General features: G+C 30.1%; 1 protein-coding gene across 3 annotated transcripts; it reads left to right on the top strand.

The window, feature by feature from the left end:
* Positions 1-14553: 14553 nt before the first annotated feature.
* Positions 14554-66856, top strand: LOC107409743 (pentatricopeptide repeat-containing protein At1g77405). 3 transcript variants are annotated; one of them, XM_060817781.1, is made up of 3 exons: positions 14554-16435; positions 65420-65654; positions 66626-66856. In XM_060817781.1, exon 1 carries the CDS (start codon positions 14793-14795, stop codon positions 16137-16139), a length of 1347 nt encoding a protein of 448 aa, XP_060673764.1. In that variant the 5' UTR covers positions 14554-14792; the 3' UTR covers positions 16140-16435; positions 65420-65654; positions 66626-66856. The 3 variants fall into 3 exon arrangements, with proteins under 3 accessions (XP_060673764.1, XP_048330921.2, XP_048330922.2); XM_048474964.2 differs by lacking the exons at positions 65420-65654; positions 66626-66856 and adding exons at positions 17509-17743; positions 18718-19014; XM_048474965.2 differs by lacking the exons at positions 65420-65654; positions 66626-66856 and adding an exon at positions 17509-17842.
* Positions 66857-70616: the final 3760 nt, after the last annotated feature.

Raw genomic sequence — 70616 nt, 5'->3', positions numbered from 1 at the left:
GTGGTTAAAGCCAGTGAGTATCCTAAGAGTTTTCCATATGCGCAAAGTCTTTAATGGCATTCAAAGGCCGAAGGATAGAGATAAAGTCCATTATTATTAGAGTATATTAGTGGGGCTTTTGGACATTCTCAGTGTCCTTATATTTTTTATTCATCTGGAAGGCTGTCTAATGTATTATATTGCTACCATATGACCAAACCCTCATGATATGTGGATTGGAGCCCCTGTTTCTGATCTGAGAGCAAGAAATACTTGGCATCGATCATTGTATTAATATATTATATATAGTCAATATATAATATATTAAAATAACATTTAACTATTTCTAAATCTAAAGAGATTTATAATTATCAACAGTTATCATATTATTTGTATATAAAAACTATATAAGGTATTTATCTCATGCATCCCTTGAGAAGTGGATTATGACTGCTTCCTAATAGTGATCTCATGTATCCATTGATAATTTCTTTTTGGTTTTGCACTTACATGATTCCAAGTCTAATTCATTCAATTTTGCAATGGCTTCTCCCAGTTGTTGATTTCTTTGGATCCTGCACATGGATTTTCTTGTATGAGGTAATAATGCTACTCAGCTTTATTACTGTGCATTTATCCATCTTCAATTGTTTGTAATTCAGAAAAAATTATTAAATGCACTTTTGATTTTCAATCAATTAAAATTATTAAATGCACTTTTGTTCTTCAGTCAATTTTAATTTACCCTTAAACTTATTTAAAAATTATTTTTCTTTAAACATGATTGAAGAACAAAAGTGCATTTAATGATTTTTCTGAATTATAAACAATTCAAGATGGATAAATGTATAGTAATAAAGTTGAATAGCATTATTACCTCATACAAGAAAATCCACATGCAGCATCCAACGAAATCAACAATCGAGAGAAGCCATTGCCTGTTGAAAAAATTGAATGAATTAGACTTGAAATCATGGAAGTGCAAAACCAAAAGGAAATTGTCAATGTATACATGAGATCGCTATTAGGAAGCAGTCATCATCCACTTCTCAAGGGATGCATGATATCAATCACTAATATAGTTTTTATGTATAGATAATATGATATCTGTTGATAATTATAAATCTCCTTAGAAGTAAGAATAATTAAATGTTACTTTAATATATTATTTATCGACTATATATCTTAATACAATGATCAATGCCAAGTGTTTTTAGCTCTTAGTTTGGTTGTATGTGTTAAAATCTCTTTATTGTACTATAGCGATTATATAGTCACTATATCAGGGACTGATCTCTTGTATCCCTTCAGAAGTAGATGATGATTGTTTAAACTTTAGTGAAGGGATTTTGTAGTTTTCTTTTGTAAATTTAGAAGCAGGTTTGAAGTAGAAATATATTTTCGATTTATTAATCTTTTTATATTCATTTGAAAAAACACATATTTTGAATAGAAATACCAAAAGTTGTGGTGGTTGAAGCCCATGAGTAACCTAAGAGCTTTCCGTGTGCAAAAAGTCTTTGATGGCATTCAAAGGCTGAAGGATGGAGATAAACTCCATTACTATCAGCGTATATTAGTGGGGCTTGTGGACATTCTCAGTATCCTCATATTTTTTATTCATCTGGAAGGCTGTCTATTAATATTGCCACCATATGACCAAACCCTGATGGTACGTGGATTGGAGCCCCTGCTTCTTAGATCACCATATGACCAAACCCTGATGGTACGTGGATTGGAACCCCTGCTTCTGATCTGAGAGCCAGAAATACTTGGCATTGATCATTGTATTAATATATTATATATAGTCGATGGATAATATATTAAAATAACATTTAACTATTCCTACATCTAAAGAGATTTATAATTATCAACAGCTATCATATTATTTGTATATAAAAACTATATCAGGAACTTATCTCATGCATCCCTTGAGAAGTGGATTGTGACTGCTTCCCTATAATGATCTCATGTATCCATTGATAATTTCCTTTTGGTTTTGCACTTCCATGATTCCAAGTTCAATTCATTCAATTTCGTTGTTGATTTCTTTGGATGCTGCATGTGGATTTTCTTGTATGAGGTAATAATGCTACTCAACTTTATTACTGTGTATTTATCCATCTTCAATTGTTTGTAATTCAGAAAAAATTATTAGATGCACTTTTGCTTTTCAGTCAATTAAAATTATTAAATGCACTTTGTTCTTCAATCAATTTTAATTTACCCTTTAAACTTATTTAAAAATTATTTTTCTTTAAACATTGGCACAACTTCATATGGCCCCTTTTTAAAAATATTTTGTTAGAACTCGACGGAGTTGTTTGGTTTTAACATTTTTATAACCAAATTTGATAAAAGTTGAAAGTTGTACAAAAATTAAATTATTTTGTTTAATTATTATATTTTTTAATAACGTTATTAAGAAAAAAAAAGGGATTGATTTAAAAATATTTAAATTATATAAGAAAGCAATTTTAATATTTTAAATTTACAAAGAAAGGATAAGCTGACTATCCCAAAGTTTAGAAAAAATTGCTTTAAAAGTATTAGGAAGCAATTATCATAACTGTTGATAACTATAAATATCCTTAGATGGCTCTCAGTTTAGTTGCATGTGTGAAAATCTCTTTATTTTGTATATTCCTACATCTAAAGACATTTATAGTTAACACCTATTATGTTATCTGTGAAAAAAAAAATATATATATATATATATATCGGGACTGATCTTATATCCCTTGAGAAATGGATGATAACTGCTTCCTAATACTTTTGAAACAATTTTCCCTAAACTTTAGCATAGTCAACTTATCCCTTTGTAAATTTAAAATACTAAAATTGCCTTCTTATATAATTTAAATATTTTTAAATCAATCCTTGTTTTTTTTTTGTTTTTTGAATAACGTTATTAAAAATATAATAATTAAACAAAACAATTTAAGTACACCTTTCAACTTTTATCAATCATCATCCACTTCTCTATATCTATGTCTATCAATCTTTCCGTTTCACTTGCTCAAGTAATACAAATGTCTTTGCACCTATATAAGCACTAAAGAAGATGTTGACATGGACAGCTATCACCACAAAACTCATCTCCAGAACAATAGCCGGGTGGAAATCTCCATATCTTGGCAAAATAAAATAAAATAAAATAAAATTATTATCTCATTAAAAGTAACTAGAAAAAATATGTTAGTGAAAACAATTAAGAACTAGCAGCAAACACAAGAGAATTGGTTGATTAATTACCTATAGTAGACATAATGACAATGGAGAAGTAGAGGGAAGGAATATAATGTTTTCCTACATTTAGATTTCTAACATCTGCATATGAGGTGCGTCCAATCCATGTGCTCTTCGAGTCTGGCCACATAGCTGAGAGATAGAAGGCTACGCAACTTTCTATATGTGTAAAGATGAAGTTTAACACAACTATATCCAAAATTTGTACCAAAACTCCATAATGTACAAGCATAGAAATCTTCAAATGATAATAAAAAGCATATGCCATGTGCACATGGGTTATCGTCGTGAGTATCAGAAACCTCATAAGCTCCACAATACTTGGACTAACCTATTGAAATATAGTTATTTAAGGGATTAGAAAAAGCAATGAAAAAAATAATTAAAGATAACTATTAATAATGAGTCAGCTCAACAGCTGATATGAGATACATACTCAGAATATTAAAATAGAAAAAAAAATCAGACAGATTAAAAATCAAGATAATTATTGCATATATATCTACAGAAGAACTTAGAAGTGCATCAAGTTGTCTAGAAGTATTACCTTGGAATCAAATAAAAATCCATGGAAAATATCTAATGACATCCAACACAGGAAGTATCCTAGCCAAAAATAAAAAAAATGAATTCAGATATTATCGATTTTACAAGTACAAAAGAAAAATACAACCATCAATGAAAATAAAAAGTGTAAATCTCAGTAAAATCAAAAAGAAAGAAAATTTACCACTGTTTAATATTTCTCCTCTGGATGATTCCTTTGCACCAGAGACACACCTCCATGATACAAAACGGAATGCCAACAACAGCTGTTGCACAATCAAGGAACAAAATAGGCCATCCAACATTAAGGGGAAATACCATACTGAATTCAAATGGTGTAAAGAAAGTGTAGAAGAAGGCTAAAATCATCAGGAAGTAGTTCCACATATGGTACCACCTGCATATTTCTTAATATATTAATTTTTCATATTTGTATGGATATAATTTTCATAAATATATATATGTCTATATGCATCATCTCAATCTTGTATCGCAGTTTGCTACAATAATAGAATGACTTTGAGGTCGGAGTACTTAAGTTTTTCTTGATAGATAATTTTATTTTTAATAACCAAGTTAGATAGACATGATAGGATGCTTTTGCGGTGATAGATATGGATCTAGTCTCATGGTATTGAATATTTTTTGATTCTCAAATATACCATACCATGCCTGTTTAAAGCATGGGTATATTTTAGATTCATATGCATAGTATGGTTTATTTTTTTAATTTTTAAATTTTGTTTAATATAACTTGGATTTCTTCATTATGATCTAAAGGTGATTAACACATATACATACACACACACACATATATATATATATATATATATAAATATATATATATTTATATTTGTACTATAATCATTTGGGTGTAACCTAAATAGGAATGGATCATTATATTTGAACATAATAGGCAGATGCAATGTTTTTTTCACCCAAAAAAAAAAAAAAGTGTTGAATAAAATTTTTGAAGAAATGGCCAAAAGTATTTGCAACATTTGTTTCAATCAGTGTTCTAAAAGACGTAAGACGTCGCAAGATGGCAAGGTCAAGTGTTAAACTTTACGAGCCTAGACATGAAAAGACGTTTCACAATTATATTATTATTTTAATTATTATAAGGTTACTAATAAACAAAATAATTTTATGATTATTACCCCACTTTCATACCTCTAATCTCACCGAGACCAACCCTTTGAATTTTCGTCTTCAATCCTCCTTTATATCTATATTTATATCTTTCTTTCTATGCATTTTCAGAGCGACTGATCAGATTCAAAGATTTCATTTTAAAATTTCAAAAAAAGGGCGTAGTAGATGATTCTTTCAAGAAACCTGGAGCTGTTCCTTTCAAATGGGAAATCAAACTGGGGGTTCCTAATCTCCACAACCAACCTCGCCACAACATTATTCTCAATCTCATCGGACTACAAACTACCGTTCTTCTCCATTACCTGCTCGACCGGAGAAGCTCCGACCACCTCCCTCCAACTCAATTTTCCAGCCTCCAATGGTGGAGCCTCGCACTGGCAGATCTTTCAGGTTGGCTCCTCGTACACGATCGGAATGGTAGCGTTTCGATGATGAGCCTATGATGGCGTTGGTTCGGCGTCAAAGCGTTTCGGTGGCTAGATGCTTCTTTTCTCCTCTTTTGAGGAGGAAGTCAAGCTCCAAGAAAGGGAGCTCCAAAGCAAGAGTGGAATCGAAACCTGATTATGTCTCGGACCTTGAAATGCTGTCTCAGTGGTCGGTTTCCTTTCGGAAATCTTTCATCTTTTCGTTTCGTGATTTGCCGTCGTTGTCTTCTTTCTCGTCTTATCAGTCGTCACCTCGACCACCGAATGACTTCGAGTGGCTGGGTTTGGACTCTTTTAGAAAATTTTTTTTTTTTCGGTTTGCTTTAATGGTAAACGAAAATTAGAGAGCGAAGATGGCATTAGACCTAGGGGTGGGCTTGGATTGGGTTGGTTTGGTTTTGAACCAAAATGCAACCCAATCCATACTTTTAGTTTACTTAATAGAAGAATCCAATCCAAACCATTGAAGCTTTAAACCCAAACTAATCCAAACAATTTATGATCGGTTTGGTTTGGATTGGTTAATCGGTTTGGAATACCAAGCTGATGCCGAGTATTGAAGCAAATAATGGGTATTGCTTATGAAGCTGTCTTGAGTCTTGAAGCTGAGAAAGAACACCAAGCTGATGCTGAGTATTGAAGCAAAGAATGAGTGTTGCTTGTGAAGCTGTCGTGAGTCTTGAAGCAGAGAATGTAAAATGAGCAACTGATAGCTGAGTATATTAGTCAGGACCTGTCCAAAATTCCTCACCGGAACCCTAGACAGCCCTGATCCCAGGAAAACCCTACCGGACCCTCCTATGAAAAATCCGGCAGAACTTCCCCTAAGGGATGGACTTACCATAAATTCTTGCACTGAAAACACACTTCTATAACGTCCCTTTATTCCTCCCACAATACTACCAGTTGATTCCACAAATTTCAGCACTCCAAAAATAAATAACAGTAACCCAGTGCATAATAAATACATAAGTGTCCCATACAGTATACAGAGTTTCATGAAGTACTACTAAGTATAGAATACAACAAGAGTGAAAGAAATATTACAACTGCAATAAAAGAAGAACAGGGTACTTCACAAACTAAGATAGCGATGAAGATCAAGTCCGCTCCGGATGAACACCGACAACCTGGTACCTAGAGGAACGGAATTTGAAAATATGAGATGCTAATCATCTCAGTGAGTGACCCTATCTACTATACAATATAATACCACGGTAATAAAGTAGATAAATAATAATTAATTGGAAATAATAATTTCTCTCAAAACCCTTATAATTCTCTCGGTTGGAAAAGTTCCCCTTTTAAAACCTTTTCACAAAACCCTTTATTCGTATTCCTCGAAAACCAAGATATCAAATAAATACCAAAAACGGTAATAATCATATTTTTAATTCCAATACAGTTTCAAAATATTTATTTTAAAATCCCAATTCTGAAATCACTTGATGCACCCACTATATACCAGTGGCGCCAACAGTACCCAGCGTCCCAAGGTACCGCCAGACAGGAGGTTATAGAAAGAAACCGGCATACGGTCGCATGGCGTCCCACTGCGCCGCTGCTAACTGGTGTCCCGGCCATGGAGGGGCGGCCTACCTTCATCCGATGGCAACCACAGGATAACCTCATAATATCACCTACGCGCTACTCACACCCACCTGCGCGCTAATCATATCCGTGTGCACACTAACCATATCACATATAAACAGAACACCAGTACGTGTACGGTGCATCTAAAATTCATAAAATCCACATATTTAATTTATATATCAAAATCTCAAATTTTCCATAAACATAACGGGTTTATTCCATCCAATTGAACCCGAAAATTCTCCACAATTTCTTTATAATCAACATCATAAATTCCATGATTTTCAAATCCATCAACTCCCAAATCCACCACTTTAAATATTCACATTTTCCCAATAGCATAAATAATTCTTGAAGTATAATAATTAAATCACATAATATTCCATGGGCATGCTTACAAAAATTGAAGTCACCAACATAAACAAATATTTTCCTTGAAATATTTGAAAATCAAATCATGCCCGATTTAATGTTAAAACCACAAGAATTTCGAAATCCTCAATACCATAAATAATTTTCACATTTGCATAAATTCATATAATGCATATTTTCTTTAATCAAAATAAATTCACCACTAATTCCACAATAAATCAATTAAATATTTGGCACATAGAATTTAAATTCCAAATATTCAAATCACACATAATAATCACAAATTTAATTTCCGAAATTAATTTGAAGGTGGGTCACTCACCTTAAGCACGTATCTCAATTAAGATCCTCTGTAGGATCGACTCCGCTACTCGCACGTGCACCTAAAACATCCACAATACACCAAACCACAAATATTAATATTTTAATCGGATAACTCCCAAATGGGTACCCGGGGAGCGAACACAAACGACATCTAAAATTTACGAGTTATATACCGAATCGAAGCTCGAGTGATGAGGATCACGGATTCGGTCTTACTTTCCGGTGATCGAACCCGAGGTGGTCGGAATCTCGCTGGAAAGCTTTCGGGTTTCGACTCCGCAATTCTCCCAAACCGTCGTGAATTGGCGGAAATTGATGCTGAATTGGGTTCAGGAGGTCGAACACAGTCGGGAGGGATCGGCAGTGCAACTGGGTACTTGCCGGAATAGTAACTTCCGGCGAGCCGCCGCGGTAACAGGCAATCGTCGCCAGCGGCTGCGCGTGCGGTGGCCGTTGGCTGAGATTTTTTGCAGATTTGTAGATCGAGGGGAGAGGAATCCAACGGGACCGACGGTGAGGCAAACGGAGGCCGGACGGCGGAGAAATCGGGGTTTGAAGAATTTCAGCCTCTCGCCGGAAAAAGCTCCGATCCCGGCGCGTCGGAGGTCCGGTGGCCGTGAAATTTGGTGGGTAGGCCGGACTTGAGGAGGTGGTGAGGGATGGCTGGCGCGTGTGGCCGGAAAACGGCCGGAAAGGGGTCAAAAGGCGGCGGCCGGTGGTGGAGGGAAAAATCACCGCCAAACTTCGCCGCCTCGATCTGGGTGCGTCTGGCGGCCGGCGATCGTGAAAATTGGAGGTTAGGGTCACGGGGAACTGGGCTTCATCGGTGGCCGGCGCGTGTAGCCCGCCGGTGGCCGGACGGTGGCCAACTGGTGGTGGCCAGTTGTTTCTCTCTCTCTCCTCTCTCCCTTTCTCTCTCTTCCCCTAGATTTCTGTCAAATAAAAGCCACCGTGGTGACACTATTCATCCACGTGGACCAATCAGGTGACGACACGTGGCATTTCACTGTTCATCGACTCAAAAACATTAAAATATTACGGTATCCGGCAAACTTCCCGTCCATAACTTTTTAACCGGATGTCTGTTTTAAGCGTGCCGCTAGTTTGTGAACTCGTATCGAAGAGCACTTCACAACCATGCATGAGTCAAAGCTCATTTTCCCATAAATAAAAAGTCAACTTCGGTACCCCTTGGACAGTTTGGACCTCAACTTGCCTTGCTCATAAGTTTCAAACCGTAGCTCCGTTTTCAACGTGCTACTAGTCTATGAACTCGTGCCAACGTGTACTTTGTAACAGTACCTCAGTCAACCTAGAATTCCAACCGAGTCAAAAAGTCAACTTTTGACCCCTTCGGTCAACGATCAAAGTCAACGGTCAACAGTCAATAGTCAACCTCGGTCAACGTGCAAAAATTCCGACATGGTTCGGGACGGGGTGTTACAATTAAAGCAAAGAAATGAAGAATGAGCATCAACTGATAGCTTGTTATACCGTGAGTTTTGATGGCTGTGATGGTCGGAACTTGGTTAATGGTTATGGTGGTGGTGGCGGCAGCAAGGCAACATAATGATAAGGCAGGCTATTGTTTAGGGTTTCACTTCATTTGGGAATTATGGGGATATGTTATAAAATATATATTAAAAATTAATATATAAACATTTTAAAAAAATATAGAAAATATATAATTTTTTTAATCATATAGTATATGATTTGAATTGGATTGGGTTGGATTAGGTTTGTATTTCCAATCTAATCACCAATGTAATCCATAACATTTATAATATTTTGAATCCAATCCAATCCATTTATATAAGAAATCCAATCCAAATCGCTAAAAATGGACTGAATTGATCAGTGTAAACATGTTGGATTAAATTTTGCTGATCCCTAGTTAGAGGCTCTCCAATCACAGCATAAATCTGCCCTTTTTTCTTTGTTGGTGAAAAAAAAATAGAAGAAAAAAACAATAAGCAGTTATTAAAGTCTTCCATGTAAATTATGAAGCATAGAGACTTTTAAAGAAAAGCAGTCCCACTACATCAGAGCCATAGATATATATATATATATATAAATATTATTTACATTTTTAAATTTCAAATAAATATTAAAAGTTCAATCTTTTAAACAATCCAAGAGTTAGTAGTAAAAATTTTGATGAAAAATTCATTAGAAAGTTTTAATAAGTGTGTAACATCCTATCATTCTTTTGCTCCATTGATATATTGTTATCTATTTATTCACCACATTTCAGATGGTGATTTAGTTTAAACTGTTTAGTAGGTCATCCATTTTTGAAGTCACCTATTCTCTTAGGAGTCACCCATTCTAGAATAGACTTCATAGAAGGCCAGCATGGGAATCACCTATTTTAGGATTGCTCTTACTATAATAATACTTTGAAAAAGCCTTAGTTGATAAAAAAATATCTACTTTACATTTTGCTTATCATTGTTCCACACCTACCATTTAGACACCGCACTCCAGATGGTATTGAATTTTGTTTAGACTTCTAAGGAGATCACCTATTCTAGGAGTCACTCATCTTTTAGGATTGCTCCTATTAGAGTACGCTTAACTCTAGGTTCTTATGAATCTTGAAGGCAACCGCTTAAAAAAGTTCTTAGTTGTTAAGGTAATGTCTACTTTACACTGGAATCATCATCGATCTACACCCATGATGGTCAAATTCCGCAAATATATACGGATCGTATTAAGTAATAAAGTGACAAGAGAATATCGTTCCCATGAGAGAATTGGTTTAAATATTTAAGTAATTATCAAAATTTTGACTAATTATTTTTATCTAGGCACATTAACGGAATGTGGCAATGAAAAAAAAAATAAAGCAAAAAATTAAACAATGAAATTGTAAACTAAAAAAGAATAAATGACAAGATAAAAAATTCAAATCACAAACACATAATTCAAAAACTTAAAATGGAATTACAATGAACTTAGAAACTAAGGATTTTGACTTCCCCTCTATCCTTCAAATATTAGATTCATTAGATTAATTACATACCAAATTCTACCCAATTTTTAACTTTGAAAGTTTCTAATTTAATCTAATTCCTTTTCCGAAAGTGAAATTAAAATTTACGAGTTCCAAATGAAGATTAGAAATTCCTTCTTGAAATTCCTTCCTGAAATTCCTAGGTTCTCATGCCTTAAGCTCCCTCTTTTATGACTATCCAATTCCCATCAAGCTTTCCAATCTCAATTAGGACCTAGATTGTGTATATCTATTGGCCAATCTACCAAATTCAAAATTTTCAATTTTAAAATTGTAAATGTACCCAACATCCAAGTAATTTTTCAAATGTAAAAGTATATTAAACAATAATTGCAAGATTTACACTAGAAAGTAGATTAGAAACAAAATAAAAATCAACCCATCGATCAAATATCATCAAGGTAGAAGTTTCATCAAAATCCTGTTAACAAATTTAATTAGACATTTTTAAAGCAATATCCATATCCAAAATCAAAGAAAATTTCTTAAAGAAAGACATATCATCAATATATGGTTCATTAATCCAAATACAACTAAGAGAGAGAGAGAGTCAGAGATGATGGAGAATAACTAATTTGATGAAGAATCTTGAGTTTCAATGTCTTAAAAAATCTTCAATCTTATTCAATCTAACTAAGTATTCTACTTCTCCCTCTAGAATTCTTCTTGATTTTTGTGACTCCACCCCTTCTAAATATTTCCAAAAACCAGCCACCCTCCGTTCTTATTCTCCTTTATTTCCTTAAACCCTACTAAAAGTATAATATCAACCTTCCATTTTTCAATAGAAACACTTCCCCTTTGACACCTCATCATCTTTTTTAAATGAAGGCTGCATGAAAGAGAGAAAGCAACATGGTGTGAAGCTGCCAGACATGCTGAATTAGAGTAGTTCTACGCCACTGTGACCATGAGAGCAAGCTGACTTTTGCTTTTGAAGGAGCTCTTTGGCGTGGCTGGAGTGCTTGAACATCCCATTCTTGGCGTGGAAGAGCTAATTCTGGCGTGGACTGCTTCAAAAATTGCAGTGAACTTGCTTTGACAAGGAAATTCGCGTGGACCATGCTACTTGTTAAGCAAATTGACATGAACTAACTTCAAAGTGGCTTGGGCCACTTGATTTGGGGTGGAGATGACTTCAATGGAGAGGGAGCCACTTTTGCTACCAAGTTGAAAGTGAGAACTCAAGCATGGCAAGTTTTCCACACAATTGCTCTATCCCTTTAAAAATATAATAAACTTCACAATCATGCCCTCTACAAAAACTTGACAAAAGACATTAAAAATATCACCATGCTTGAGTTTTCAAGCATTTAATCAAATATTAAAGGTCAAATAAGTGAGTCAAAAACCTCATATATTAGCTCTTTTTATTTCTCTCATCATATTTTTGCATGATAATATTGAAATTTCACAGATGATGACTTCTAAAAAATGAATTTAATTAGCTTGAATAAAAAGAAGAAAACTTTTTATCATGCTTAGTCAAGGCTGGTCTTGAGCATGTGCACGTGGCGGCATCAGCCTCCATATTTTTCATCATGCTTAGTCAAGGCTGGTCTTGAGCATGTGACACGTGGTTAGGCATGTTCACGTGGTGGCATCAGCCTCTAAAGATGTTCGTAATTTAAAAAATCATAATTTTTATATAATAATATCAACGATAATTTTTTTTATCTCTCTCTCTCTCTCTATATATATATATATATATTTAAAAAAATTTTTTGGAAGCAATTTTGTTGTCAAAAATTAAAGGCACAAAATTTAAAAAATAAAAAGGACCCCACAAAAAACTACAAAGAAGAAAACATTTTTATCATGCTTAGTCGAGGTTGGTCCTGAGCATGTGCAAGTGTTCGCACAAGGGCTCCATAATTTTGGGAACCATAAATATATAATGAGTTATGTATATATATATGTATGGTTAAAAAGTTTTTTTGAAGCAATTTGTTGTCAAAATTAAAGGGTATAAAATTTGAGGATAAAAAGGATCCCTCACAAAATTATAATTATTAGGTAAATATATATAGTTAGTCTTCAAGTTTTGACAAAGTTTACTTGGCTCTTTTAGGATTTTAAGATTTTAATAGACTCATGTAAACACTAAAAACATTTTTAAATCTTAAAAAAGTTTTAAAATCTCAACTCTTCAAACAATACAAAAGTCAATAATAAAAAATATTGATGAAAAATTTATCAGAAAATTTTAATAAGAAACTAACTTATATATATTTGAAAAAATAGAGCATATTAATGAACAAAATTATTTTTTTATCATTTTTGAAATCCACATCACAATTAAATATGGCCTCATAATAGGAAAACCGAAAATAATTTATAGTAAAATTAATTAATAAAATATATTTATAATATTATATATATATATATATATATATATTTATGGGAAATGGTTGGCTCAAAAATGAAAATGAATATTTTCTTTAGATCTAATTAGCATATACCAAAATTAATAGCTTTATGGAAATTTTCTCCTATTAAAAGAAATTATAAAAAAGAATTATTTTTCTCCACAACTGACTTACAATTTTGTTCATGTGTTTTTGCTGTTCTTCATCTACAAAGTATATCAGAATTTGCTTCTCCACTTAGTTAGACCATAAATTTGGTGTTTTTTTTTTTTTTTTTTTGTTTACTCTTATATTTGTTTTGTTTTGTCTTCTTGTAGTTTTTTTTTTTTTTGCCATAAAAAAATTAAAATGCATTCTAGAAAACAATTGCTTGGATATAAAAAACGAAAAAAAAAAGAGAAAAAAACTAATGAGTTAATATAATTTTAAAAAATGTGGTCGAGATAGGTTTATTGTTAAAATACTATATTATAAATTTACATTATATATGTATTAATATTTGTTCTATATTTGGTTTCTAAATAGATAAAAGTAATTTAAAAAAAAAAAAAAAAAAACAACATGATAAAGGGACACTTTATTTTGTATAGAGCATTTAAAATCTTAAAACCGGCCCTGATTAGTGGTAGTAGTCGTAATATGTAACTGGTTTTTAATTATGTATGCTGGTGAGTGATAAATACTTTTATTTATTTTATGTTGAGGCACATCCAAAAGTCAAATTAATAATAATTACAAAAGTCTCATATTCTTTTTATCATCTCACAACCAGTAATAGGTGCTTCATCGAGAAATGTCAGAACCAAAATGTATCACCTATAAAAATTTAAAGACTTAATTATACATCATTCCAAAGCAAAAAAGTCAATAAGGAGTTAGCATAAATAGTTTAACTTCATTGGATAAAATTGAAGGTTTTCTACGTTGTACTTATTGGAAGTATATATACATATGGGTTTGGGATTCCAAAAGCTAATGTTATTAGAAGAGACCAGCAAGTATATAAATGGACTTAGGATTTCAAAAACTAATATTATTAAAAGAAACCAGTAGATAATTTCAACTTTTGTTTTGTAATTAGTTTTTTTTTTTCATTTTCTTTTTTAAAGATTTTATTTGTTATTGCATTTTCTTCAAATAGTAGTTCGACATTTTCACCCAATTACAAGCTACATACCAAATAAGCTCCTTGAGTTTTATCCTATTTGATGAGCTTAAACTACAATTGAGTACCATTTATTTTAATTTAGTTCACCTAGTTTTATTTATTTATATATTTATTTGCATTTTTGTTAAGACTTTTTAACATTTGTACAACATTTTTAATTTGGTAATCCTTTCTTTTTTCTTTTTTCTTTTCTTTTTTTAAAAAAAAAAAATTGAAAACAGGTTATGGGCCTTTAACTCAGGGAGAAGTACAGCTTGCTTAGCCCATAACCCTTATCCAGACCAGTGGGTCAAATTATCAAAGTAAAATTAATAGTTAAAAGCCCAAAATTAATGCAATGTTTCTGGGTCACAGCGTCGCAATTTCATCTTTCACATCCAAATTTTCTTGCTGGCTTTCCCTGCAATTTTCTTCAATGTCAAGCAGAATTTGAATTTCCAACCAAATTCCCAGAATGCCAAAAGCTTCATTAAATGCCTATTTTACCAAATTCAAAAGCTTATCTTCCTCGTTTGCTTTTACCGGTTCTTAATCTGATAAAAATCTTTGTTTTTCTTTGGAAAAAAAAAAAATAAAAAAGAGGGAAAAGGAAGAAGATGATCATTTCGAAACCTCTGTTCCGTAATTACACTCCGATTGCAAACCAAGTGCTCACTTCAATGCTCCAAAACCGACCATTCGACGCCGTCCTCGCTGGCTCAGTTGCCACTTCGAATTCCTGGACCACCGAAGCAGTTTCGGAGGTGTTAAGGTCGGTGTCCAGGTTCTTCTTCCAATCCCCTCGGTCCATCGGCCGGCAAAAAGGTTTCCGGCACCGGTCGCCGTTGAAACAACGCAACTTGAAAGAAGAATCCGATAGGTTCAGCAACGGGGTGCTTGTTCTTGGCCCTGCTGCTCACAGGGACCCCCACAAGGTCAACTTGGGATTGGACAGAGCGATAGAATTCTATTACTGGGTCGAAACCCATTTTGGATTTTCACACAATGAGACGACTTGCAGAGAAATGGCTTGCGTTTTGGCTAGAGGTAGTAGGTTGAAAGCTCTGTGGGATTTTCTCGGAGATATGTCGAGGAGAGATCGTGGTGGGCTCGTGACTACTGCGACCATTACCTGTTTGATTAAAGTTCTAGGAGAGGAAGGGTTCGTCAATGAAGCATTGGCATTGTTCTATAGGATGAAGCAGTATCATTGCAAACCGGATGTTTACTCTTATAATACTGTTATTTATGCTCTTTGTAGAGTTGGGAATTTTAGGAAGGCAAGGTTTTTGTTGGAACAGATGGAATTACCGGGCTTTCGATGCCCAGCGGATACTTTCACTTATACTATATTGATTAGTTCGTACTGTAGATATAGTTTGCAGACTGCATGTAAGAAGGCTATTAGGAGGAGGTTGTGGGAAGCTAACCACTTGTTTCGAATTATGCTCTTCAAGGGGTTTGTTCCTGATGTTGTGACATATAATGCTTTGATTAATGGTTGTTGTAAAACTTACCGAATTGAGAGAGCTTTGGAGTTGTTTGATGATATGAATAAAAGGGGTTGTACCCCGAACCGGGTTACTTATAATTCTTTTATTAGATACTACAGTGCTGTTAATGAGATTGATAAGGCTGTTGATATGTTGCGGCGAATGCAAAATATGAATCATGGAACACCAACTTCGAGTTCATATACTCCCATCATTCATGGTCTTTGTGAAGCAAGCAGGGCATTGGAGGCTTTGAATTTTCTTGTTGAGTTAGTTGATGGAGGCTCGATACCGAGAGAATATACCTACAAACTAGTTTGTGATGCTCTGGTTTCAACAGGAGAGGCCAATTTGCTTGATGATGGTCTACGTAAAAGAATAAGAGATGGAATAGAGAGTAGACATAGGCACATACTGAAGGTGAAACCGATAATGACTCGCTCTGGATATGATAGAATGATGGAAACATGATAATTTGGAGAAATTGCTGCACATATTGTAACACAACCTGCAATACCTAGCCCGAGTTCACACTCCTGCAAAATACTTTCAAGGCCTGATATGTTGCTAGGTTTGGGCTGTTGCACTGAGATTAGGAGGAGAAAGCATATAGTGAAGGTAAAACCAATATTGACTGGCGAAGGATGTTATGGCATGGAGAAGACTTCACTGGTGAAACTGGTTTCCTGTAATGTAGTAAGACCAGCTATGCCTCACTCATTTGCACACTCCTGAAACAAACTTTTGAGGCCTGAACTGTCATTACGGTCAGTCTCTTGCTTGGCTAGCTATACAAGAATTTATCTCAAATAAACAATTTGTTGATGATCCATATTGTACATTAGATATTTGCAGAGTTGATATGGAAGATATATGTAAAATGTTTCAAGTGATCATATGTCTGAAATCGGCTAGTTCCGTTGCAATTATAGAATTTATTTTTAAGTGAACTGAACTGATGTACTTATAGCCAATAATCACTTTTAAGGAAATGAGATCTGGACAATTTCTTGTGCAAATGAGCAATAAAAAAAAAAAAAAATATTACATTCTTTCAGCTCGGAAGAGCTGCATGTATGAAAGAATTTGGTTCTAGAAAAACAATCCTGCAATCAATCTGGATTACTAATGCTATGCCTCGTCGAACTGGGCCATTAATCTCAAATTGTGCTCATAAGACGAAAGTTTAGTTTCGTAGTCTTGGTATTTGGATTCTATATCATAGTATCAGAAATGCTATTGTCTTTCTCTAAAATGGTTGGATTGAGATAAATTTTGATGGATGTAGCAATTTGATAGCCAAGCAGGTAAAGTTAAACTGATTTTGCGATTGGAGTGGACCATGGATTGGGGTTTCTTGTATAATGAAGTAATTTCTTAATTCTGAGCGCAAATTTGAGGCCTGTGTTCGTAATAAAACAAAAGAGTTAAAGAAGGGACTTGTTCTTTTATGATTTAGGAAGAGGATGTAGCTGCTGCGATTTTGAATTTTGAAACTATAAATTACTCCCTAAATCAAAAAATTTAAGTTTAAAGAAATATTTCACCCTTGGCAGATATGATGGTAGTATCCACTTGTATGAATCTAAAAGATGATTCGTGAAATTAGATTGAGTGCTCTTTACACCAACTCTGAATTTTTTAAAGCTGGTATTTTAACTAAGATTTGGAGGTGCCTTAGATGATAATTTAAATTATTTGATGTTGATATATAAGAAGTCTTGTGACATATGTCAACAACTTCAAAAGTTATCCAGTGGTTTAAAAAAACTATTTCCTCTTTTCTTTTGAATTGCTTATCATGTCAACCAAATTTATATTGTATTCTTGCATTTGACAGGTTTCTCCAAAGTAGGTGCTTCAGTATTTTCTTTTAATATGTGGACTTCTTCTACTAAAGCTACAGGTGCATCTTCACAGTTGCTCAGACAACATAATATACTAATACTAAATAAGTCAAGGACAAACATTTGCTCAAGCTAATAAGCTTGTTCTTAAGATGCACCAAGTGTAGCCAATCCAAGCCTGTCCTCGTGCCTGCTTGTCAAAAGCTCTTTCAACCTCTGATTATGGTGGTAATTGACTTACCTCAACTTATTTGATATCCTTATGCTTACGTGGTTTCGAATTCCTTATGCACTATCTCTGTTTCAGTAATGTGTTTTTCAGCACTAGCCAGGTAACATTCACAGAAACTTTGTAGAAAAACTGAAAGTACCCTATATACTTTAGTCAACTTTAAAAATAACTGAAAAATCTTAAGCCTTTACACCTAACAAACAATGGAATCCTTCAGCTCTCTCTAGAAGCTTTAAATACGCACAAGGTGCTAGTTGTTTAGCTATTGAAGTCTTAAAATTTCATATATATGACCCTAAATTGTCAATTTCATGCCAAATAAAAAATGTAAAGAAGTTGTTAAAGATGTTGAAAAGAGGCATGAGTTATTTATTTAATAAGAGCATCTTATCATGCTTTTAATTTAGCATGCTTACCACAGAAACAATAATATGAAGATTATGCCTTTGCCATTCTTAGCTAAGACCAAAGTGTGTGCACTGCTGGCTGGTTTATTCCCATTTTTATGGAATTGATCAGGCGGTCATTGTTAATATACTCAGATATCTCCATCTGTCATGACATACACACCGCCAAGTCAAAATTAGTTGCTTCAGCTTAAACGATATGCTTTAATGAAACAGAACAAAGAAAATTAAAGAACTTGTTTAATATAGTTTGATTATGCCACTTAAAACCAGTGAAATCATTGACAGAAAATATAATCTCAATAATTCAAACCTGCAAGATTATTGAAATGATATAAAAATACACTGTGAAAGAGATATATAACCAAATTAATTGTTCAAATTTGATGAGCGAAAACTTTGTTTGACACTCTCTTTAACTACTGTCGCGTTGTTTACTAAAATACCTTTACTACTAAATGCCAAACTCTCTGTCTTGGTTGAAAATTAGCACTTTTAGTTATCTCTGTATTTTAAACTGTGGTGAAATCCTTGATCCATTTTGGGTTAAAAATTGACTGCAGGTGGGTAATTTCTCTTGAAAAAAATCAGCTTAGAAAGAGGTAGGTAGGTTCGGCCAAAGCCCTTCTACAGGGCAAAGACTTGAATATCAACTGTTTTATGGGTGATGGAAATATTTTATTTACACTTCTGAGAGTTGGAGTAAATGTAGAAAACATCCCTAAAATTTTTAATCTTATTATTTGCACTTCCTGAAAGTTACCTTTACACTAATAAAAAAGTTAAATTACTTTTAAAATCCCTTTTATTATTATTTTTTTGCATTAATTAATTTGAAGATTTCATTTTTTTTATATTTTTAATTAATTTTTATATAAACCATATGATAATTTTTTTCTATTTTTTTATTTTTATAAAAAACTATATGATAATTTTAATTGCATTACTTTATTTTAAGTAAGTTATATATTTGATAAATATATTTTGTTAAATATAGTTTAAAAAATATAATATATTTAACTGAATATATTTGATAAATAATAATACATTTAGTACAATATATTTAACAAATTTTCATCTGATTCAAAAAAAAAAATTATTAAAACATCACATTGCTTTGTTTGTCTTTTTTTTTTTTTTTTTTCAAATTGAAAAATTATCACTTAATTAAAATAAATTTAATTAAAATATAGGTTGACACCATTTTAAAGTCTTTAATTTAATTATTGCGAAAAAAAAAGGAGAGAAAGGAATATTTTTGGCAGTAATTTAACTTTAATAAAGATACAAGAGTAATTTAAACTTTTTAAAAGGACGTGAATAATATAATTAAAAGCTCAAAGAAGTATTTAATTCAAACTTCAGGTATACCTATGGTGCAAATTACAATTATTCATACTCGGATATTCGTATGCTTACATATTTTATTTTGACATCACACATGATTATAGATTGTTCATGTTTTTACATTATTGATTATTGGTTATTATATGGTGGCGTGATAAAATCTTTGTTGTATGTAAGTTCATCTCCTCCGCAGGCCTTTGTTTTCATCATCATAAGCAAAGTTCTCGACTCAACAAATGACTCATTATTGATGCAGGCCGGTCCCAAAGAAATGGGAATTTTATTATATTTTATGGGATAATCTCGTAATATGAAAGGCACATAAGAATATATAAGTAGTGCATTAACAATACAGAGGATTTTTTTATTTTTTGTTTTATTTATTTTTTTTTATAACTTTTTTTATGGATGAAAATGATTGTATAATTTTATTGAAAAGTTTTAGAGGTGCGTGGATCAGACCATTCTGCTGCCGTTGGCTTATGTGGATTTGTTATGATGTGGATTAATTTGATACCACCATATATCGTTGCCATTTTCATGCAATCATATTAAATATGTTTTGCTGACGTATTTTCTACAGTCACCTATTGCCAGCTACGTCCTTTATTTATTATTGATTAATATTAATCCAGCTCACCAGATAATGGAACCTCTTGACTTCTCTCACAAAATTATTTTTTTTCTTAAAAAAATTATTCCTCAACCAAATTTTGTGCTTCTAAAGAGACAGATGGTTGGAGTTAATTATAAAAAAACATATATTATTTTGATAGCATTAAATTATTTACTTAAAATATAAACAAGTGTTTGGATATTAGATTAATGGACCATCTAGATTTTTAACATATATATTAAAATTCTTGCTGTTAAGTTTTTTGGAACAAAAAGAGAATAGCTTTTCGAACAATTAATGATGATATATAATAGGACTAATCAAGGTTTAAAATATCTGATATTTTTTTGAAATTTTTTCTAAATTTTTATTTTTTTAAAAGGTCGAAATAAAATTTAAATTCCAAATGGAAACGGATAAAATTTCCATAATCTCTATTGAAATTTTTGAAATTTTATCATAATTTCCATGGAAATTTTCGTCAAAATATCTACATCAAATCCTTAATAATTTGATTAAAAAATCCACAGTATCCATTAAAAGTTTAGAAATGTCCATGTAAATTTTCGAAAATTTCCATGAAAATTTTGAAAATATCTATGAAATTTTTTTATATAAAAAATTTAAAAATATTATTGCTGTTTAGTAAATTATTTTACCAAATTAAATTTAGTGATATATTTTTTAATATTTTAATTGTTTTTAAGTATTTAATGATATAAATAAAACAAAACGAATTGAATTCAATACCTTTAATAAGTTTTATTCATTGATTAAATATATAAAACTATATATATATACTTGCTATACATTTTGTATGAGATGAATTCATTAGAATCCTATAATTACAAGTTAACAATTGATTACATAAGAATGAAAAATAATAACATGAAAATATAACATTATGTAGAATTGATATTGATAGCATTTAAACTAATAACATTAAACAAATAAAAATAAAAAAAACAATAAAAATATATTATACCAAACATCAAAGATAAATATATTTAACACAATATCCTTATAATTGACATATTAATAATTACATGAAAAATTATTAAACAGATACATCTTTTAATAATTATTTTTCATATTTCACATGTCAAAATGAAAATGAAAAATATATTAATAACTTTTAATTATCTAAGATTTTTATGAGTATTGAGGTGATATTTATGAATTATAATGTAATTGTAAAATAAACAATTTATCAAATATATATATATAAATATAAATATATATGTATATATGTATTTTGTATATTTTTATCAATAATAGTTTATTTATGATCGTTATCGTTTACTATAATTTAAATTGATTAAGAGAAATATAATATCTATCCAATATTTTTGCATTATAATCAGTTTGATAATTGATTGTTTAAATAAGCTAATGCTAAAATTTCAACAAAAATTTCCAATTTTTAAAATAGATTTCCATATTTTTTTATGAATTTTTATCAATATTTGATAATTTTCTATATTTCCATAGAAATTTTCATATTTTGAACCTTTGATGTTTCCATCGATATCGAAATTTTAAACTTTGGTATTAATAACATTCTGGCGGAAAAAAAGAGAAAAGTGGGGAAAAAAATTTCACCTCTTTTATCTTACCTATGATTCAATTGCTTCTCACATGTAGCTTATAATTAACTAACTAGATGTTTTTTACTTATAGAGTTGGATAATAAAATAATTAATCTAGTATTGCATTTGGTGTTAATTAGATATGTCTATTCATTATATACATGTGTGTATATATATATATATACAGTCCGTTTATGGTGCGGACGGTCCTCATACGGACCACAATATTGGTGATAGTTTTTCATAGTGTTGGTAACGATTTTCTAAAAAATAGTCGTTAATACTATGAAAAACTGTCACTAATACTGCAGTCCTCATGCAGACCGTCCTCACCATAGAATTTCCATATATATATATATATATATTTTTTTTTTTATAATTATTATTAACAAGAATTTAAGCTTTTTTTTTTTTAAATAGAAAATGAATATGAGTTATCATATAATTTATTGATTTTTTAATTAAGCAAAATGATTTAAATCAGATTAGTTCAATACTAAAAAATAAATATGTCCTTTATTTAATTATATTTCAGAAAATTTTATCTAATTTATAAAATCATTAATATCAATTGGCAAACTTGCATGTACTAATGTAGACATTTACAAAAATATAAAAAAGAAACAGGAGAAAAAAAGAAAAGAAAAGCAAATTAAAAAATAAGACAAGAAAGAAATCAAAAGATATGAAGAAGAAAAAAAAAAAAAACTGAAATTTAAAACTGATGCAATAAAAAAATAATGAACAGAAATTAGAAAAGCAAAAAAAAGAAAGATCGATAAACAAAGACACAATGGTAAAACAGCAGAAACATTCTCTCGTTATCATCTCGAAAATTTTCGTACCAACATTTCAATAAAGTCTCGATAACAAAAACAGCATCCACTAGAATGATCTTCACAAGTTCATGTTCATTTTCTTTGTACCCAAGACTTTCTTCGTAACATTTACGTATCTTTCCCAGGCTTTCCTCTACAGTATCAACATAGTGCTCCAAACTTACATCGTTCCGTTCAAGAAAATCTTTTAGATAAATCATTTTCTTTTCTTCCATCTTTTCTAAGCCTTTATTGCCATGGTGAAGTGGACCAATAGAAACTACCTTGGGAATGTAAACTTCCTCTTTCCCCTCCCTAAATGGGCCACTCTTAAGTCGAAAAGGAACTCTATAGATACAACACTGGGGAATCTGAGGCACTTCCTTCAATTCATCTCGGATCAACTTGACTACGTCAACCTGATGACTGTTTCTGTCCATTTGAAATCCTATTGTGGTATTGTGATCATAACATATACAAGGATAGTAATGATTATTCAAAATGCACTATTTTCATATAAAAAATAAACAAAGAAAGGAAAAAAAAACAAATAATAATAATAAATAAATAAACTCTTCCCTCCCACTAACGATAACTTTCTGTTCCTCTTTCTCTCTCTTCTCGTCATCCTCCAATCATAGCTATGGATACAGCACCAATAACAGCTTCAAGTACAATGAAAACCCTCAACTTACTTGCAACCTATGTTGCTTGGACTCGAGTAGAGATTTCAAATAGGGGTACGAATCTAGGAGTCCAATCCTTTTGTTTGCAAAATATAGGATATGATGATAATGTAAATAAGGATGGATACATCTAAGAAACCAAAAAAAAAAAATGATAAACCCAGTTTTAATAAGGAGAAGAAGACTTTTAAAAACCTAAACTTTTACAATATGATTTGATTGATATAATAGGAAGGAAACAATTCAAACTCCTTGTTTGGATGGTTAAAATAAGCTGGAGAGGAAGAAAAAGGAAAGGAAATCAAATAAAGTGATTCTTTTGTTTTAATCAGTTTGTTTACTTTTCAAAACTGACAGGAAAAAGATGAAAAAGAAAAATACTTTAATGATTTTTTTTTAATATCTCCGAGTAAAAGTTATTTACTTTATAAAATATTTATTGTCTTTCATGTTTTTTTCCTTTCTGTTCCATTTATAAATCAATCCAGCATTGATTATAAATGAAAAATACTATGTATTACTATTGATGAATGATCATCTATAGAATCTACATGCAAATAGTAATTTAAATGGTTACTATTAAAAGTTCACCTTTAAAATTTTAAAACAAAAATAATAAAATTAATTATCCCAATTAAAATTTATCATAAAAGATGATAATTGTTACTAATAATAATAAATATCAGGACTAAATAGGCCTGACAAAAGGTCATACGACCCATTAACGCGATGCAAACCCACATGATAATTTGCGGGTTTGGATCCACGATATTGGATTGGATCTGTATAGTATCACCCAATAAGAGCCGTTAAGAAAACCGGTGCTAATGGGTGGAGCCCATTGGAACCCGTTGAACTCATTAAACCCATTTATATGGGATATTTTTATAATTTTATATAATATAATAATTTTACTCTAAACTAAAATAATAAAATATTTGTTGCTTCTTTAACCTTTTTCCTAAATTGCAACATTATTACTCTTTCATTTCTCTATTTCATAATCAAAGAACTCTCCATCTCTATTTTCTTTTACTTAACAAGATTCATTGAATTTGGAAGCTATTTTAAATAGACAATGCATGTTACTTAGCTACGATGAATGTTTAGTATGAGTTTGATTTATGATATTTTTAATTGATAATTATTAATGCATGTAGAATTTTAGTATGTGAATGCTTTTCTTTTCTTTTTTTTTTTTTTCAGTTTTTTTGCAGATGTTTAGTTTATCAACAAACGTATTCATTTGATCTTTCTTTTTTTCTTTTAAAAAGAAAAAAAAGGGGTTTATTTTATCATTTTGGTACTTAATTAAAATTTGACATTTATGCTTAACAGGTTAACAAGTTGGGTAATGAGTTATAAGAAAATTTAATGAATGGGTTCGGATCTACATATCTCAATATGAAAGTTTAATGGGTTGTGTTAGGGTCAAAAAAATTTAACATGAACACGATACGAATACGGTTCAACACGACACGTTGTTAGGCATAGGACTAAATAAATAGTTGCATTCCCATTTCTCATTAAACTTATTCTCTCTTTTCCTTTCCTTACTTCAATCCAATCATAGAGTTTATTTTCAAAAATCAAATAGTTTCCTATATAATATTCTCCTCCCATAAAACACGTTCTTCTTAGACAAGCCACATGAAGTAGTCATATCCTATTGCAAATAGATGTATCTAACATGTGTCTAGTATCTATATATATGTCATGTCATGTCAACACAAATACTTCACCATTTTAACTGAGTCTAAGCTGCACAATTTGCAACTTCAACAAGAAATTAAAACCCTTACCTTTAGGTTTCTAAAGGCATTCTACCAAACCTAACAAGCTAAGCCTTTATGTCCTAACTCACGGGTTGATCTAAAAATTTTGATGAAGGCCCAATTGAAACAATTTTTTTTTTAATGCAATTGGCTTATTCAGACTATTACTAATAGGATAGGCTTTTGAAAGCTATTAACATGAGGAAATGAGAAAATTTCTCCAATAATAAATTAAGGGAAAAGATTGTGCTTTTCAAAGAGCTTAGTTGGTAATGATCACTGGTAACAATCCTCAAGTTTTAGATTCAACATCTGGTAATAAAACCCTCTCGCTATTTTATTAAAAGTGAAACAAAAATTGAGAATGAAGGTTATACTCCACATATCAAGTTATGCATAAACCTAAATCCAAAAGAAAAAGGAAAAAAGAAACTATCTAAATGAACAAGAGAGAAAACAAAAATTTGCAATTTTAAAACAAACATATACGATATGATGGAAGTAGAGGGAGAATCGAACTCCATAAAGAGAGAATGAGGCATAAAAAGTTGTTTTATTTTCCCTTTTTGCTTTAAAAAATTAATAGTAAGACATTGTATGATAATCGACTCCTTAGATCTAGATCTAGGTCATCTTTTACATACTAACCCATTACAGGTAATAGGTGATCATGGTTAAAAAATTTATCCAAACTTTCCGGATAAGAAAAAACTAGATATAAACATATATCATAAGCTGATTGCATCTTAATATACTAATAAAATGATTAATTAATGAACTTCCATAAATAAATAAATAAAATGATTAATGGAAATGTGCATGGAAATAAGAGAGAAGGGAAATTATATGTTTTAATTACCTGCCAAAAAGACCAAGCTTGGGCACAAGATCGAAAGTTTGCTTCGTAACAGGTAAATGAATTACAAATTTGCTGCATCTCCAAATTGTGGCCATGGAGATGGCTATATATAGTTTGAAGCAGGGAGTGCAACTTGCTTTTGTCTTTTATTGAAAGTAACTGTGCTGCATATACTTTCAAGAGAAAGGGAGTAAAATGTTGCTTCAAGTGGTTGAGAATCGAGATCATTAACTGAATTAAATATTTGGACTTCAAGTCCATATATGATGCAATTTGTATAACGTCACATGAATGAGATAGATCATATAACTTTTCTTTTTTGCATTTAGTTAAACATGGTCATTAGTTACACACCCGTATATATATATGTATATAACAAACAACTCAAATAAGATTCTTAATGCCAAAATTTCTTTTTCAGTTTTTGGATCACATCAAAATTTGAGATTTAAAATTGTATTTATTAACTACTTAGTTCCAAATATGGTTACTTTTCCTAAATAAAATTTTAGTATATCACTAAATCTATATTTCAAAACTTTTTGAATTTTAAATTCTAGCATTTGATGTGATCTAAAGGCTAACAAATATCATTTTTGATCGCATTGTAGTTATAAGAAAATGAGTTCGGGTGGTAATTTAACAAATAATAATAATAAAAGTAAATGACAAATATATTTGACAACCACTAACAATTTCACGTAGTTAATAACCTAAGCCGCTTAACATTTGGTAAACGATTTGTGAAATATATGAATGACCCATACAAAGATTTTGGCAAATATATATGACAAATGATTTTGATCTTTAAATTTATTTAACTTTATGGTGTAAATTTATTCTCTTAAAGCTTATTCTAATTCTCATACTTATATTTAAATAGTTTTAATTCTAAGCAAAAACTAAATCACATTTAATTTTTAATGTACAATAAATGTCCAATCACAAAACTTTATCCTTATTTATTTATTTGTCCATAAACAAAACGCTCTTCAAATTTTAAACACCTATCTCGCTCCTTAACCTTTAGGCAATTTGAATTCTCTATTTAGAAAAAATAAATTTTGTTAGGTTCGAAAATTAATAAATATAATTTTACATATTAAACCTTCATGGGATTTAAAAACTAAAAAAATAAAATCCTAATATTAATCGTGATATTTTGAGAATTGAATTGTTTTTGAAAAGATATATGTGTCTATATAAACATTTATATGTGTAAAGACCTCAAACATGCGACACCATATAAATTGCAACATATACAGATCAATGGTTGAACATTTTTACGTAATTAATGACCTCAACCACCCACTAATATTTTTTTCAAAAAAATGACAAATTAATTTGATAACCACTAACATTTTCATGTAGTTAATGACTTCAACTACTCACATTTAATAAACAAATTGTCAAATATGCTAATGACCCGTACTATGGATTTTGACAAATATAGTAAATAAATGATGTTGACATTTAAATTTATTTAATTTAATTTTGTAAATTTGTTGTTTCAAAAACTTTTCAAAATTCTCATACTTATATCCAAACACCCTTATTTTAGGTAAAAAGTAAATGATGTTTAATTTTCTGTTTACAATAAATCTCTAATCTCATCTTTCTATTTTTATTTATTTATTTTTCCATAATCAGAATGATTTTCAAATTTTGAACACCTTTCTCTCTCCTTAACCTTTGAGCAATTTCAATTTTCTAAAATTATGTGATAAAGTGTTCAAATATTACAAACACATGAATATATATATATATATATATACATATATATATATAAGGCCTCTATATTTTCTAGAAATTGCGCATAGAGGCCATTTATTTTTCCTTTTTTGTCTTTCTAAAATTGAATAGTATTTGGATATAAGTATAATAATTGAAAAGGTTTTAAAAAGAACTTGTTTGCACAATTTGATTAGTTAAATTTCAATATTAAAATGACTCGATAGTTTTAACATCATATCTGCTTTATTAGTCTTAATTCATATAAAATGATTAAATTTCAAATTTGAAAAATGATTAAATACGCATGATGTGATTCCGCCCCAGCCCGCTCAACCGATAACCTGCTGGGGTACTGATACAAGCGCTGGAGACTGGTACGGACCCGGAGGACGGTTTTAGTACATTTTTGGAGTCCGGGAAGCATGAAATGGTTCCAATGCTTTATGGATTCAATAAATATGCCTAAGAGGTCATGGAATCAAGTTAAAGCAGCCTCAAATGCAATCAAAAAGGGCTTGTACGGACAGCATCAACAATTTGGCCAAATTTGCTGTATTGCTTGCTGGCTTTACTGTATTTTACTGTATTAACTTTTTCTTATTTTTCCATGCATGGGAAACGTGTGGGCCTTCATATTCAGCTTATTTGGAATTCTACAAAGCATCTAGAAGCTGATTTGGAGCTCAAAGAGGTCAAAGATTTATCAAAGTCAACTTGATAAAAAAGGCTAGCATTTTTAGTTTCCTAATTTGTTTTTACTTTTTGTTTTAGGAAACTACCATTACTTTTTGTCTTTTATTTATTTATTTTCTGGACAAATAACTTTAGGAAGGTTTTTATTTTATTCTTTCCATTTTAAATTAATTAATTCCTAATTTAATATAAATGAATTAATTAATCAAACTTAGATTAGGAAAGGAAGTATAGTTTCGGCCAACTAGGTTTCTTGATGTGTGTGGCCGGTTTGTCCTAGGGTTTTTAGGGTTTATTTTGTTTCTTTCAAAGCCTATTTAAAGGCTTATTTTTCAATAAGAATACAACTTTGATTTGATTGAGAAAATACTTGTGAGATTAATTATCTCTTTGTTCTTTGAGAACACCTAAAACACCATTGGAGAATTGGTTGTTTTAGCTTGACTTATCAATAGGTTTTCCATCCCCTATTGTGGCGTCTACATTATACCAAGGTTTCTAACCATAGGTTGGTTAGGGGTTGAGGTCAATTCCATTAGAACTTAAACTTAATTAAGATCCGGGCTAATATAATACGGGTTTAGGAGCAGGTTGTCCTAGGTTCGTATCATTTGGTATCAGAGCCAAATTTTGTTTAGGTTTGATTTATCTTTATTTGCTTTATTTATTTTTGTGATATTCTGCAATTTTAGCAATAGGTTAAGGTTGCATCCATCCCATACACGTTCTGCATCTTTTTAAAAAAAAAAAAAAATTCATTCCTAGTTGAATTAGGTTTCCTAGTTTTATCGTATTTTTGTTTCTTAGTTTGTTGGTTGTTTTTCATCATTGTTCTTGTTAATTTTGGTTTTTGTTGATTTTTCTTTGCTGTTTTAGTCTTAAATATTTGCATTCATATATTCAAAAAAAAAAAAAAAAAGAGTTTGCGGCAACTTTTAAAAAAAAAAAAAACTGCACATTTGTGATTATTTGGATGTCACGAGTTTGGTGTTTGTTTTGGAGTTGGAATTGCAATTTTGGTAATTATTCTTGCTACTGCAGTTCTTTATGTTATGTGAGTGAAAAAAAAAAAAAAGAAGAAGAGTTAAAGACGAATATAAAAAAAAAAAATATTTCGGTTTGTTGGAGTTTGATTTGTTTGTTGGAAATTTGTTGGAGCTGCTGGTTTTTTTTTGATTATTTATTTGAGTTGCTGGGAAATTATTTTTGCCGCTGGATATTTGGATTTTGGGTGCTTAAATTATTTGGATTAAAATTAGTTAAAGGATTTGATACAAAACTTGAATTACAAAGAATAACAACCAACAACTATTCTATATTTTTGTTCAATTTGATTCTTGTTCATATTTGAATTTCTTTTTCTGGAATTTTATTCTTGAACTCATAATCTACTACCATCTGGTGCAGTTTTCAAAAATTCCAACGTTTTCCAATTATTTTGTGTTTTCTTGTCTAGAAAGCCGAAAAATTCGGATTTGTTGGATTCTTTCGATATTGCCTACTTTTTGCTACTGTTTTCTTGATAAGTTTAATTAAAACATACTAGTGATCTAATTGCTGTTTTGTGGGTGTTTTAATTAGAACTTTGAAATAATTCATTTAGTGGAAAAAGGCAAGAGTGTTGAGCTTAAAAGAGGGTAAAAAGCCGAAACAAGTGTACAAACACGAGTGTCGAGTTCTCATTTGAGTGAAACACGTAAGGGAGTAAAATTGTAAGGTCCCATTTTATTTTTATTGCATTATTATACTAACATGACAGAATCAAGAATGAGGAGAGGAGAACCATCCTTGAGGATCAATGAGGAGGAGTCCGTAGCATTCCATGGCGATGCCCGAGCTACCGGAAGCGGAGACCAAGTGGACATGAGAGCTATTTTGGAGTCAATACAGCGGGTTAGTGCTCAAGTTGAGCATGTGAATCAAAGAGTGGGAAGACTAGAAGTCTCACAAGGAATGCCAAATACAAGAAATAGGTAAGAATTCCATTGAGGGCGAGGCCGAGGACGAGGAGGTCGCGAGAGACCGAGAGAGGAATTTGATGAGGAGCCATTCGGTGGAGACTTTGAGGAAGGTATGGATGAAAATTTTGCTGTTCAAGATAGAGCTGGCCGTGGAAGATATAGGAGGGAAGATACAGATGGTGATTTGGGGAATATCAAGGTTAACATCCCACCTTTTATGGGTAAAAGTGATCCTGAAGCTTATTTGGAGTGGGAAGAAAAAATGGAGATGATTTTTGACTGCCACAACTATTCAGAAGGTAAGAAGGTGGAGTTGGCAGCAATGGAGTTTGGACATTATGCACTCCAATGGTCGACCAATGAGCAAAATACCCGAAGGAGAGTTGGTGATGACTTGATTACAACATGGCGACGAATTAAAGGAGCCATGAGAAAGCGGTTTGTGCCATCATATTACCATAGGTTGATGCATCAATGGCTTCAATCTTTGTCTCAAGGAAGTAGGTCCGTGGAGGATTATTACAAAGAGATGGAGATGTTAATGATGAGGCTGAATATGAATGAGGATAGGGAGGCAACAATGGCGAGATTTCTTGGTGGTTTGAACCGTGACATTGCCAACCAGCTTGAATTACAACAATACTTGGAATTGGAGGAGATGTTGCATGTAGCAATTAAGCTTGAGAACCAATTCAAGAGGAGGGGTGTTAGCACACGGTTTGTAGGAGTTTCTAGTAGTGGAAGGACAAGTTCAAGTGGCTGGAAAAACAATTCTACTTATGAAAGCAAGCTGAAGCCGAAGCTTTGTGAAGAAGCTACTAACCGGCCAAGAAGAGAACTTAAAGCCGAATCTGCCCAAGCCATTAAAGGTGAGGTAAAATCTGAACCTAAACCTCAAAAGTCAAGAGAAATTATTTGTTTCAAGTGCCAAGGAAGAGGACATATAGCCAGCCAATGCCCGAATAGAAGGATAATGGTAATTAGGGGTAATGGAGAGGTGGAATCCGAAAGTGAGGCTAGTGTCACGGTTGAAGCATTTCATCAAACACTTGGTGAGCATTCTCTCCATTTTGGGCCTTCCAATCCATTTTGGGCCTTGTAATCCACTTTGGGCCTATTTTGGGCCTTACAATGGGCCAAGCACCTAGAGTAGTGTAGAATTCTCTAGAACCTTGTGGAGAACTCTAGGTCAAGCCATGTACATATCCATTCTAGATGCTTCTTTAGATATTTTATGTAAAGGAGGTGGGAAGGATCTACACACCCATTCTCCACCGTAGGATCAAAGCAATTATAGCCGTAGGATTAGACTTTGTGTGCCTATAAATAGGTGGAGGCCTCATTTGGCCAATCCATCCAAACATCCAAGAATCCAAGCTTCTCTTGTAAAGCTCTCTCTTAAGCAATATACTTTCATTCTTCCAAACTCTCTTTGTGCTCTAGCTTTCTTTGCTTAGCTTTCTCTTTTAGTGGGCAAAAGGCTTACTTAGTTGCAACAAAGGGTCGGAATAGCAACTAAGGCCGCACGGCTTGAAGGGTCAACAAACAAGTCCGTGACAAGTGGTATCAGAGCCAAGGTTAAAGCTAGCATCTAGAGCAACATGTCTTCATCAGAGGTTGTGATTGAAGAAGCAAGGGGAAGGGAGGTCATCCCCGAAGCTGCAAGGAAGGGACGTGGGCGTTCAAAGTCGAAGGACGTTCTCACCGCCATGGAGACCAAGGTGGTCAAGATGGAGTTGGCCGTTGCCGACATGTTGGAGCGGCTTGATTGTGTGGAGCAAGGCATGGAGGAGCTCGATGGCCGAGTGGAAGGCCAAGTGGGGGAGCTTAGAGGTACCATGCAAGACACCAACGAGGCCAACACCGAGGCATGGCGTCAAGAAAGCCAAGCTTTCCAAACAAAGGTAATTGAAACCTTGTCCCTTATGCAAGCTCAATTAGATGAGTTTAAGAAGAGAGAAGAGAGAGGAACGAGGGATGTGAGCATGGAAGGTGGGGGAGACAAGTTCTATAAAACTCCCCAAAGTAAGGAACATCAAAGAAGGCCACCATTACCTAGCAAAGATTGGGAGAAAGGAGCCAAGCCCGAACTAAAGCCAAAGAGAAATTGCTTCCTATGTGACGGTCCCCATTGGGCAAGAGATTGTCCAAAGAGGAAGTCGTTGAATGCCATGCTCGAAGAAAGGGAAACTCAAGAGCAAACACAAATAGGTTCCTCACAGCTGTTGAATGCTATCAAGGCTGCTCCTAAGGAGACAACGAAGAGTGGCCTAATATTCGTGGAGGCAAAACTCAATGGGGTGCCCACCAAGGCATTGGTGGACACGGGTGCCTCACATAATTTCCTATCGGTGGAGGAGGCGCAAAGGCTTGGGATCGAGGCAACCAAAGAAAGGGGCTCCGTAAAGGCGGTGAACTCGGATGCAAAGCCACTCCAAGGAGTTGCTAGAGGTGTGCAAACCACCATCGGGGGTTGGGAGGACCAATTGAACCTAACGGTTGTGTCCATGGATGACTACAAGGTTGTCCTTGGTATGGACTTCTTCAACCAAGTAAAGGCTTTCCCACTCCCATTTGCAAGCAAGCTATGCATCATGGATGGGGGAACAACGTGCATGGTGCCTACGGAACAAGCTAGTAAGCGGGAGGCCAAGGTTTTGTCAGCACTGCAAGTTGAGAGGGAGGAGCAAATCAACTTGGCTGCGGCCCAAAAGCCTAATGAGGATGCCTCAAACCATGCCAAGACATCTCCTAAGGTACAACATGTGCCAAAGGAGTTGCACCAAGGGAGCTTGCGTGCATTGGCTTCAAGTCGTGGAGACGACAAGAGAAAGCACGAAGAGGCTAAGGAAGGGAACTTAGCCAAACCATCACCTCAACAAAACGAGGTACATGACGGGAAGGCATGACGCTATGAAAAGTCACTTCCCATTGTAAGGAAAGGGGGCATGGAGGCCCTAGCGAAAGGTAAGTCAAAAGGGGCACCCTCGACGATAGTGACTTCACCCGCCAAGAGTGTTGAAGCCACACCTGCGGGTCGAGTCGGTCAACATAAAGGCATGCCCAACTACACCAAATACTTGGTGAAGGGGAAGGACCAGCCGGATGGTAAAGTAAGTGGGGAGCACGAAGATACACAACGGCAACTAAAAGATCACATTCGGCGGGCAAGGAAGAAGGCGCGACGTGGGCGTCGCGAGTTTAGGTGGGGGAGAGTGTCACGTCCCGCGAAAAAGGACTTCCCGATAGCGAAGCAAGTTGGGAACCTGCTATCGCGCTTTGGCAATTTGAAGATCATATCAAGAGGTTCCATGAAGCAAGCTCGACGAGGACGTCGACGGCATAGGTGGGGGAGAATGTCACGGTTGAAGCATTTCATCAAACACTTGGTGAGCATTCTCTCCATTTTGGGCCTTCCAATCCATTTTGGGCCTTGTAATCCACTTTGGGCCTATTTTGGGCCTTACAATGGGCCAAGCACCTAGAGTAGTGTAGAATTCTCTAGAACCTTGTGGAGAACTCTAGGTCAAGCCATGTACATATCCATTCTAGATGCTTCTTTAGATATTTTATGTAAAGGAGGTGGGAAGGATCTACACACCCATTCTCCACCGTAGGATCAAAGCAATTATAGCCGTAGGATTAGACTTTGTGTGCCTATAAATAGGTGGAGGCCTCATTTGGCCAATCCATCCAAACATCCAAGAATCCAAGCTTCTCTTGTAAAGCTCTCTCTTAAGCAATATACTTTCATTCTTCCAAACTCTCTTTGTGCTCTAGCTTTCTTTGCTTAGCTTTCTCTTTTAGTGGGCAAAAGGCTTACTTAGTTGCAACAAAGGGTCGGAATAGCAACTAAGGCCGCACGGCTTGAAGGGTCAACAAACAAGTCCGTGACACTAGGGAGGCTGAAATCGAACAAGAAGATGAAGGACTTGATGATGAGGCCGAACCATTAAACACATCAAATGTTGAACTAAATTTGGTCTCAAGGAGGGTACTTGCTGTTTACAAGGATGAGGAACAAATTCAACGAGAGAACATCTTCCACACTCGTTGTGAAATACAAGGTAAAATTTGTAGCATGATTACAGATAGTGGGAGTTGTACTAATGTAATAAGTAACATTGTCGTTGATAAATTGGGCTTAAAAACAATAAAACATCCTGAACCATATAGATTACAATGGCTTAATGATAGTGGTTAGATGAAAGTCAACAAACAAGCCAAAGTAAAATTTAGTATAGGTACATATGAGGATGTAGTCTTATGTGATATTGTACCCATGATTGCTGGACATATACTATTAGGTAGGCCATGGCAATTTGATAAAGATGCTACTCATTTTGGTCAAGAAAATAATATTGTTTTCAGGTTCAAAGGGAAGAAGGTCAAGCTAGAACCATTATCTCTTAAAGAGGTTTACAAAGACCAATTACAAATGCAACAAAGGAGAGAAGCCGAAAGGCTCAAGGAAAAAGCAAGTATGACACCAACAGCTTCACCATCCTTTCAAGAAGGTAAGAATGAGGTTGCTGATCAAGGTAAGGTTTCTAAGGCTCATATTGAGTGGAAAGATCAAGGGAAAACCGAAAGAGAGGGGAAAGAAAGTGGCAAACCCGAGAGCTTGGAGAAGGAAGAGAAATCTGAAGGTTTGCCAATCCAAGGGAAAAAAAGAAAAACAAAGAAAAGAAAGGTTAAGTAGCAATTTTTATTTGAGTTTAGGAGATATTAATAAGGTTATTGAGTGTAAGAAACCTTTGCTGGTCATGATTTATAAAGAAAATTATTTTAATGATCAAACTAACTTTGAAGAACTTGAATTGCCAAGTTCAATGATTTCTCTTTTGAAGGAATTTGGAGATGTCTTCCCAAATGAAATTCCAAGTGGACTACCACCTATTCGAGGGATAGAACATCAAATTGACTTTGTTCCAGGAGCTGCCATACCAAATAGACTAGCTTATAGGAGCAATCCCAAAGAAACAAAGGAGCTGCAAAAACAGGTAAGTGATTTGCTTGATAAAGGATACATTCGTGAGAGTTTAAGTCCATGTGCTGTTCCTGTTTTGTTGGTACCTAAAAAGGATGGTTCTTGGAGAATGTGTGTTGATTGTAGGGCTATAAATAACATTACCATCAAATATAGGCATCCCATTCCTAGATTAGATGATATGCTTGATGAGTTGCATGGTGCTTGCATGTTTACAAAAATTGATTTTAGGAGTGGTTATCACCAAATTATGATGAAAGAAGGTGATGAATGGAAAACCGCATTCAAAACTAAATATGGGCTATATGAATGGTTAGTTATGCCTTTTGGATTATCCAATGCACCTAGTACTTTCATGAGGCTTATGAATCATGTAATGCGTCCATTTATTGGTAAATTTGTGGTTGTTTATTTTGATGACATTCTAATATATAGCCAAAATTTGGATGACCATGTGGATCAACTTAGGCAAGTTTTACAAGTTCTTAGAAAGGAAAGATTGTTTGCTAACATTAAAAAATGTGAATTTTGCAAAGATGAGCTTGTATTTCTAGGATTTGTAGTAAGTGCTGCAGGAATCAAAGTTGACCAAGCTAAGGTGAAAGCAATTCAAGAGTGGCCGGTTCCTACTTCTATCACCCAAGTGAGGAGTTTTCATGGCTGGGCAAGCTTTTATAGAAGATTTGTCAAGGATTTTAGTACCATAGCAGCACCATTGAATGAAGTTGTCAAGAAGAATGTTGACTTTAAATGGGGGGAAGTACAAGAAAAATCTTCTAATTTGTTGAAAGAAAATTGTGTAATGCACCTTTGTTAGTTTTGCCAAATTTTTCTAAGACTTTTGAAATTGAGTGTGATGCTTCGGGTGTAGGTATTGGAGCTGTCTTAATGCAAGAAGGAAGACCCATAGCCTACTTTAGTGAAAAATTAAATGGAGCTACCCTAAACTACCCGACTTATGACAAGCAGATATATGCTTTGGTGAGGGCTTTGGAGACGTGGCAGCATTATCTCATGCCAAAAGAGTTTGTGATTCATATGGATCATGAGTCTTTGAAGCATATCAAGGGTCAAGGAAAGCTCAACCAAAGGCATGCCAAGTGGATTGAATTTATTAAAACCTTTCCATATATGATCCGCTACAAAAAAGGTAAGGAAAATATGGTTGCCGATGCATTATCCCGAAGGTATGTACTCTTTTCTTCCTTAGATGCTAGATTACCTGGATTTGAGCAATTGAAAGAACTTTATGAGTATGATAGTGACTTTGGAGAAATTTTTAGAACCTGTTTGAAACATGGATTTAATAAATTTTACATATTTGAGGGATATTTGTTTAAGGAAAACAAACTTTGTGTGCCTAATTGTAGTATTAGGGAATTATTGGTTCGGGAAGGACATAGGGGTGGTTTAATGGGTCATTTGGTGTTTTAAAAATTTTATCCTTGCTGCAAGAACATTTCTATTGGCCTAACATGAGAAGAGATGTTGAGAGAATTTATGAAAGATGTTTAAAGTGCCGAAAGCATGGATTGTACAAGCCTTTGCCGATTCCTACCTATCTTTGGGTAGATTTGTCTATGGATTTTATTCTTGGGTTGTCTAGGTGAAGGACAGGTAAGGATTCAATATTTGTTGTAGTAGATAGGTTTTCTAAGATGGCACATTTTATTGCATGTAACAAAACTGATGATGCATCCAATATTGCTAATTTATTTTTCAAGAAAATTGTGAGATTGTATGGAATGCCAAGAACTATTGTTTCGGATAGGGATGCTAAGTTCTTAAGCTATTTTTGGAAAACTTTGTGGGCTAAATTAGGTACTAAGCTTTTATTTTCAACTACTTGTCATCCACAAACTGATGGACAAACCGAAGTAGTAAATAGAACCTTGTCTGCATTGTTGAGAGCATTAATTAGTAGAAATTTAAGAACTTAGGAAGAATGTTTGCCACATGTTGAATTTGCATATAATAGGTCTTTACATTCAGCAACTAAATTTACTCCATTTGAAATTTTTTATGGTTTTAATCCTTTGACTTCATTAGATTTAACACCTTTACCTTTAAGTGAGCATGCTAATTGAGATGGAAAACAAAAAGCTGATTTTGTAAAGCAGATTCATGAGAAGACACGAGAAAATATTGAGAGGAGGACCGAGCAATATGCAAAGGTGGCTAATCAAGGCCGAAAATCAATGGTGTTTGAACCTGGAGATTGGGTGTGGCTGCATTTAAGGAAAGAAAGGTTTCCTGAACAAAGGAAATCCAAACTCATGCCGAGGGGCGATGGACCTTTTCAAGTTTGGGAGAGGATAAACGACAATGCCTACAAACTTGATTTACCGGGTGAGTATAGTGTTAGTGCCACCTTTAATGTTGCTGATTTATCTCCTTTTGCTGCAGGTGATGACTTTGATTTAAGAACAAATCCTTTTCAAGAGGAGGGGAATCATGTGATTCCACCCGAGCCCGCTCAACCGATAACCTGTTGGGGTGCTGATACAAGCGCTGGAGACTGTTATGGACCCGGGTGACGGTTTTAGTACATTTTTGGAGTTCGAGAAGCATGAAATGGTTCCAATGCTTTATGGGTTCAATACATATGCCTAAGAGGTCATGGAATCAAGTTAAAGCAGCCTCAAATGCAATCAAAAAGGGCTTGTACGGACAGCATCAACAATTTGGCCGAATTTGCTGTATTGCTTGCTGGCTTTACTGTATTTTACTGTATTAATCTTTTCTTATTTTTCCAAGCATGGGAAACGTGTGGGCCTTCATATTCAGCTTATTTGGCATTCTACAAAGCATCTAGAAGCTGATTTGGAGCTCAAAGAGGCCAAAGATTGATCAAAGTCAACTTGATAAAAAAGGCTAGCATTTTTAGTTTCCTAATTTGTTTTTACTTTTTTTTTTAGGAAACTACCATTACTTTTTGGCTTTTATTTATTTATTTTCTGGACAAATAACTTTAGGAAGGTTTTTATTTTATTCTTTCCATTGTAAATTAATTAATTCCTAATTTAATATAAAGGAATTAATTAATCAAACTTAGATTAGGAAAGGAAGTATAGTTTCGGCCAACTAGGTTTCTTTATGTGTGTGGCCGGTTTTTCCTAGGGTTTTTAGGGTTTATTTTGTTTCTTTCAAAGCCTATTTAAAGGCTTATTTTTCAACAAGAATACAACTTTGATTTGATTGAGAAAATACTTGTGAGATTAATTATCTCTTTGTTCTTTGAGAACACCTAAAACACCATTGGAGAATTGGTTGTTTTAGCTTGACTTATCAATAGGTTTTCCATCCCCTATTGTGGCGTCTACATTATACCAAGGTTTCTAACCACAGATTGGGTAGGGGTTGAGGTCAATTGAATTAGAACTTGAACTTAATTAAGATCCGAGCTAATATAATACAGGTTTAGGAGCAGGTCGTCCTAGGTTCATATCAACGCATTTAGTGATATACTAAAATCTTATTTAGGAAAAATAATCTTATTTAGAAAAAGAAATCTTATTGAGAAAAAATAAATTTTGTTGAGATCTAATGATTAATAAATATAATTATAAATCTTAAACATTTATACAATTTAACGGCGAAGAAGTAAAATCGCAACGGTGGTCATGATATTCAAACCCAATATACATATATATATGTATATGTTTGAATTATATATATGTGTGTGTGTGTGTGTGTGTGTGTGTGTGTGTGTGTGTGTATGTGTTTCTAAACAGTCATGTCCATGAAGACGTCATACATGTGGTATCATATCAATTGTATCGTATACATATTCATTGTCGAATATTTTCACATAGGTAATGACTACAAACACTAACATTTTTACTCCCTGTCTTTATACATAGCCACAATTACTTTCAGTAGAGGATAAAACATGAAGAGTATGGTTTCAAAATATATATTACCATCTTCCTTGCTGCAAATATAATTTTTTGTCGCATTGTTGTTATAAGAAAATGAGTTTGGGCTGTAATTTTAGCAAATAATAATAATAATAATAAATGGCAAATATATTTGGCAACCAATGACAATTTCCCTAAGTTAAAAACCTAATTCACTAACATTTGATACATGATTTGGCAAATATATTAATCACCCATAGAAAGATTTTGGCAAATATATTTGACAAATGATTTTGATCTTTAAATTTATTTAATTTTATGGTGTAAATTTATTCTTTTAAAGCATTTTCTAATTCCCATACTTATATCAAAACAATTTTAATTCTAAGCAAAAACTAAATCACATTTAATTTTTAATATACAATAAATCTCCAGTCACATAACTTTATCCTTGTTTATTTATTTGTCCATAAGAAAAACACTTTTCAAATTTTAAACATCTATCTCGCTCCTTAACCTTTGAGCACTTTGAATTTTCTATTTAGAAAAAATAAATTTTGTTTGGTCCGAAAATTAATAAATATAATTTTAAATATTAAACCTTCATGGGATTTAAAAACTAAAAAAATAAAATCCTAATATTAATCGTGATATTTTGAGACCTGAAATGTTTTTGAAAAGATATATGTGTCTATATAAACATTCATATATGTAAAGACCTCAAACATGGGACACCATACAAATTGCAACATATACAGATCAATGGTTGAACATTTTTACGTAATTAATGACCTCAACCACCCACTAATATTTTTTTTAAAAAAAATGACAAATTAATTTGATAACCACTAACATTTTCACGTAGTTAATGACTTCAACTACCAGTATTTAATAAACGAATTGTCAAATATGCTAATGACCCATACTACGGATTTTGACAAATATATTAAATAAATGATGTTGACATTTAAATTTATTTAATTTAATTTTGTAAATTTGTTGTTTCAAAAACTTTTCAAAATTCTCATACTTATATGAAAACACCCTTATTTTAGGTAAAAACTAAATGATGTATAATTTTCTGTTTACAATAAATCTCTAATCTCATCTTTCTATCGTTATTTATTTATTTTTCCATAATCAGAATGATTTTCAAATTTTGAACACCTTTCTCTCTCTGTAACCTTTGAGCAATTTCAATTTTCTAAAATTATGTGATAAAGTGTTCAAATATTACAAACACATGAATATATATATATATACACACACACACACACATATATATATATATATATATATAAATTTGAAAATGGATAGATTATTTAGGTCTAATTCTTCTTCGAGTTCTAGATTAAGTACTAGCTCTAGGTTGTCATCACTTAGCGGTAATAATACCTTAGGAGTAGGTAATATACCAGACATAGTAAATGAAGAACATATTAGTTATCTGTCTAGCAGTGAGTCTGTCAATTCTGATTGGAATATACCTTCCGTTTCCCCTAGTAATATTTACCATAATAAATCATGGTCTTTATCCACATTTAAGTCTGAATCACATATTAAAACTGTCGAACAAGTTCATACAATTAACAAATCAAATGAAACCTGCCAATTAATCAACAAATCAAACATTAATCAACATCTAAGAGATGGTTATAAGTTTATGCATATAGGATTAGTCCAAATATGGATAAAACCCCTTACCAAACTAGGAACTAATTCTTCTATTCTCTTGTGTCTCAGAGATGCAAGTTTTAAACAATTTAATCAAAGTGTTTTTGGAGTTATAGAAACCAGTTTATGTAATGGTCCTGTTCATTTTGACTGTTATCCTAATTTTGCAGTCAGCCTAACAGATCCATGCATATTAAAAGTTTTAACTCTTAATTTAAAAACTTCGGGTTATAACTTCGACGAAGGTCGTCAACCCTTAGCTTTAATTTACAGAATTCATTATAAAGTCTCAGGAACTAATATGAACTTTAGAGCTAAACAGCATAATGCTAAAGGTCATACTATGTTAATCCAGAGTCAAAATCAAGATTTAAACATTCAAATTCCTAAATTAATCAAATGGTCAGAAGTTGATCTACCCTCTGATTGGGTATTAACGGATGTCCAAAGTCCAACCCCAGTTCAAAATATTTTAACCAATACTGAATCTATCTCATAGTCTGATGATGGATCAGTTCGAATCACATTTGATAGAAATAGAACTAATCAACACTTAGGAGAAACCTCCTCAAGAAAATCCTTTAATCAACCAATCATAGAATCAATCTCTTCTGATAATACATCTCGAAGAGATAAAGAAATAGAAAAAGAATTACATAGGATCAAAATTCAGGAATTAGAACAACAATTACACAAATTAAGATTAGATAATCTTAAATTAAAATCAATTCACCACACTGGACAGGTTAGTCAACCTCGTTACAGTGATGAAGAATCACAATCAATTCAATCACCCACAGCTTCAAATTTTTTAGATAATCAACTAAATACATTATATACACCCTTTAAACCACACTGGAAACAATTAGATCAAGAAATGATGTCTGATAAAAATCACGATAAATTAATCAAATATAGACAATCACACACTAGAGAAGAAAAAGAAAAAATCTGGGAAACTTGGAAACAAACAATGTTACAACTTAAATTTGATATTAAATTTTTCGATTTTCTTGAAAAATTCTATTATCCTTTAAATCAATTTAAAAACACCCCAGTTAAACAATCAAGCCATAAATCAACAGTTGTGTCAAATCTAACCACATCCTCTTCTGTAAAATCACCCATTAATCATCCTAGTTTAAACACCTTAGATCAAACATCATACGAAAATCCAGAATCACCTTCTAGTCCCAAAATCATAAACCCTAAAAAATCAAAGATACAAAAAACTAAGTGTCTCAAATGTAAACAATTTGGTCACCTTAAACATAAATGCCCTAATCAACATTTAAATAAAAATTTAAACAATTTTGCTGAACTCCCTTTTCATAATCAACCTTTAGATCCAATCTCCAATTCCAAACCTAAAATTAATAAAATCATTACTCTCCAAGATTTACGATCGGAGTCTAAATCAATTAAAAATGAAATCAAAGAATTAAAAATTCATAATCAACCACCATTATACCCTCAGCCTACACCTAGGAAATGGCATATCCAAATCACCATAATTATCCAAGATTTTCAATTAACCACACAAGCCCTTTTAGACTCAGGAGCGGACTTAAACTGTGTCCAAGAAGTTCTTATACCCAGTCTATACTATACCAAATCAAAAGAAAAATTGAATTCTGCCAATGGTAGTAAAATGAATTTAAAATACCAAATCAATCAAGCCCATATTTGTCACAAAAATGAAGGGAAAGGGAGGAACACGCTCTTAAGGCGCTCTATGGCTCCATTTCCAATCGATGTGGGATTCCCTCCCCTTCCGGGGCCCATCGATCCGGGTCTGGCTCTGATACCAATTAATAGCCCAAGGGCAACCCTGCTCCAAGATATTGTCCTCTTTGGCCCGGTACACCCCGGGCCTTAAGGTTTTATATTTCAACCCAAAACGCGTCTTGAAAGGAAAGGGAGGAACACGCTCTTAAGGCGCTCTATGGCTCCATTTCCAATCGATGTGGGATTCCCTCCCCTTCCAGGGCCCATCGATCCGGGTCCGGCTCTGGTACCAATTAATAGCCCAAGGGCAACCCTGCTCCAAGATATTGTCCTCTTTGGCCCGGTACACCCCGGGCCTCAAGGTTTTATATTTCAACCCAAAACGCGTCTTGAAGGGAAAGGGAGGAACACGCTCTTAAGGCGCTCTATGGCTCCATTTCCAATCGATGTGGGATTCCCTCCCCTTCCGGGGCCCATCGATCCGGGTCTGGCTCTGATACCAATTAATAGCCCAAGGGCAACCCTGCTCCAAGATATTGTCTTCTTTGGCCCGGTACACCCCGGGCCTCAAGGTTTTATATTTCAACCCAAAACGCGTCTTGAAGGGAAAGGGAGGAACACGCTCTTAAGGCGCTCTATGGCTCCATTTTCAAATTTTTCTTTCCAAAAGGGTTGATTACTATCATCCCTTATCATGATTCCTGTGGTAAATGTTTGCACATACCATTCGAAATCACTAAGAGTTGGACAATGTAAATTGGTTAATTGATTATGAATTCTTTCGGTAACCGCTGTTGGGGTACCTATGAAATGTTTGATTATGGTGGCTAATAAGGTGTTGACTCCGTCAGGGACACCTTGACCTATTGATTCATCAAAGATGGGGAGTCCTTCCTCATCTCTTTTAACAGCATGAATAATTTCTGATTTAGATTGATCTGTTAAATGTTTTTCCCACCAATAGTGTAAAGTACCAGTAAATCCTGTTACTAGTAATTCAACTATTTCGGATTGATTAATGTTTTGATTAGTGAAATAACTATTTGCAACCATAGACATATGGTGCAATTTGTTTAATATTTCTTGTTCTTTTAAACCATCGATATTCCATTCGTATAGTTTATCAGAACTAACTGAAAATTGATTTTTAGGGTTTGACTCTTGAAACTCTGGTGGTAGAGGTTTACTAAGAGTGGTGAATTTTGGTTTAGGTTGATTGGTTTGTAACCTAGTGATTTGATTATCTAAAGTGGATTGATTTGACTCTGTGTCAGATGATTTAATGGTATAAATGTTTGAAGAAGAGGCTTCTTGATTAGGGTTGGAAGTTTTTAATTGTAATTCTTTTAAGAGTTGACTAAGTTGATTAGTTTTATTTGGAAGGGTTGGGACCTTCGAAATATCTGGAAATTTTATAAGAGGTTGGGGTTTGATTTAGAAGCCTTTTCTTCAAACATTTATACCATTAAATCATCTGACACAGAGTCAAATCAATCCACTTTAGATAATCAAATCACTAGGTTACAAACCAATCAACCTAAACCAAAATTCACCACTCTTAGTAAACCTCTACCACCAGAGTTTCAAGAGTCAAACCCTAAAAATCAATTTTCAGTTAGTTCTGATAACTGTTGTAATCACTCACTTAGTGTCTTAACCACTTTTACAGATGATGAAGATATCATCTTAGAACTAGTTAACAAATTAGAAGACCCTGAGGAATGAATCCAATACATAAGAAAATATAAAACAATCATAACTAATAAACATAAAGAAACTATTCCCTTAGATAAAAGTAATCAAAAAATAGGTTTGACAGAAGCTTTACAAACCTTTAGTAAATTAAAAATTAAACAAATCACCATTCAAGATTTACAATTAGACATTAAATCAATCAAGTCTGAAATTAAAGAATTAAAAATGGAAAATCATTTAATCAAACACAGATTACAATTCATTCAAGATAATCCCCATAATCTTAGTCCTAATCAACCTGATGAACAGGAAGAAGGATCTTCCCGTGGTAACTGTATTACCACAATTCAAAAAATTAAACTTAGAAAATGGCACATTCAAATCACTATAACAATCAAAGAATTCCAATTAACCACCATAGCCCTTGTAGATTCTGGAGCAGATTTAAACTGTATCCACGAAGGACTTATCCCTAATCAATATTATACCGAAACCAAAGAAAGATTAAGTTCTGCCAATGGCAGTAAAATGGATCTAAAGTATGAAGTTAATCAAGTCCAAATCAGTCATAATCATATTTGTTATACAACCTCCTTTGTTTTAATAAAAAATATGACAGACCAAGTCATATTAGGAATTCCTTTTCTTTCTTTGCTATATCCATTTCTTGTCAATCATGATGGAATCACCAGTCACCCTTTAGGTGAGAAAATCAAATTTGATTTCTTGCTCCAATCAAACAATATTCAAACCTTTCAGGATCAATCTATTTCCAAACAAATTAATCAAATTCAACTCAATCATTCTCCTTATCTTATCTTGTTTCAATCTTTCAATCAATCCTGCATTCATATATTGCAAATATTTAAAGATTTGTTTTGCAAAATATATATGTATCTTTTTGCATATTTTTCAAATATCTGCATATATTTTAATCATTTCATTTACAGCATGTCTCGCCCCAGCGGCTACATGATAATCAACTGCAATTCAGTTCCTATTTGGAGTGGAGAAAATTCTGAAAGGAATTTCCCAACCCAATTTGAACTAGATACACCCCAAAGAGCCTTAATCAATTCCATTTGGAATCAAACCCATTTTGAATCACCAGAAGAAAAATCAGATTTTATTCAAACCCTAAATAACCTTTGTTTTTATTTACAATCAATCAAACAAAAGTCCTATAGCAAATACTATTCCCATTATATCTTATTCACAGGCCCAAACCCTGGCCTTTACAAAACATGGTCCCAAATAGCCCATGAAATAGCGGGCCAAATCAATACCCAATACCGAGGCTATTACAGCCTCCATGAAGCCCTTGAAATCACCCATAGAGAAATAGGTCCAAAAGCCTTTATTCACCCTTGGGTCAGAATGGATCCAGAGTTTTCCAAAACTCTCCGTTCCTCCCTTTCCCTTCAAGACGCGTTTTGGGTATATATATATATATATATATATATAAGGCCTCTATATTTTCTAGAAATTGCGCATAGAGGCCATTTATTTTTCCTTTTTTGTTTTTCTAAAATTGAATAGTATTTGGATATAAGTAAAATAATTGAAAAGGTTTTAAAAAGAACTTTTTTGCACAATTTGATTAGTTAAATTTCAATATTAAAATGACTCGATAGTTTTCACATCATATCTGCTTTATTAGTCTTAATTTATATAAAATATTTAAATTTCAAATTTGACAAATGATTAAATATGCATTTAGTGATATACTAAAATCTTATTTAGGAAAAATAATCTTATTTAAAAAAAGTAATCTTATTGAGAAAAAATAAATTTTCTTGAGATCTAATGATTAATAAATATAATTATAAGTTTTAAACATTTATACAATTTAACGGCGAAGAAGTAAAATCGCAACGGTGGTCATGATATTCAAACCCGATATACAAATATATGTATCTGTTTGCATTATATATATATATATATGTGTGTGTGTGTGTGTGTGTGTGTGTGCATGTGTTTCTAAACAGTCATGTCCTTGAAGATGTGATACATGTGGTATCATACAAATTTTATCGTATACATATTCATTGTCGAATATTTTCCCATAGGTAATGACCACAAACACTAACATTTTTACTCCCTTTCTTTTGAATCATACACAGCCACAATTACTTTCGGTAGAGGACAAAACATGCAGAGTATGGTTTCAAAATATATATTACCATCTTCCTTGCTGCAAATATCATTTTTTGTCGCATTGTTGCTATAAGAAAATGAGTAGGGGCTGGAATTTTAGCAAATAATAATAATAATGTAAATGGCTCATATATTTGGCAACCAATGACAATTTCCCTAAGTTAAAAACCTAACTCACTAACATTTGATACATGATTTGTCGAATATATTAATCACTCATACAAAGATTTTGGCAAATATATTTGACAAATAATTTTGATCTTTAAATTTATTTAATTTTATGGTGTAAATTTATTCTTTTAAAGCATTTTCTAATTCTCATACTTATATCAAAACAGTTTCAATTCTAAACAAAAGCTAAATCACATTTAATTTTTAATATACAATAAATCTGCAGTCACATAACTTTATCCTTGTCTATTTATTTGTCCATAAACAAAACACTTTTCAATTTTAAACATCTATCTTGCTCCTTAACCTTTGAGCACTTTGAATTTTCTATTTAGAAAAAATAAAATTTGTTTGGTCCGAAAATTAACTAATATAATTTTAAATATCAAACCTTCATGGGATTTAAAAACTAAAAAAATAAAATCCTAATATTAGTCGTGATATTTTGAGACCTGAATTGTTTTTGAAAAGATATATGTGTCTATATAAACATTCATATGTGTAAAGACCTCAAACATGCGACACCATACAAATTGCAACATATACAGATCAATGGTTGAACATTTTTAAGTAATTAATGACCTCCATCACCCACTAATATTTTTTTCAAAAAAATGACAAATTAATTTGATAACCACTAACATTTTCACGTAGTTAATGACTTCAACTACCTGCATTTAATAAACGAATTGTCAAATATGCTAATGACCCATACTATGGATTTTGACAAATATATTAAATAAATGATTTTGACATTTAAATTTATTTAACTTAATTTTGTAAATTTTTTGTTTCAAAAACTTTTCAAAATTCTCATACTTATATCCAAACACCCTTATTTTAGGTAAAAACTAAATGATGTTTAATTTTCTGTTTACAATAAATCTCTAATCTCATCTTTCTATCCTTATTTATTTGTTTTTCCATAATCAGAATGATTTTCAAATTTTGAACACCTTTCTCTCTCCTTAACCTTTAAGCAATTTCAATTTTATAAAATTATGTGATAAAGTGTTCAAATACTACAAACACATGAATATATATATATATATATATATATGCATATATATATAAGGCCTCTATATTTTCTAGAAATTGCGCATAGAGGCCATTTATTTTTCCTTTTTTGTTTTTCTAAAATGTAATAGTATTTGGATATAAGTATAATAATTGAAAAGCTTTTAAAAAGAACTTGTTTGCACAGTTTGATTTGTTAAATTTCAATATTAAAATGACTCGATAGGTTTAACATCATATCTGCTTTATTAGTCTTAATTCATATAAAATGCTTAAATTTCAAATTTGAAAAATGATTAAATACACATATAGTGATATACTAAAATCTTATTTTGGAAAAATAATCTTATTTAGAAAAAGTAATCTTATTGAGAAAAAATAAATTTTGTTAAGATCTAATGATTAATAAATATAATTATAAATCTTAAACATTTATACAATTTAACGGCGAAGAAGTAAAATCGCAACGGTGGTCATGATATTCAAACCCAATGTACATATATATGTATATGTTTACATTATATATATATATATATATATATGTGTGTGTGTGTGTGTATGTGTTTCTAAACAGTCATGTCCTTGAAGACGTCATACATGTGGTATCATACAAATTGTATCGTATACATATTCATTGTTGAATATTTTCACATAGGTAATGACCACAAACACTAACATTTTTACTCCCTTTCTTTTGAATCATACACAGCCACAATTACTTTCGGTAGAGGACAAAACATGCAGAGTATGGTTTCAAAATATATATTACCATCTTCCTTGCTGCAAATATCATTTTTTGTCGCATTGTTGTTATAAGAAAATGAGTTTGGGCTGTAATTTTAGCAAATAATAATAATAATAATAAATGGCAAATATATTTGGCAAAAAATGACAATTTCCCTAAGTTAAAAACCTAACTCACTAACATCTGATCCATGTTTTGTCAAATATATTAATCACCCATAGAAAGATTTTGGCAAATATATTTGACAAATGATTTTGATCTTTAAATTTATTTAATTTTATGGTGTAAATTTATTCTTTTAAAGCATTTTCTAATTCTCATACTTATATCAAAACAGTTTTAATGCTAAACAAAAGCTAAATCACATTTAGTTTTTCATATACAATAAATCTCCATTCACATAACTTTATCCTTGTTTATTTATTTGTCCATAAACAAAACACTTTTCAAATTTTAAACATCTATCTCTCTCCTTAACCTTTGAGCACTTTGAATTTTCTATTTAGAAAAAATAAAATTTGTTTGGTCCGAAAATTAACTAATATAATTTTAAATATCAAATCTTCATGGGATTTAAAAACTAAAAAAATAAAATCCTAATATTAGTCGTGATATTTTGAGACCTGAATTGTTTTTGAAAAGATATATGTGTCTATATAAACATTCATATGTGTAAAGACCTCAAACATGCGACACCATACAAATTGCAACATATACAGATCAATGGTTGAACATTTTTACGTAATTAATGACCTCAACCACCCACTAATATTTTTTTCAAAAAAATGACAAATTAATTTGATAACCACTAACATTTTCACGTACTTAATGACTTCAACTACTAGCATTTAATAAACGAATTGTCAAATATGCTAATGACCCATACTATGGATTTTGACAAATATATTAAATAAATGATGTTGACATTTAAATTTACTTAATTTAATTTTGAAAATTTGTTGTTTCAAAAACTTTTCAAAATTCTCATACTTATATCCAAACACCCTTATTTTAGGTAAAAACTAAATGATGTTTAATTTTCTGTTTACAATAAATCTCTAATCTCATCTTTCTATCCTTATTTATTTATTTTTCCATAATCATAATGATTTTAAAATTTTGAACACCTTTCTCTCTCCTTAACCTTTGAGTAATTCCAATTTTCTAAAATTATGTGATAAAGTGTTCAAATATTACAAAACACATGAATATATATATATATATATATATATATATAAGGCCTCTATATTTTCTAGAAATTGAGCATAGAGGCCATTTATTTTTCCTTTTTTGTTTTTCTAAAATTGAATAGTATTTGGGTATAAGTATAATAATTGAAAAGGTTTTAAAAAGAACTTGTTTGCACAATTTGATTAGTTAAATTTCAATATTAAAATGACTCGATAGTTTTAAAATCATATATGCTTTATTAGTCTTAATTCATATAAAATGTTTAAATTTCAAATTTGAAAAATGTTCAAATATGCATTTAGTGATATACTAAAATCTTATTTAGGAAAAATAATCTTATTTAGAAAAAAGTAATCTTATTGAGAAAAAATAAATTTTGTTGAGATCTAATGATTAATAAATATAATTATAAATCATAAACATTTATACAATTTAACGGCGAAGAAGTAAAATCGCAACGGTGGTCATGATATTCAAACCCGATATACACATATATGTATATGTTTGCATTATATATATATATATGTGTGTGTGTGTGTGTGTGTGTGTGTGTGTGTGTGTGTGTGTGTTTCTAAACAGTCATGTCCTTGAAGACGTCATACATGTGGTATCATACAAATTGTATCGTATACATATTCATTGTCGAATATTTTCACATAGGTAATGGCCATAAACACTAACATTTTTACTCTCTTTCCATTGAATCATACACAGCCACAATTACTTTCGGTAGAGGACAAAACATGCAGAGTATGGTTTCAAAATATATATTACCATCTTCCTTGCTGCAAATATCATTTTTTGTCGCATTGTTTTTATAAGAAAATGAGTTTGGGCGGTAATTTTAGCAAATAATAATAATAATAATAATAAATGGCAAATATATTTGGCAACCAATGACAATTTCCCTAAGTTAAAAACCTAACTCACTAACATCTGATACATGATTTGTCAAATATATTAATCACCCACACAAAGATTTTGGCAAATATATTTGACAAATGATTTTGATCTTTAAATTTATTTAACTTTATAGTGTAAATTTATTCTTTTAAAGCATTTTCTAATTCTCATACTTATATCAAAACAGTTTTAATTCTAAACAAAAGATAAATCACATTTAATTTTTCATATACAATAAATCTCCATTCACATAACTTTATCCTTGTTTATTTATTTGTCCATAAACAAAACACTTTTCAAATTTTAAACATCTATCTCTCTCCTTAACCTTTGAGCACTTTGAATTTTCTATTAGAAAAAATAAATTTTGTTTGGTCCGAAAATTAATAAATATAATTTTAAATATCAAACCTTCATGGGATTTAAAAACTAAAAAAATAAAATCCTAATATTAATCGTGATATTTTGAGACCTGAATTGTTTTTGAAAAGATATATGTGTCTATATAAACATTCATATGTGTAAAGACCTCAAACATGCGACACCATACAAATTGCAACATATACATATCAATGGTTGAACATTTTTACGTATTTAGTGACCTCAACCACCCACTAATATTTTTATCAAAAAAATGACAAATTAATTTGATAACCACTAACATTTTCACGTACTTAATGACTTCAACTACCGGCATTTAATAAACGAATTGTCAAATATGCTAATGACCCATACTATGGATTTTGACAAATATATTAAATAAATAATGTTGACATTTAAATTTCTTTAATTTAATTTTGTAAATTTGTTGTTTCAAAAACTTTTAAAAATTCTCATACTTATATCCAAACACCATTATTTTAGGTAAAAACTAAATGATGTTTAATTTTCTGTTTACAATAAATCTCTAATCTCGTCTTTCTATCCTTATTTATTTATTTTTCCATAATCAGAATGATTTTCAAATTTTGAACACCTTTCTCTCTCCTTAACCTCTGAGCAATTCCAATTTTCTAAAATTATGTGATAAAGTGTTCAATTATTACAAACACATGAATATATATATATATATATACATATATATATAAGGCCTCTATATTTTCTAGAAATTGCGCATAGGGGCCATTTATTTTTACTTTTTTGTTTTTCTAGAATTGAATAGTATTTGGATATAAGTATAATAATGGAAAAGGTTTTAAAAAGAACTTGTTTGCACAATTTGATTAGTTAAATTTCAATATTAAAATGACTCGATAGTTTTAAAATCATATCTGCTTTATTAGTCTTAATTCATATAAAATGTTTAAATTTCAAATTTGAAAAATGATTAAATACGCATTTAGTGATATACTGAAATCTTGTTTAGGAAAAAAAATCTTATTTAGAAAAAGTAATCTTATTGAGAAAAAATAAATTTTGTTGAGATCTAATAATTAATAAATATAATTCAAAATCTGAAACATTTATACAATTTAACGGCGAAAAAGTAAAATCGCAACGATGGCCATGATATTCAAACCCGATATACATATATATGTATATGTTTGCATTATATATATATATATGTGTGTGTGTGTGTGTATGTGTGTGTGTGTGTGTGTTTTTAAACCGTCATGACCTTGAAGACGTCATACATGTGGTATCATACAAATTGTATCGTACACATATTCATTGTCAAATAGTTTTACATAGGTAATGACCACAAACACTAACATTTTTACTCTCTTTCTTTTGAATCATACACAGCCACAATTACTTTCGGTAGAGGACAAAACATGCAGAGTATGGTTTCAAAATATCTATTACCATCTTCCTTGCTGCAAATATAATTTTTTGTCGCATTGTTGCTATAAGAAAATGAGTTTGGGCTGTAATTTTAGCAAATAAGAAAAATAATAATAAATGGCAAGTATATTTGGCAACCAATGACAATTTCCCTAAGTTAAAAACCTAACTCACTAACATTTGATACATGATTTGTCAAATATATTAATCACCCATACAAAGATTTTGGCAAATATATTTGACAAATGATTTTGATCCTTAAATTTATTTAATTTTATGATGTAAATTTATTCTTTTAAAGCATTTTCTAATTCTCATACTTATATCAAAACAGTTTTAATTCTAAACAAAAGATAAATCACATTTAATTTTTCATATACAATAAATCTCCATTCACATAACTTTATCCTTGTTTATTTATTTGTCCATAAACAAAACACTTTTCAAATTTTAAACATCTATCTCTCTCCTTAACCTTTGAGCACTTTGAATTTTCTATTAGAAAAAATAAATTTTGTTTGGTCCGAAAATTAATAAATATAATTTTAAATATCAAACCTTCATGGGATTTAAAAACTAAAAAAATAAAATCCTAATATTAATCGTGATATTTTGAGACCTGAATTGTTTTTGAAAAGATATATGTGTCTATATAAACATTCATATGTGTAAAGACCTCAAACATGCGACACCATACAAATTGCAACATATACATATCAATGGTTGAACATTTTTACGTATTTAGTGACCTCAACCACCCACTAATATTTTTATCAAAAAAATGACAAATTAATTTGATAACCACTAACATTTTCACGTACTTAATGACTTCAACTACCGGCATTTAATAAACGAATTGTCAAATATGCTAATGACCCATACTATGGATTTTGACAAATATATTAAATAAATAATGTTGACATTTAAATTTCTTTAATTTAATTTTGTAAATTTGTTGTTTCAAAAACTTTTAAAAATTCTCATACTTATATCCAAACACCATTATTTTAGGTAAAAACTAAATGATGTTTAATTTTCTGTTTACAATAAATCTCTAATCTCGTCTTTCTATCCTTATTTATTTATTTTTCCATAATCAGAATGATTTTCAAATTTTGAACACCTTTCTCTCTCCTTAACCTCTGAGCAATTCCAATTTTCTAAAATTATGTGATAAAGTGTTCAATTATTACAAACACATGAATATATATATATATATATACATATATATATAAGGCCTCTATATTTTCTAGAAATTGCGCATAGGGGCCATTTATTTTTACTTTTTTGTTTTTCTAGAATTGAATAGTATTTGGATATAAGTATAATAATGGAAAAGGTTTTAAAAAGAACTTGTTTGCACAATTTGATTAGTTAAATTTCAATATTAAAATGACTCGATAGTTTTAAAATCATATCTGCTTTATTAGTCTTAATTCATATAAAATGTTTAAATTTCAAATTTGAAAAATGATTAAATACGCATTTAGTGATATACTGAAATCTTGTTTAGGAAAAAAAATCTTATTTAGAAAAAGTAATCTTATTGAGAAAAAATAAATTTTGTTGAGATCTAATAATTAATAAATATAATTCAAAATCTGAAACATTTATACAATTTAACGGCGAAAAAGTAAAATCGCAACGATGGCCATGATATTCAAACCCGATATACATATATATGTATATGTTTGCATTATATATATATATATGTGTGTGTGTGTGTGTATGTGTGTGTGTGTGTGTGTTTTTAAACCGTCATGACCTTGAAGACGTCATACATGTGGTATCATACAAATTGTATCGTACACATATTCATTGTCAAATAGTTTTACATAGGTAATGACCACAAACACTAACATTTTTACTCTCTTTCTTTTGAATCATACACAGCCACAATTACTTTCGGTAGAGGACAAAACATGCAGAGTATGGTTTCAAAATATCTATTACCATCTTCCTTGCTGCAAATATAATTTTTTGTCGCATTGTTGCTATAAGAAAATGAGTTTGGGCTGTAATTTTAGCAAATAAGAAAAATAATAATAAATGGCAAGTATATTTGGCAACCAATGACAATTTCCCTAAGTTAAAAACCTAACTCACTAACATTTGATACATGATTTGTCAAATATATTAATCACCCATACAAAGATTTTGGCAAATATATTTGACAAATGATTTTGATCCTTAAATTTATTTAATTTTATGATGTAAATTTATTCTTTTAAAGCATTTTCTAATTCTCATACTTATATCAAAACAGTTTCAATTCTAAACAAAAGCTAAATCGCATTTAATTTTTCATTGACAATAAATCTCCAGTCACATAACTTTATCCTTCTTTATTTATTTGTCCATAAACAAAACACTTTTCAAATTTTAAACGTCTATCTCGCTCCTTAACCTTTGAGCACTTTGAATTTTCTATTTAGAAAAAATAAAATTTGTTTGGTTCAAAAATTAATTAATATAATTTTAAATATCAAACCTTCTTGGGCTTTAAAAACTAAAAAAATAAAATCCTAATATTAGTCGTGATATTTTGAGACCTGAATTGTTTTTGAAAAGATATATGTGTCTATATAAACATTCATATGTGTAAAGACCTCAAACATGCGACACCATACAAATTGCAATATATACAGCTCAATGGTTGAACATTTTTACGTAATTGATGACCTCAACCACCCACTAATATTTTTTTCAAAAAAATGACAAATTAATTTGATAACCACTAACATTTTCACGTAATTAATGACTTCAACTACCAGCATTTAGTAAACGAATTGTCAAATATGCTAATGCCCCATACTATGGATTTTGACAAATATATTAAATAAACGATGTTGACATTTCAATTTATTTAATTTAATTTTGTAAATTTGTTGTTTCAAAAACTTTTCAAAATTCTCATACTTATATCCAAACACCCTTATTTTAGGTAAGAACTAAATGATGTTTAAATTTCTATTTACAATAAATCTCTAATCTCATCTTTCTATCTTTATTTATTTATTTTTCCATAATCAGAATGTGTGTGTGTGTGTTTGTGTGTGTTTCTAAAAAGTCATGTCCTTGAAGACGTCATACATGTGGTATCATACAAATTGTATCGTATACATATTCATTGTCGAATATTTTCACATAGGTAATGACCACAAACACTAACATTTTTACTCCCTTTCTTTTGAATCATGCACAGCCACAATTACTTTCGGTAGAGGACAAAACATGCAGAGTATGGTTTCAAAATATATATTACCATCTTCCTTGCTGCAAATATCATTTTTTGTCGCATTGTTGGTATAAAAAAAATGAGTTTGGGCTGTAATTTTAGCAAATAATAATAATAATAATAAATGGCAAATATATTTGGCAACCAATGACAATTTCCCTAAGTTAAAAATCTAACTCACTGACATTTGATACATGATTTGTCAAATAGATTAATCACCCATATAAAGATTTTGGCAAATATATTTGACAAATGATTTTGATCTTTAAATTTATTTAATTTTATGGTGTAAATTTATTCTTTGAAAGTATTTTCTAATTCTCATACTTATATCAAAACAGTTTTAATTCTAAGCAAAAACTGAATCACATTTAATTTTTAATATACAATAAATCTCCAGTCATATAACTTTATTCTTGTTTATTTATTTGTCCATAAACAAAACACTTTTCAAATTTTAAACATCTATCTCGCTCCTTAACCTTTGAGCACTTTGAATTTTCTATTTAGAAAAAATAAATTCTGTTTGGTCCGAAAATTAATAAATATAATTTTAAATATTAAACCTTCATGAGATTTAAAAACTAAAAAAGTAAAATCCTAATATTGATCTTGATATTTGAGACCTGAATTGTATGTGAAAGTATATATATGTTCTATATAAACGTTCATGTGCGTCAGGACCTCATACATGCGACACCATACAAATTGCAACATATACACATCAATGGTCGAACATTTTTAGATAGTTAATGACCTCAACTACTAATATTTTTGACAAATATATTTGGTAACCACTAACATTTTCACGTAGTTAATGACCTGAACCACTAACATTCGGTAAACAAATTGTCAAATATGCTAATGACCCATACAAAGAATTTTGACAAATATTTTAAATAAATGATGTTGACATTTCAATTTATTTAATTTAGTTTTGTAAATTTGTTGTTTCAAAAATGTTTCAAAATTGCCATGTTTATATCCAAACACCCTTTATTCTAAGTAAAAACTAAATAATTTTTAATTTTCTGTGTACAATAAATCTCCAATCACATCTCTCTATCCATATTTATTTATTTTTCCATAAACAGAAGAATCTTTAAATTTTGAACACCTTTCTCTCACCTTAACCTTTGTACAATTTTAATTTTCTAAAATCAAGTGATAAAGGTTCAAATGTTGCAAACACATGAATATATATATATATATATATATGTATATATACAAGGCCATTTATGCTTTCTAGAAATTGCACATAGAAGCTATTTATTTTTCTTTTTTTTTCTTTCTAAAATTAAATAGTATTTGGATATAAGTATAACAATTGAAATGGTTTTAAAAAGAACCTATTTTCCCAATTTGATTAGTTAAATTTCAATATCAAAATGATTTGATAGTTTTAACATCATATACGTTTTATTAGTCTTAATTCATATAAAATGTTAAAATTTCAAATTTGAAAATGATTAAATACGAATTTAGTGAAATCTTATTTAGGAAAAATAATCTTATTTAGAAAAAGTAAAATTTGTTGAGATCTAATGATTAATAAATATAATTATAAATCTTAAATATTTATACCATTTAAAGGCGAAGAGGTAAAATCCAACCGGTGGTCATGATATTAAAACCTAATATATATATATATATATATATATGTATATATATGTATATGTTTGTGTTATATATATATATATATATATGTGTGTGTGTGTGTGTGTGTGTGTGTTTCTAAACATTCATGTCCTTGAAGATCTCATATATGTGCCAACATACAAATTGCATCGTATACACATTCATTGTCGAATATTTTCACGTAGTTAATAACCACAAACACTAACATTTCCCTTGAATCATACACAACCACAATTACTTTCGGTAGAGGACAAAAACATGTAGAGTACGATTTCAAAATATATATTGCCATTTTCCTGGCCACAAATATCATTTTTTGTCGCTTTGTTGTTATTAGAAAATGAGTTTGGGCCGTAATTTTTAGCAAATAATAATAATAATAAATGGCAAATATATTTAACAACCACTGACAATTTCACTTAGTTAAAAACGTAAGCCACTAACATTTGATACATTTGTCAAATATATTAATCACCCATACAAAGATTTTGGCAAATATATTTTAAAAACGATTTTGATCTTTGAATTTATTTAATTTTATGGTGTATATTTATTCTTTTAAAGCTTTTTCTAGTTCCCATACTTATATCTTAACAGTTTTAATTCTAAGCAAAAACTAAATCACATTTAATTTTTGATGTACAATGAATCTCCAATCACATAACTTTGTCTTTATTTATTTATTTGTCCATAAACAAAGCACTTTTCAAATTTTAAACACCTATCTCCCTCCTTAACCTTTGAACAATTTGAATTTTCTATTTAGAAAAAATAAATTTTGTTAGGTCTGAAAATTAATAAATATAATTTTAAATATTAAACCTTCATGTGATTCAAAAACTAAAAAAAATAAAATTCTAATATTGATCTTGATATTTTGAGACTTGAATTGTATGTGAAAGTATATATATGTGTCTATATCAACATTTATGTGCTTAAAGACCTCATACATGCGACACCATACAAATTGCAACATATACACATCAATGGTCGAACATTTTTATGTAGTTAACGACCTCAACCACTAATATTTTTGACAAATAAATGACAAATATATTTGATAACCACTAACATTTTCACGTAGTTAATGACCTAAACCATTAATATTTGATAAACAAATTGTCAAATATGCTAATGACCCATACAAAGTATTTTGACAAGTATATTAAATAAATGATGTTGATATTTAAATTTATTTAATTTAATTTTTTAAGTTTCTTGTTTAAAAAACTTTTCAAAATTCTCATACTTATATCCAAACACCCTTTATTCTAAGTAAACACTAAATAATGTTTAATTTTCTATGTACAATAAATCTCCAATCACATCTCTCTATCCATATTTAATTATTATTCCATAAACAGAATAATCTTCAAATTTTAAACACATTTCTCTCACCTTAACTTTTGTGCAATTTTAATTTTCTAAAATCAAGTGATAGAGGTTCAAATGTTGCAAACACATGAATATATATATATATATATATATACAAGGCCATTTATACTTTATGGAAATTGCACATAGAAACCATTTATTTTTCCTCTTTTTTTATTTTTTTTATTTTTATAATACCTAAAAGAGAATTTTGTTTGGATATAAGTATAATAATTGGCAAGTTTTTAAAGAGAACAAGTTTGTACATTTGGATTAGATAAATTTCAATATCAAAATGAATTGGTGGCTTTAATGTCATATCTCTTTTATTAGTATTAAATCATATAAAAGGTTAAAATTTTAAATTTAAAAAATGGTTAAATACGTATTTTTTGATATACTAAGATCTTATTTAGGAAAAATAATCTTATTTAGAAAAAGTAAATTTTGTTGAGATCCAATGACTAATAAATATAATTAAAATCTCGAACATTTAAACAATTCAAAGACGAAAAGGTAAAATCCAAACGGTGGTATATATATATATATATTATATATATATATATGTATTTATATTTATATATATGTGCATGTGTCTATGTGTGTGCACATAAACATTCATGTTCTTGAAGATCTCATACATGTGGCATCATACAAATTACATCATATACACATTCGTGGTCGAATATTTTCGCATATTTAATTACCCAAGCCACTTAAAATTTTACTCCCTTTCTCTTGAGCCATACACAGCCACAATTACTTTCTGTAGAGGACAAAAACAGGTAAAGTCCAGTTTGAAAATACATATAACCATTTTCCTGGCCACAAATATTATTTTTGATGGCATTGTTGTTGTAAAAAAATGAGTTTGGACCGTAATTTAAGCCAAAAATAATAATAATAATAAATGACAAATATATTTTACAACCACTAACAATTTCATGTACTTAATTACCTCAGCCACTAACATTTGATAAATGATTTGTCAAATATATGAATGACCCATACAAAAATTTTGGCAAATATATTTGACAAATAATTTGATCTTTAAATTTATTTAATTTTATGGTGTAAATTTATTCTTTTAAAGCTTTTTCTAATTCTCATACTTATATTTAAACAGTTTTAATTTTAAGCAAAAACTAAATCACATCTAATTTTTGATGTACAATAAATCTCCGATCACATAACTTTCTCCTTATTTATTTATTTGTCTGTAAACAAAACACTCTTTAAATTTTAAACACCTATCTCTCTCCTTAACCTTTTGGCAATTTCAATTTTCAATTTAGAAAAAATAAATTTTGTTAACTCCGAAAATTAATAATTATAATTTTAAATATTAACATTCATGAGATTTGAAAACTAAAAAAATAAAATCCTAATACTGATCTTGATATTTTGAGACCTGAATTGTTTTTTAAAAGATATATGTGTTTATATAAATATTCATGTGTGTAAGGACCTTATACATGCGACACCATACAAATTGCAACATATACAAATCAATGGTCAAATATTTGTACGTAATTAATGGCCTTAACCACTAATATTTTTGACAAAAAAATGATAAATATATTTTATAACCACTAATATTTGCACGTAGTTAATGACCTCAATCACTAATATTTCATAAACGAATTGTCAAATATGCTAATGACCCATACTATGGAATTTGACAAACATATTAAATAAATGATGTAGACATTTAAATTTATTTAATTTAATTTTGTAAATTTGTTGTTTAAAAAACTTTTCAAAATTCTCATACTTATATCCAAACACCCTTATTTTAAGTCAAAACTAAATAATGTTTAATTTTCTGTTTACAAAAAATCTCTAATCTCATCTTTCTATCCTTATTTATTTATTTTTCCATAATCATAATGATTTTCAAATTTTGAGCACCTTTCTCTTCCTTTAACCTTTGAGCAATTTCAATTTTCTAAAATTATGTGATAAAGTGTTCAAATATTATAACACACACACACACACACACACACACACACACACACACACACACATATATATATATATATAAGGCTTCTATATTTTCTAGAAATTGCATATGGAAGCCATTTATTTTTTCTTTTGTTTTCCCCTAAAATTGAATAGTATTTGGATATAGTATAATAATTGATTAAAAAGAACTTGTTTGCACAATTTGATTAGTTAAATTTCAATATCAAAATGACTTGATAGTTTTAACGCCGTATCTATTTTATTAGTTTTAATTCATATAAAATGTTAAAATTTCAAATTTGAAAACTGATTAAATATGTTTTTAGTGATATACTAAAATCTTATTTTAAAAAAATAATCTTATTTAGAAAAAGTAAATTTTGTTTAGATCTAATAATTAATAAATATAATTATAAATCTTAAACATTTATATGATTTAAAGGCGAAGAGGTTAAATCCAAACGGTGGTCATGTATATATATATATATATATATATATATGTGTGTGTGTGTGTGTGTGCTTCTAAACATTCATGTATATATACATATATATATATATATATATATATATATATATATATGTATGTATGTGTATATTTCTAAACATTCACGCAAAGAATGGTTTCAAATTATATATTACCATCTTCCTGGCCATCTTACTGGCGACAAATATCATTTTTGGTTCCATTGTTGTTATAAGAAAATGAGCTTGGACAGTAATTTTAGCAAATAATAATAATAATAATAAATGGCAAATATATTTGACAACCACTGAGAATTTCACTTAGTTAATAACCTAAGCCACTAACATTTGGTAAATGACTTGTCAAATATATTAATGACCCATACAAACATTTTGGCAAATATATTTGACAAATGATTTTGATCTTTAAATTTATTTAATTTTATGGTGTAAATTTATTCTTTTAAAGCTTTTTCTAATTCTCATACTTATATCTAAACAATTTTAATTCTAAGCAACAACTAAATCACATTTAATTTTTGATGTACAAAAAATCTCCAATCACTTAACTTTATCCTTATTTATTTATTTATTTATCCGTAAGCAAAACAGTCTTCAAATTTTTAACACCTATCTCGCTCCTTAACCTTTGAGTGATTTCAACTTTCTATTTCAAAAAAATGAATTTTGTCCGGATCCGATAATTAGTAAATATAATTTTAAATATTAAACCTTCTTGAGAGTTAAAAACTAAAAAAAAATAAAATCCTAATGTTGATAATGATATATATATATATACGTACATGTGTGTGTTATATATATATATAGCGTTATATATATATGTGTGTGTGTGTGTGTGTATGTGTGTGTGTGTGTGTTTGTCGTCTAAATATTCATGTCCTTGAAGACCTCATACATGTGGCATCATATAAATTGCATTGTATACACATTCGTTGTCAAATATTTTCATGTAGTTAATGACCAGAGCCACTAACATTTTTACTCCCTTTCTCTTGAATCATATACAGCCGCAATTACTTTCGGTAGAGGAAAAAAAAATGCAAAATACGGTTTCAAAATATATATTACTATCTTTCTGGCCACAATTATCATTTTGGTCGCATTGTTGTCATAAGAAAATGAGTTTGGGCGGTAATTTTAGCAAGAAATAATAATAATAATAAATGACAAATAAATTTTCCAACCATTAACAATTTCACGTAGTTAATAACCTAAGCCACTAACATTTGATAAATGATTTGTCAAATATATTAATACTCATCCAAAGATTTTGGCAAGTTTATTTGACAGATGATTTTGATCATTAAATTTATTTAATTCTATGGTGTAAATTTATTCTTTTAAAGTTGTTTCTAATTCTCATACTTATATCTAAATAGTTTTAATTCTAAGCAAAAACTAAATCACATTTAATTTTTGATGTACAATAAATCTCCAATCACATAACTTTATCCTTATCCATTTATTTGTCCATAAACGAAACACTTTTCAAATTTTAAATACCTATCTCGCTCCTTAACCTTTGAGCAATTTGAATTTTCTCTTTAGAAAAAATAAATTTTGTTACATCCGAACATTAATAAATATAATTTTAAATACTAAACCTTCATGAGATTTAAAAAATAAAAAACTAAAATCCAAATATTGATCTTGATATTTTGAGACCAGAATTGTATGTGAAAGTATATATATGTGTCTATATAAACGTTCATGTGCTTGAGGACCTCATCCATGCGACATCATACAAATTGCAACATATACAAATCAATGGTCAAATATTTTTATGTACTTAATGACCTCAACCACTAATATTTTTGACAAAAAACCGAAACATATATTTGATAACCACAAACATTTTCACGTAGTTAATGACCTCAACTACTAACATTTAATAAACGAATTGTCAAATATGGTAATGACCCATACAGAGGATTTTGCCAAATATATTAAATAAATGATGTTGACGTTTAAATTTATTTAATCTAATTTTATAAATTTGTTGTTTTAAAAACTTTTCAAAATTCTCATACTTATATCCAAACACCCTTATTTTAAGTAAAAACTAAATGATGTTTAATTTTCTGTTTACAATAAATCTCTAATATCATCTCTCTATCCTTATTTATTTATTTTTCCATAATCAGAATGATCTTCAAATTTTGAGCACGCTTCTCTCCCTTTAACCTTTGAGCAATTTCAAATTTCTAAAATTAAGTGATAAAGTGTTTAAATATTACAAACACATGATTATATATATATATATAATGCCTTTATAATTTCTAGAAATTGCTCATCGAAGCCATTTATTGTTTTCTTTTTTTTTTTAACCTAAAATTGAATAGTATCTGAATATAAGTATAATAATTAAAAAGGTTTTAAAAAGAACTTGTTTGCACAATTTGATTAGTTAAATTTCAATATCAAAATGACTTGATAGTTTTAACGTCATATCTGTTTTATTAGTCTTAATTCATATGAAATGTTTAGATTTCAAATTTGAAAAATGATTAAATATGTATTTAGTGATATACAAAAATCTTATTTAGGAAAAATAATCCTATTTAGAAAAAATAAAATTTGTTGAGATCTAATGATTAATAAATATAATTATAAATCTTAAACATTTATACAATTTAAATGTGAAAAGGTAAAATCCAAATTGTGGTCATATATGTGTATATATATATATATGTATATATAGGTGTATGTGTGCATTCTATAAATATATATGTATGAGTGTGTTTCTAAATATTCATGTTCTTGAAGTCATCATACATGTGGCATCATACAAATTGCATTGTATATACATTCATTGTCGAACATTTTCACGTCGTTAACGACCACAAACACAAACATTTTTGCTTCCTTTCTCTTGAATCATACACAGCCACAATTACTATCGGTAGAGGACAAAAACATACAGAGTACGGTTTCAAAATATGTATTACCTTCTTCCTGGCCACAAGTATCATTTTCGGTCGCGTTGTTGTTATAAAAAAATGAGTTTGAACGGTAATTTTAGGAAAAAATAATAATAATAATAAATGATAAATATATTTGACAATCATTAACAATTTCAAGTAGTTAATACCATAAGCCACTGGTATTTAATAAATGATTTGTCAAATACATTAATGATCCATACAAAGATTTTGGCAAATATATTTGACAAATTATTTTGACCTTTAAATCTGTATAATTTTATGGTGCAAATTTGTACTTTCAAAACTTTTTTCTAATTCTCATACTTATATCTAAACACCTTTAATTCTAAGCAAATGTAAAATCACAGTTAACTTTTGATGTTCAATAAATCTCCATTCACATATCTTTATCCTTATTTATTTATTTGTCCATAAACAAAACACTCTTCAAATTTTAAACACCAATCTTGCCCCTTAACCTTTCAGCAATTTTAATTTTCTATTTAGAAAAAATAAATTTTGTTAGGGTCCAACATTTGATAAATATAATTTTAAATATTAAACCTTTATGGGATTTACAAACTAAAAAAATATAAAATCCTAATGTTGATCTTGATATTTAAGACCTAAATTGTATGTGAAAGTATATATATATGCCTATAGAAACTTTCATGTGCTTAAGGACCTCATACATGCGACACCATAGAAATTGATTCATATGCACATTAATGGCTGAACATTTTTACGTAGTTAATGACCTCAACTACTAATATTTCTGACAAATAAACGATAAATATATTTGATAACCACTAATATTTTCACATAATTAATGACCTCAACCACTAAAATTTGATCAATGAATTGTCAAATATGCTAATGACCCATACAAAGGATTTTTCCAAACATATTAAATAAATGATGTTGGCATTTAAATTTATTTAACTTAATTTTGTAAATTTGTTGTTTTAAAAACTTTTCAAAATTGTCCTTCTTATATGCAGACACCCTTTATTCTAAGTAAAAACTAAATGTTGTTTAATTTTCTATGTACAATAAATCTCCAATCACATATCTCCTTATTTATTTATTTTTCCAAAATAAGAATGATCTTCAAATTTTGAACACCTTTCTCTCCCCTTAACCTTTGAGCAATGTCAATTTTCTAAAATTAAGTGATAAAGTGTTCAAATATATAATAAAGTAATTTCTTAATTCTGAGCGCAAATTTGAGGCCTGTGTTCATAATAAAACAAAAGAGTTAAAGAAGGGACTTGTTCTTTTATGATTTAGGAAGAGGATGCAGCTGCTGCGATTTTCAATTTTGAAACTATAAATTACTCCCTAAATCAAAAAATTTAAGTTTAAAGAAATATTTCACCCTTGGCAGATATGATGGTAGTATCCACTCGTGAAATTAGATTGAGTGCTCTTTACACCAACTCTGAATTTTTTAAAGCTGGTATTTTAACTAAGATTTGGAGGTGCCTTAGATGATAATTTAAATTATTTGATGTTGATATATCAGAAGTCTTGTGACATATGTCAACAACTTCAAAAGTTATCCAGTGGTTTAAAAAAACTATTTCCTCTTTTCTTTTGAATTGCTTATCATGTCAGCCAAATTTATATTGTATTCTTGCATTTGACAGGTTTCTCCAAAGTAGCTGCTTCAGTATTTTCTTTTAATATGTGGACTTCTTCTACTAAAGCTACAGGTGCATCTTCATAGTTGCTCAGACAACATAATATACTAATACTAAATAAGTCAAGGACAAACATTTGCTCAAGCTAATAAGCTTGTTCTTAAGATGCACCAAGTGTAGCCAATCCAAGCCTGTCCTCGTGCCTGCTTGTCAAAAGCTCTTTCAACCTCTGATTATGGTGGTAATTGACTTACCTCAATTTATTTGATATCCTTATGCTTACGTGGTTTCGAATTCCTTATGCACTATCTCTGTTTCAGTAATGTGTTTTTCAGCACTAGCCAGGTAACATTCACAGAAACTTTGTAGAAAAACTGAAAGTACCCTATATACTTTAGTCAACTTTAAAAATAACTGAAAAATCTTAAGCCTTTACACCTAACAAACAATGGAATCCTTCAGCTCTCTATAGAAGCTTTAAATACGCACAAGGTGCTAGTTGTTTAGCCATTGAAGTCTTAAAATTTCATATATATGACCCTAAATTGTCAATTTCATGCCAAATAAAAAATGTAAAGAAGTTGTTAAAGATGTTGAAAAGAGGCATGAGTTATTTATTTAATAAGAGCATCTTATCATGCTTTTAATTTAGCATGCTTACCACAGAAACAATAATATGAAGATTATGCCTTTGCCATTCTTAGCTAAGACCAAAGTGTGTACACTGCTGGCTGGTTTCCCATTTTTATGGAATTGATCAGGCGGTCATTGTTAATATACTCAGATATCTCCATCTGTCATGACATACACACCGCCAAGTCAAAATTAGTTGCTTCAGCTTAAAGGATATGCTTTAATGAAACAGAACAAAGAAAATTAAAGAACTTGTTTAATATAGTTTGATTATGCCACTTAAAACCAGTGAAATCATTGACAGAAAATATAATCTCAATAATTCAAACCTGCAAGATTATTGAAATGATATAAAAATACACTGTGAAAGAGATATATAACCAAATTAATTGTTCAAATTTGATGAGCGAAAACTTTGTTTGACACTCTCTTTAACTACTGTCGCGTTGTTTGCTAAAAGACCTTTACTACTAAATGCCAAACTCTCTGTCTTGGTTGAAAATTAGCACTTTTAGTTATCTCTGTATTTTAAACTGGGGTGAAATCCTTGATCCATTTTGGGTTAAAAATTGACTGCAGGTGGGTAATTTCTCTTGAAAAAAATCAGCTTAGAAAGAGGTAGGTAGGTTCGGCCAAAGCCCTTCTACAGGGCAAAGACTTGAATACCAACTGTTTTATGGGTGATGGAAATATTTTATTTATACTTCTGAGAGTTGGAGTAAATGTAGAAAACATCCCTAAAATTTTTAATCTTATTATTTACACTTCCTGAAAGTTACCTTTATACTAATAAAAAAGTTAAATTACTTTTAAAATCCCTTTTATTATTATTTTTTTGCATTAATTAATTTGAAGATTTCATTTTTTTTATATATTTTTTTATTTTTATAAAAAACTATATGATAATTTTAATTGCATTACTTTATTTTAAGTAAGTTATATATTTGATAAATATATTTTGTTAAATATAGTCGAAAAAATATAATATATTTAACTGAATATATTTGATAAATAATAATACATTTAGTAAAATATATTTAACAAATTTTCATCTGATTCAAAAAAAGAATTATTAAAACATCACATTGCTTTGTTTGTCTTTTTTTTTTTTTTTCAAATTGAAAAATTATCACTTAATTTAAATAAATTTAATTATTGTTTGAACACGACTTTAAAGTCTTTAATTTAATTATTGCGAAAAAAAAAAGAGAGAAAGAAATATTTTTGGTAGTAATTTAACTTTAATAAAGATACAAGAGTAATTTGAATTTTTTAAAAAGACGCGAATAATATGATTAAAAACTCAAAGAAGTATTTAATTCAAACTTCAGGTTTACCTATGGTGCAAATTACAATTATTCATACTCGGATATTCAACAATTTCGTTGTAGTATGCTTACATATTTTATTTTGACATCACACATGATTATAGATTGTTCATGTTTTTACATTATTGATTATTGGTTATTATATGGTGGTGTGATAAAATCTTTGTTGTATGTAAGTTCATCTCCTCCGCAGGCCTTTGTTTTCATCATCATAAGCAAAGTTCTCGACTCAACAAATGACTCATTATTGATGCAGGCCGGTCCCAAAGAAATGGGAATTTTATTATATTTTATGGGATAATCTCGTAATATGAAAGGCACATAAGAATATATAAGTAGTGCATTAACAATACAGAGGATTTTTTTATTTTTTGTTTTATTTATTTTTTTTAATAACTTTTTTTATGCATGAAAATGATTGTATAATTTTATTGAAAAGTTTTAGAGGTGCGTTGATCAGACCATTCTGCTGCCGTTGGCTCATGTGGATTTGTTATGATGTGGATTAATTTGATGCCACCATATATCGTTGCCATTTTCATGCAATCATATTAAATATGTTTTGCTGACCTATTTTCTACAGTCACCTATTGCCAGCTACGTCCTTTATTTATTATTGATTAATATTAATCCAGCTCACCAGATAATGGAACCTCTTGACTTCTCTCACAAAATTATTTTTTTTCTTAAAAAAATTATTCCTCAACCAAATTTTGTGCTTCTAAAGAGACAGATGGTTGGAGTTTAATTATAAAAGAACATATATTATTTTGATAGCATTAAATTATTTACTTAAAATATAAATAAGTGTTTGGATATTAGATTAATGGACCAACTAGATTTTTAACATATATATTAAAATTCTTGCTGTTAAGTTTTTTGAAACAAAAAGAGAATAGCTTTTCGAACAATTAATGATGATATATAATAGTACTAATCAAGGTTTAAAATATCTGATATTTTTTTGAAATTTTTTCTAAATTTTTAATTTTTTAAAAGGTCGAAATAAAATTTAAATTCCAAATGGAAATGGATAGAATTTCCATAATATCCATTGAAATTTTTGAAATTTTGTCATAATTTCCATGGAAATTTTCGTCAAAATATCTACATCAAATCCTTAATAATTTGATTAAAAAATCCACAGTATCCATCAAAATTTTAGAAATGTCTATGTAAATTTTTGAAAATTTCCATGGAAATTTTGAAAATATCTATGAAATTTTTTTATATAAAAAATTTAAAAATATTATTGCTGTTTAGTAAATTATTTTACCAAATTAAATTTAGTGATATTTTTTTAATATTTTAATTGTTTTTAAGTATTTAATGATATAAATAAAACAAAGCGAATTGAATTCAATACCTTTAATAAGTTTTATTCACTGATTAAATATATAGAACTATATATATACTTGCTATACATTTTGTATGAGATGAATTCATTAGAATCCTATAATTACAAGTTAATAATTGATTATATAAGAATGAAAAATAATAACATGAAAATATAACATTATATAGAATTGATATTGATAGCATTTAAACTAATAACATTAAACAAATAAAAATAAAAAAAACAATAAAAATATATTATACCAAACATCAAAGATAAATATATTTAACACAATATCCTTATAATTGACATATTAATAACTACATAAAAAATTATTAAACAGATACATCTTTTAATAATTATTTTTCATATTTCACATACCAAAATGAAAATGAAAAATATATTAATAATTTTTAATTATCTAAGATTTCTATGAATATTGAGATGATATTTATGAATTATAATGTAATTGTAAAATAAACAATTTATCAAATATATATATATAAATATATATGTATATATGTATTTTGTATATTTTTATCAATAATAGTTTATTTATGATCGTTATCATTTAGTATAATTTAAATTGATTAAGAGAAATATAATATCTATCCAATATTTTTGCAATTTTTATAATCAGTTTGATAATTGATTGTTTAAATAAGCTAATGCTAAAATTTCAACAAAAATTTTCATTTTTTAAAATAGATTTCCATATTTTTTTTTATGAATTTTTATTGATATTTGATAATTTTCGATATTTTTATAGAAATTTTCATATTTTGAATTTTCGATGTTTCCATCGATACCGAAATTTTAAACCTTGATATTAATAACATTCTGGCGGAAAAAAAGAGAAAAGTGGGGAAAAAAATTTCACCTCTTTTATCTTACCTATGATTCAATTGCTTCTCACATGTAGCTTATAATTAACTAACTAGATGTTTTTTACTTATAGAGTTGGATAATAAAATAATTAATCTAGTATTGCATTTGGTGTTAATTAGAGATGTCTATTCATTATATACATGTGTGTGTATATATATATATATATATATTTTTTTTTTATAATTATTATTAACAAGAATTTAAGCTTTTTTTTTTTTAAATAGAAAATGAATATGAGTTATCATATAATTTATTGATTTTTGAATTAAGCAAAATGATTTAAACCAGATTAGTTCAATATTAAAAAATAAATATGTCTTTTATTTAATTATATTTCAGAAAATTTTATCTAATTTATAAAATCATTAATAACAATTGGCAAACTTGCATGTACTAATGTAGACATTTACAAAAATATAAAAAAGAAACAGGAGAAAAAAAAGAAAAGAAAAGCAAATTAAAAAATAAGACAAGAAAGAAATCAAAAGATATGAAGAAGAAAAAAAAAAAGAAATCAAAAGATATGAAGAAGAAAAAAAAATGAAATTTAAAACTGATGCAATAAAAAAATAATGAACAGAAATTAGAAAAGCAAAAAAGAAGAAAGATCGATAAACAAAGACACAAAAAAGGACGATAATATCAAAAAAAAAAAAAAGGGACAATAATATCAAAACAAAGGAAGAAAAAAAACAAGAATAAAAAAATAAGACAAGAAAACAGAAGACAAAAAAAAAAAAAATAAATAAAACAGAAGAAAAAAGGGGAAAAAAAAAAGGGAAGAAAAGAAATTTGATATTGCTGATAAAAAAAAAACATATTTTTTAATGAAAAAAAAAAAGAAAAAAAATCTTTAAAAAATAAAAAAATAAAAAATCACTAAAAAGCAAATTGGATAAAAATTATTCAGGGATTATTGGTGGGCTTAAGTTTTAATTCTGTCAAGTGTTGGGCTAAACATGGGATTTAAGGAATTAAACTAGAAATCAGTAAAGTAGTAGTCTAATTTACCTCATCC

Source organism: Ziziphus jujuba, chromosome 5, assembly GCF_031755915.1.
Source record: "Ziziphus jujuba cultivar Dongzao chromosome 5, ASM3175591v1".
Lineage (NCBI taxonomy): Eukaryota > Viridiplantae > Streptophyta > Magnoliopsida > Rosales > Rhamnaceae > Ziziphus > Ziziphus jujuba.
Note: the sequence above shows the minus strand (reverse complement) of the source record. Positions and strands in the feature narration are given on the sequence as shown.

What these genes read in the sequence shown, in the direction of transcription:
- LOC107409743 (XM_060817781.1), top strand. Translation starts at nt 14,793, where the DNA reads ATGATCATTTCGAAACCTCTGTTCCGTAATTACACTCCGATTGCAAAC.